A 72089-nucleotide genomic window follows, 5' to 3' on the forward strand; every position below is an offset into this window, starting at 1 on the left:
CATAAGGACCCAAAAGGGGTTTGGAAGATGGGCAATGGAAACATTTGGATTTGGATGGAGGGATTTTAAATTTAGAAGTGATGGAAGGTATACTAACATCTTGAGCATGAGTTTTGTAGCCAAGGCCATATGAACTTGTATTTTCTTTGACTTGAAGGGATTCCAATATGCCTTGTTCATGGAGGCCTAACCCTTTGCCTTGACAATTCATTTTTCACAAATTCTTTTTCCAATAGGATACTTATTATTTCAAAAGCAAGATGCGAGTCCATTTGGGATGAGAGGTGCAAGGAATTGTAAGCTCTTGGAGGAAACCATAGTGGATGAAGGTGGAAAAGCCAAGTTGATAGGTACAAGATTCATGTATATCTTGGATAGGGATGATGACATCTTGTGTAGGGGTGGGATCGTGTGCGAAATTAGGAGGAATATTAGGATCTTGAGATGGATCGGTATCATGACATGGAGATGAAGGAATATTTCGATCTTGACTTGGGATGGGATCATTTAGTGGGGTGAAAGAGATGATTGGATCTTGAGATGGAAGGGGGTCATACAATGGAGTGGAGGGGATACATTCCTATTGAATTGTAAAGGGATTATGAGATGGAGTGATTGAGATGGGGAGGGATCTATGTTAGCATGCTTTGGAACAAGGTCTTGGCATGTTTGGGATTGTGGGGATTGTGTGACGGAGGAGGATATGAAAGCTTCAACTTGGGTAGATGGAGGGATGAAAATATCATGAATTTTAGGGTATTGAGGTTTGTCTTGATTTGGAGGGGATGGAGGTGGATGTATGAATTGAGAAGATTAGGAAACTTGTTTGAAGGTGTGCATTTAGTCTCCTTTTCTTGTAAGTCTTGGATTATTTATTGGATTTTTTTTTGGAGGGATGAGGATACTGTGGATTTTGAAGGATTAGGAATATGCAGAGGTTTAGCATTAGATGGAAGTTTGGGATTATGGATCGGGGGATTAGGAATAAGGTTGGGAGAACTATGGTGTAAAGGATTTGGATGGTGAGTGGATATGATGGAGGTGTTGTAAAAAGATGGGGATTGGGATGTGGATGGGGGGAAATATGGAGGTATACATATTGGATTGAAGGGGTATGTGGATGAGGGATAATACGAAGACATGGATGGGGAATAAGATGGATTTCCCTTGTCAAAGGTTAGGGGAGGATAAGAGATGTGAGATGAATTGGAATTGACCTGGTAAGTGGGCTAGGGTGGGAGACATGAATAGGTGGAAGTTGGATAACATTGAGGCATGCATGAGCTGGATAGGCATGGTTGATAGGGTGATCCTTGAACTTCCATAACCATTTCTTCAAACCAACCCATGATGTTTGAATGTGGGGTTTGGGCAGCCAAATTTTTCTTTTGTGAGAGTGTGTAGACCATGCAAGGGTAACCTCAGGATGACAAAGAAGGAAAGTAAATTGAGATGATTGTTGCCTATTTTAACTTCAAGGTAAAAATTGCCCAATAATAAGGTCTAGGCCTTGTGAGGAGATTTTGGCGAGCTTTGACAAATTTTATTAAATTGTCTTAAAAGGTTGTATGAAAATTATGTATTTCTAAAATCCTTTTGTTTTGTAAGGATCTTAAAGTTTTGAAAGGAAATATGCTTGCAGGCCACGTTGAGTAAGGTCTATGAAGCCATACATAGTTTTAGAGAGAGATTGCTTTCTCATTTTTTAAGCTACCTTTAATTTTAGTTAACCCATGGGTAAAAGAGATCCACTGATAGTGAAGTGTGGTCAACACTGAGTTTGTCCACTCACGTGGCTTGTTTTGTGTGAGGGAAAAATCCCTAAAGTTCTGGTTCAAACTGATAAACTCCAGATGAAGCTCTGGTGGCGGCTATAGACAAGAGTAATGCTGAGAAACTTCACGTTATAGCCATCTAAAGGAATAGTTTGGTGTGTTACATGTAGAGGAGGAGCAGTAAAGGGACTGCAACATATGAATCCATGTGTTGAAAGTCACTCAACCAAGCTACACACTACTACGGGTTTGTTATTATCTCTCTCATTCCTTCAAAGAGTTTATTAAAAAATGTTGTGATATTTTGTGTTAAAGGGTAGATGCATGATAGTTGCTGGTTGGAGTGTGCTTCTATCTTCATTTATTTGAGTGATTATTGTTTTAAAAGCTTAGGGTTTCTGTGAGGAAAACTTGAATATGTCACTAGATGGATGACTCTACATGACAGTCCTAGTGCATTTAAAATTTTGGGAGCATTCATGAAAGAAACGTCTTTAAGATTCATCTAGGGTTGTTTTCTTTTGAAACAAAGGGGTATTAGAGAATATGAAATAGTGACAACCCTGCGCCAAAAGCAATGAAGTTGCGGTCATAATAGCAGTAATAAATATAGCCTTAGGAGGTTTCAAGATCACCATCAAGGTAATCATCAGCACCCAAAACAATGATGGACATTAAAGATAGGTCTTGGACAGATCATACCATAAGAATAGATACCAGTCATGAAAGCTTCAAAAGAAAGCATAGTCACTATTGGGAACAAATGACATTCTTAGAGCTACATAATAAAAATAGATGAAGTCCATCCATGATAAAGGGCATCCATATAACTAGTGATCATGGGTAACACAAACAACAGTGATAGAGATTAGGAGAAGGAAAGTTTTGACAGTTAATAATAGAGATCATGCATGGCAAGGAGCTAAGAATGAATGATAGAGCATGCATCTTCAAAAGTGCAGAGATGAAAGATTAAGAGCAGTCATGAGACAATCTTGACACAAGGTAAGTTTGTATCAACCAAGGAGATAGTGACACAATGATCTAGAGCAGTCACAGGGGAAATGCACAAAGATACATCATACAAATACAATACCTTATCAAAATTACTATTATAATAGTGATTGGAGGCTTGAAATCCATTGAAAGAAAACCATATGTCAGCATCAAGAATGCAGTCCTAGGCTACAATAGTCACAACAAGATCAGAGGTAACACTTGAAAGGAATTTAGGAGGATTATCTATAACCTACAATCAAGAGGAAAGTTATCATGATTATGTTATGACAATGATATAAGAAGGGGTAGAATTTGTTGTTTAAAACAAAAGGACAAACAGTAAGTTACAAAGACTCATCTTCATAGTACAAGAAAAGGAGAGAACAATCAAGAAACTTAGGAGAAAGAATAACAATGATTGCAAGCATGATTTATCAGTCACAAACTTTGTAATAAGCTTATAACAGTGAATATTTCAAGCAAAAGAACAGCTAAGTGTTGCTAGTCAATGAAATATTAGAAGTGCCTTTAACATTATCAAGATTTGACTGTAAGATACAAAAGAACAACCTCAGTAGTAATAAAAGTTTCAAGATGATTCAAAAGTGCAGTCATAAAGACACTTTACATGGTAAGACACGGTCCATAGAAAAGCAGTTCATGAAGGTCCTATAGCAGAGAGATGTTTAGTCATAGGATTTTCAAGACAAAGATAAGGCAAATGATTGTTAGTCCTAGAATATTTGCAGCATCATGGTCATCATTCAAGGCAGCATGAATTTCAAATCTACAAGCAAGCATGTTAGTGTCCTCTCACAAACATACCTATCATGGCTAATAAGATCATTGAATGAGCATTAATACTGTCAGGGCGATCATGGTATCAAAGGCATCCAGGGCAGTAAAGTAATGATCAGAAGTTGTATTAATGCAAAAGATATGTACCAAGCTCAAACACTGAATATATACAACAAAGAATAGTTCATGGAGAGGTCACTGCTCAGTTAGAGTGATGCCCTAATCACAATCACAATGATATGCAAAAGGAATAGTACACAAGCCTCTTATGAACACATAGAGCATCAAAGGACATCAAAGAGCAGTGATGTTGATATCCAAAGTATTAGAGGCCAAGATACCCTATGAAGCATAGAGAGAAAGGTGTCTCAGTCATAAGAAGAGTAGTAGAAGTAGTCTTTTCAAAAGACAGTGAATAAAATGAAATGCGCAGACCAAACACAAAGGAAAAAGTCATTCATGCAATATCATAGCGGTGATCTCGGGCAAGGATCAAATATAAGGAAAGATGGAGCTTCATGAGTAATTTATGACAAAATATCAAACCCAGAGAACATGCAAGACACATGATTAAAAAAGGGTCAAATTTCTTGATATGGTGAATAATATGGACAGAGTTGACAAAGCTAATATGACAGTCCAATGATAATTATAACAAAATAATGAGCAAGCTTTTTTCAAGTTAATAATAGCGGTCACGTGAGCATATTAGTTTGAGAACAACACTTTCAAGGACAAAAGAATAGTCATCTTTGACAGAGAACTAATACACATATCAATGGCAATGAGTTGGCATCAAAGAGCAGTATGTGATCATGAGATCAGAGATAGGTTTGAGACATATTAGTCTCAGCTATCTAAGGAAAAATCATAACCTTGAAGAGGTGTTAAAGGGGAAGTATAAGCCTATATAAAAGTGAAGACAATGAAAGGATAAAGGAAAACCATCCTGGAGTGTAAAGACAATGTCATGAAGGCTGACTGCCATGTCAAAGATATTTGAATTTCAAATTCAAATTAAAGGGACCTTGAAGAGGTGTTAAAGGGGAAGTATAAGCCTATATAAAAGTGAAGACAATGAAAGGATAAAGGAAAACCATCCTGGAGTGTAAAGACAATGTCATGAAGGCTGACTGCCATGTCAAAGATATTTGAATTTCAAATTCAAATTAACCTTTAATGTAAGCTCAAGTTTTCAAAATAAGTCAAAGGGGTCAACCTAAGATAAATTCCACCTTTTGAGGAGGTTTTTGAGGCCTTAATAGAAATCAAACCCCTGATTTGAAGGCTCCCAAGGGTGACTCATCCACCAAGGGGAGTTTTGGAAGCATAGACAGCCACTAAACCTCAGTTTTAACCCCCTTTTTAAGGAATTGTCAAGTCATCTTGCCCAACAACTGAAGAAGACGATTCACAACCAGTTAGTACCTAATTTTAAGGGGTAGGAGTAGTCAACAATAAATTCAAAGACAACCAACAATTCAAAATTCAAATATTTTGGAGCTTATTTATGATTTAAGTCAATTTTCTCCTTCTATTCTTTCCTAGTTCTGAGTTGGGTTTTGCTGTAGTAGCAACATATATTCTTTGTAACTCATTCCTTATGAGCAATTTAGTGATTTTGTAAGCTTTTTCAAGACTTTTAGTGCAAGCAATTCCTATTTTTCCAATAAAAAGCTGAGCTCCTTTTCAAATTATCTTGTTGTCCAATTGTCGTATGTGAATGTTATGATGACAATATTGTGATTTTTGCTAAAAACCCTTTATTTTTTTATTATTCCTTCAATGTCCGGTTCAAGAGTAGCATCCTATAGTGTAGGTCCTTGAATGTGTTGCCATTTTTTTATGAATGCAAGTTATGAGAATAGCATATGTGCACATCATGATACGTACATAGTACGATTAAGCATACATACATATGGATGGAAAGGGTCGAATCTGTCTATCTAGAGAGTAGAGAGCACTCGACCGCTATCTCCTACCACCCATGCAGCAGAGCCAGTTGCCCCTTCAAATATTCTATGGGCAGTTTTCTTGTGATTCCTACTATTGGAGTAAACTAGAGAAAAAAGGGCGCTCTATGACTAAGAAACCATGGGAGAAAGCGCTTTGGCCTTTGATCGCACGGTTCTTTATTTCTATCTGTGCCCCATTCTCTTTTCTTTCTCATCTTGTAATGATACTCACTCGACTTGAGATATCGATATCAATGGACATTTGTATATAGATACAAATATCACGAAATAAGGTTATCCCAACTATTAATGCCCCTACAATTCTATGGGGTTTTCTTTCAAACAACATCAAAAAACTTAAACCTTTCATGTGAACCATTTTTGCAAGCATGTGTAATTAAATTGTGAGCTGTTTTAGCTTAATATTTGAGTAAATTTTGTGAATCCAGTAGCATGACAAGTATTCTCTCTTAGTTGGTGCATCACCTATTAGTAGCAATAGTTTCATTTGCAAATCACCTTCCTATCCTTTTTCTCAGTCAAAATCTTTAGCTTTTAGGTTATCTAAAGGGGAGAGCCCATAATTTGAAGATTCACCTTCAATTTGAGCAACCCGCAAGCTTGAAGGTGTTTCCATGTTTCATAGAATTTTTTAGCATCAAGCTTAGCTATCAAGTGCAAATCCTTGTGATAACAGTGATATGAATCAAAGTGATCAAGAGACGATGATGAGATGTGAGATGAAAGGTGAGGATTAGGACTTAGCAACTTTGGATTTGATCTAGGATTGATTTGATATGATTGGATTAAACGAGAGGCGGGTCCTTGGATTAGGACAAGATTGATTTTGATTATATCTTAGCCCCTGGATTAGGATATAGATGAGGTGTAGGGGTCAATGATGCGGGCCACAAAGCGAGGTAATAACCAAGCTAGGCTAAACTCAGACCTTGGATTAAGATTGGATCAAGCCTTCTTCTACTTCGGATAGAATTTGTTCCTAAGAAAAATAAGACTAGGGAATACGGTTTTGATCAACCCAAATGATTAAAGATCAATTAAACAATATAATTGAGACATATTCTTTCTCAAGAACAATGCTAATTGAGGATTTGACAAATGATAAAAGGTCTAAGTTAAACTTTGCAAACTGCTAACCTTGGATTGGGAGGTTGATTGATTGATTGAGATTGGATTAAGGTTGTTGATTGGATTGATGTGCTAAGTCCTCAAGGGCGGGAGAAAAACAATTATGGAAGAATGAATTGATGATAGACAGAAGAAGGGGAAGGTTACCCAAGACTGGATTAATGGATGGCCATTGATATCAATTGAGGATTGATGATCATTTGGATAGATGAAAACTGATTGGGGGTTTAGTTTGAACAAAGATGGTGAAATAGAGGCAGAGACGGTGATCCATAGTGAAACGCATACGGTGAAACAAATGCAAAGATGGTGAAACTCAGGTTGAGACAACAAAACTCAGCTTGACTATGAGAAGGTAAAATTTGATGAATTTTTGGTGAAATGTTTGGTCAAACTTAGAAATATTGGAATTGTTTGTCTTGGAAAGAGATGTCAAGCAATGAAAACATGTTGGCCAAGGTGAAACTTGAAGCAACTGCAAAAGATGAGGTCCTAAATTAGCCCAATTGTAACAAAATTTATGGGTATAAACAAACGAAGACACACAAAAGACATACAACCTAGGATCGAAAGTGGATTCTACTTGTTGGATCCCCACTTGGATTTTCCTAAATACCTAGACAAAGTGGATATATAGATATCTGGTAGCATTGGCTCCCCTCCACGACACTCACTTCTCGAGCATACCAGAATCTCTTACCCTAAAGATCCAAAGATCTTATGAACTGGGGGACATATATCTCTACTTTGAATGGTAGGAATTGGGGTGTCTTCAGAGGTTCGACCTCTTGCACCAACAAGCAAATAACATTTCAACAACTAAAACAAGTTGTCTAGTAATGTTTTGAGGGATCTCGATTCAATGAAGAATTCTCGAAGCAAGCCACTTGAGGCTTTAATTGAGCTTATTAGTGCAAATAAGGCCTCCACATGCGATGAATTCACTCAACACTCCAACCACCTAACCAACAGATTTATGTAGCGGCTTGAAAAATACTGCTCGAGATCTTGTTGGGAGAGATGATATCCCCAACGTACCTCAAATTTGAAACACTCCCTTGGGGTGATGAGGCCCCCAAGAGGCAATTTTCTACTCAAAATAAAAAAGCGGGTATTGTTAATTACATTTCTCTTACACCCAAGGTCCACAAAGGTGAGGGGAGAGGATACTCAGTGTAATAGTAGGTCCACCCTACACTAGTGCAAGTGCACAAGACACAAAAAGCACGTTCATTTTAACCCCAAAATATGTGTTTTCTAATCTAATGCATGAGAAATTTAGTGAAAAATCAAAGTTCTTTGGCAAACGTCCTACGAAAAGAGTGATTAGTAGTCTTGGTTCTTGGTCTTGGACGGATGAAAAAGCTACAAGGATAGAGAAAAGTTAGCAAAATCTGAATGAGTACTTACAACACGAACATCGAAGTGCAGGCATAGATGTTGATTCATCTTTGTAGACGTCGATTGTGGCCTTGCATAGAAAATAATCAGTCTGAAAATTGACAATTCAAAAATGTAGACAATAGGCAGGAAAAGTACCTAGGTGGAGACGCTGAGGTCTATGTAGACATTGATTTGTAAATCAAGGTCTGCATAGATATTGAGGTTTGCGTAGATGTTGATCTGTGGATTGAGGTCTACATAGATGTTGATATGTGAATTGAGTTTTGCATAGACGTTGATCCATGGATTGACATCTACATAAATGATGTTTCAGTTTGCTAAGAAAGATACTTAGTTTCAAAACCAAAAAATATTATAGCAAAGATGGTAAAATAAAGGCAAAGACGTTGTTCTACAAAAGAAGGTGCTGATATACAGTTTATGCACAAAAATAGCTAGGTGAGAAAGTCAAATTCAAATGGAGATGCCAATTGGTGGAAGCAGAGGCACTAATTCAGAGGAAAAGACGTCGATGTGTAGTTAGAGATGCCGATCTACAACCTACAAAGAAATATTCTACAAAAACACACAAAAATGTGAAATTTTAAGGGATTTGGGGTCCCACCAAGCATGCTATAATGAAGACAGGAAAAAAATGGGCCTAATGGTTAGTGTATAAACCAAATAAAACACAAACAATGCATTCAAATACACATTTAAAACAATTATACTTTCCTTTCTCGCTTCTTCCTCCAAGTGAGCTTAATGAAGTAGAGGATGCATCCTTCCTCCAATTGATTTGATATGCTCCTTTAGTGATGGGTTATGGATTGCTCTCCAATACACACCAAGATGGGGGTTGTCTATGAAGATGATTGGGATAGATGAATTTGGCTTATGAATTGGGAAAAGTAAGGGTGCAATGGATGATTTCAAGGCTCAAATTAGTAGCAAAAGATTACTCAAATTGTGTATGAATTATGAAGGGAAGAGACTCCAATTTATAGATTGGAGGGGGGAAAAATGGAGGGCCAAGATCAATTTGGAATGAAGGGTTGAAATTGAAAGAAAGTGGGAGAGGATTGAGAGGACAAGGTGTAGGATCCAAGAGATATGCCATAAAGGCTTTTCTTGTCTCCACATCCCTCAAGGTACATGGGGAAGAGCTCCCAAGTACATTAGGAAGAGAAAAAGGAATGAAAAATTCCTTAGAGAACGGGGAGAGGAATAAAAAATTCCAAAATAAGAGATGTGTGGGAAAACTAAATGAGAAAAGGGATTAAAAATTTCTTTGGAAGAGGGCCATGGGGAGATTCAAATAATTTAAATTTTCTTGAAAGGACCGAAGTGGGTAGCAATTAAGGTTGGAGGATGAGATGGGAAAGACATTTATGGCAAAGAGTTGACCCAAGGTGATTAGGAATGTGCAAGTGATTAGAAGGACAAATTAGGTGGCTTAATGAGGGATTAGAGTGCAAGTGGGAAAGTTAGGAGGGTGTGACATGAGGAGAGAGAATGAGTGGAGGAATATAAAATTGGAGGAAATGATAAATGTGGTTAGGGAATGATTAATTAGGCTGGATGATAGGGTTAGGAAGGGTGATTTGTAGAAATCAAAGAATTAGTTGATTAATTGAAACTAATTAGCTAATTAGGTTTTAGAAGAAATATTGACTAAGGTTGGGGATTGAAATGATTTTAAAAGAATGGGATATAATTAATTTTGATAAATTAATTATAAGGCTAATGTGATAAAATTAATTAAAATATAATTTAATTATTTTTAAGGAGGACTACCATAATTAATGTAGTTAATTATGTGAAAAGGCTAAATCAATTAAATATTAATTTAATTAATTCTAGGTATCTACAATATGTATATGTATGTATGTATATATATGTATATGTATATGTATATGTATATATATGTATATATATGTATATATATGTATATTTATATACATATATATACATATATATACATATATATACATATACATATACATATACATATATACATATACATATACACATATACATATACATGCATATCTATACATATATACATATACATATACATATACATATACATATACATATACATATATACATATACATATACAGATATACATATACATGCATACATATACATATATACATATATACATATACATATACACATATACATATACATGCATATCTATACATATACATATACATATACATATACATATACATATACATATACATATACATATACATATACACACACAAATAGATGCACACACACACACACACACACACACACACACACACATTGTATTCATGTGAGAACCTATGTGGCTTATTGCCTTGTGGCATTGTGAAAAAACTATTCTATCCTTCTACATCATGTGTATCCTACAATTATGGTTCGTGGTTTCGTGTTAACCCTACCCCAAACATAGTGGGTATAAATAAGTTTATAATTCAAATCCTGCATCATGATGGTATAGTGTTGATGTCGCCTAGTGCCTCCATTGTGTTGTCTTTGTTAAGTATGTGGATATCATTGTATCATAGCCTAGGATAGTGATTCTTGAAGTAATTTTATTTAAGTCCCTTATGTGGATAGTTCCTACATGGCTGAATGGTTAAGCATCCCTTGTATAAGTCAATGTATAAAGTGCCCATGTATTGGAATCATAGTATACCTTGCTTGGCCTTGTTTTGTGTTGGTAAACATATTTGCCATTACGATTGTTTCTTTGAAATTAACCCTATTTTCCTGAAGAATAGTAACAATTGTGCCAACAGTTGGAGAGATTGCAACAAATTCACAATCTTCCTCTGCATTTGAGAGGGGCAACTCCCTTGTATGATGGGTTTTTTTAGGATTTTTGTGTACTTTTAACCTAAAAGCACATAAAGAAGAAAAAACAAAACTAAAACAAGATTAATAATAGAAACCCTAATGATAGACATACAAATACAAGATAGGATTTCATGAATGACAACAATTACAAGGGGGGTTTAGCACAAAAAATGTTTGATATGCAATGACAAAAGAAGGATAACAAATCTCAACATGTGGAGAAACAAGTTATCTTATCACATTCAAACCAAGATACTAGGGTATGACTATGGTTCATCATTTACATATAACATTTGAAATGAAAACCAATGGATCACAAAAATACACAAAGGGGTTATCAATTTAACATATGAGAAATCGATAACAATAACTCATAAGCAGTTTCTAGACATACAAATTAAATACACTCTTTATCACCCTTTTATAAATATACAAGTTCAAAAACTCTTAGGTACAAAGTGTGAACACCAAAAATCTTCAAAATGCCTCTCTAGGAATTTCTCTAGAGTTTCCCCTTTGTAAGAGTTTCCCTTACATTACAAATAGCCTTGTATTTATAGGCTTTTATAAAGTAACCACATTGCAACCATTTAGTGTAACCACTTTAGGTAACCAATTAAGATAAACAACTTAGGAAACTGCTTAGGATAACTACCTTAGGTACCCACTTAAGATAACTACCTAAATGACTATTTCTAATAACTGCCTTTTTTGAGACAAGTTAGGAAAATAAAAAAAACTTGATTCTAGTTAGGATTCACTCAACTTTTCTAGAATCAATTTTTATTTTTGAACATTGGTTACAATAAGTGACATAAGTCACTTTTATAAATGTGTAACTAACAACTTATGACTTTGAAGAAAGACCAAATCGTTGACATCATTGAGTTAGTTTTCAATGTTTATCTACTTCACTTGTCTTTGTAAGCATCTCACCATTAACTCTATGAGAAAATAATCTTGAAGCTTTTCATAAGGATGAAAAAGCTCTTTGATTGCACTACAAAGTATATTTACATATTGAAACATCCAATCCAATAGTACCAATACATCAACAACCTTCAGTCCTCCTTTTTCTTCCTTTGAAAGCACCATAAGCCGCATGTTTGAAAGATAGCACATAGGAGCTTGTATCATGACATGATCCAATTGTAAGGATATTGTTTGATTATCATAAACTTTCCCACACTTGCACCTTTGAGTAATGATTATAGTCCATTAAGATGTCAAGTATTTATTGCTAATAACTCTCTTCGTGTATGATTTTCCAACTGTATACCATCTAGTGTTGTTGGGAATAAAAGAAGATTATGTCCACATAACCACCACAAGTCTGAACAAACCTCTTAATAATATCTTCAAGAACTTGACACATGCATGAAGAATTATAGAAAACAAAAAGTTTTCAAATCTATCTCACCGAATCTATCATGTGTAAGCTATAATTGTACAGTTTGTGAGACCATAATTCTTGGCACATTTTGTGCAGGCTATGAGCTTTGTCTATGCTTCGATAATTTTCATGCATGTCTATCATGGACATCCTAAACATAATATATGACAAAAATATTGACTTTTATCATGGTTTAGTGAATGTGCATACCACATTTCAAAGCTTCTAGATTGGTACATATAAGGAGGATGGTGACTTATGTTGTAGAAAAGGGCTTTGTACCTATAATCTACAATTTCTTGAAATTTTCTAAGCCGTTTTAGGATATCCATTGTGCATAGCTTCCAATTATTTTTATTTCATGAGAAGATATCCATTTGAAGCATTTTGTAGAATGGTTTATAAATCAGACTTGTCCTTTCACATATCACATTTGTGCAAACAAGTCCATGGTAGTTGCCACAAAAATATCTGATAAAATTAGTCTTGATGGATGTCCATATGCTATCACAAATCTCCCATTTTGGCTCAAGAAATGTAGATGTTTGTGGTAAAGATTGTTGAGTTGGGCTTCATAACTACAATTCACGTTTGCTTTGGAGTTTCTAAATTCTTCTCTATGAATTTTGCACCCAATGTTTTGATGGAGTAGTTATTTGCAAGCAATTATTATAATTACCCCCCTTTTGGCCTTGAAAACAAATGGAAACTCCCTTTGACACTTTTTGCAAAGAGGAAAAACAAAGGGAATTTGAATTCTAAAAGAGGATAAAGGACTTACAATGTGGCATGAATCTTTGAAGTCCAAAGTTGCATTATCAAATGGTTTAACAAAGAAATATAATAAGTTTTCATGTATGCATGTACCAAACTAGGGTTTAATATGAAGAAGATTGAGTGTTCTACCAGAAAAAGGCTCAATTTGTTGAAAGCTTCTCTTCATTTAAAGCTACCATAATGCCCAGTATCTCAATCAAAGGGGCAAAGAGCAGTCTCAAATGTAAGCAGGTGTGTATCTACAATAAGATGAGAGAAACAAAGGAGGTTTCTCAAAGGCTTCAGTTGTTTTCAAGCAGTCAAGGAACAATCTCTAAGGGTTTGGACATGATTCAAGCCCCTATCTTCAAAAATGAAAGCATGCATCATTGTGTTAAGGAAAGTCACACCACTTCATCATTTAGCTTTATTCACGTCTAGGTATGTTTCTAGCCTTATGCCTCTTTAGCAAGTCATGCATAGAGAATAGAGCTCTACTTGAGTTCAATCAAAAGTTTCTAGAGCAACTCCTTGACCAGATATTCAAGCTATGACTGAAATATTTCTATTACTGCTATTCTCTTTATAATATTTTCTCCCAAAACCCTAAGGGTTTTATTCTTTTAAGATATGACAATAGAGCAGGCTTGAGTAGAGAAATACAATCACCTTTTAAGGGTTGAACCATAACAAAGGCATTGAATAAGTTTTTAAAATGAAGCACAAGGCAATGATTTAAAATGAAGCACAAGGCAATGAACTATGTCAGGGTTTATAACAAGAATCTCTCCCTAAAAAAACTATCTCCATTACTGAGATAAGACTATATATAACATACATGTCTATTGAGTTTGAACTGTAGCCAAAGGGATAGTCCAAGATGGCACCATACAGTCCCAAATTAGAAGTGATCTCCAAGCAAGATATCCATGATAAGTTATAGCTTGCTTTGACAAAGCATGAAGATTAAAACAAAGATCAAAGAGCCCACATATTCCATGGAGAATGTATTACATGGATACAATCATTAAGTGATGTGATTAAGGCCAGTCATGAAGCAAATAATTAAATACATAGTCCCAACCATGTAAAAGAACTTCAAAGCATTCATATGCTAAAGCTAAGAACAATGGTCGAGTCTTTGCTTGTATTAAAAGCACAATGATTCGAACAAGACTCAGGAATAGAGAAAAATCATCTTAAGACATAGCGAAAGAACATTCCATGAAGAAAAGTTCATGAGGAACATAGATATAGAGTAGCTATCTCAGAGAAATCATATGCCCTCAAAATCCCATGAGAAGCTTAAAAGGTTTGAGAATCCCTAAAGATCAAAGGAATAACACACAAAAAATCCAAGGTTAGGATACATGATATGAATCATGCAAAGTTTAAGATCTAGATGAAAGTCAATCCACTAGATATAGGTGCGAATGACTCAGAAATTGCAGTCATTAGCCTCTGTACATGAAAACAATGATGAAGCATACACAAGGGGGGTCTTAGAATAAATTCATTTGCACATTGACGAGATCTATGTCTCATTAGCATGGGTATCGGAGAGTGTTATCACAAATCCATTCCTGGGACAACATAAATATAAAGTTTCAAAAGACAATGTGGAAAAGACAGTCATTAAGATTAAGGATCATGCAATGATTCATGATCAAGAAGAGCATTGAGGCTTAGAGCAGTAAGATAGTCCTTGAAAAGACAAAACTTTAAATGACTCCAAGGAGCAACATTCAAAGAAAAGGGGCAAAAGACTACAAATCCCAAGTTGTATTAAAACCATTCATCTAGGAGAATACATTCATAAAATAGTCATCCTATGTTGCAAGGTCAAATACAATAGCAAAGAATGTGTTGACAAGGCCTAAGCATTTATACTTTTTAACTTATGGTCAAAGGATAGCCTTATCTCTATGAGACTCAAGTTTGGAAAGGAAAAGTAAAGGCAATAAGATAGTTATCAAAGCCTTTTAAGAATGACTATCATAAGCCTATGTTCTCAGTCAACAAAGTCCATCAAAAGCAGTCCATAGGTGCTACACAACAGAGACAATAGTACCTACAAGCAACAATGTATAATGACAGTCAGATTGAAAATGAGTTCTAGGAGGGAAATTTAAATTTTAAATTAATTGAATAATCAGATATGAAATAATAAATCCAAATTAGACAACCTACAAGCTCAATTTTAGAATTAAAAAATAGGGTTTTGTGAATTTAACCTCTAAATTTTTTAAATTCAATAAAAAATTAAACTTGTAAATATAAATTTGAATTGCATAAACACTTAGATCTGAGAACATAAATCAAAAAAATAAAGTGTAGGATGTTGGGTTCACCAAAATGTAATCGTGAAAAATTAGGGTTTCCACCATTAGATGTGGTAAAACCACTAATTTTGCTTAAGGACCATTACATTTGGGAAATATAGGAATTAGATAGATCTAAACCTAATAGATCTAGATTCTGATATGATTCCAAGGGGTTTTAAATGTGCCTCTTCTTTCCCTTAAGTTGAATTGAATTGTTGAAGATGCTACAATTAGGGTAAATGGGTTGAAATTGAAGTAAAAATGCACAAACATTAAGCTACAATCATCAGACCGAGCCACAAAATTAGATATGAGGATTGTAAAAGGATTTAGATCTGTTCCCAAAAGGAACTCCTGATTTGTCAGGACCGGTGTGACAGTCGCTCTGTTCCTCCAAACTTTTCACACTGCAATGGGGGATCAATTCATCTCTACAAATAAAGCTTATCTTGAAGATTACAACTTTGTACCTACTTCCTACACACAAAAAGAAGGGGAAACAATTTGGAAATAGGGGTTTGCCTAAGTCAAACCTTGGTTTGGGAATTAACCTTGAATGAAATATTGCAAATATTGAAATAAATAATGGAAAGATATACCTCAGATTTGCAATGATTCATAATGATGCTTTACTTCTTGAATGTAACCATATGAATGATGTAATTTGATCCACAATGGTTGAATGAAGGAAATGCAACCTTGAATATCTCTAGAAATGCTTGATGATGAACATTTAAATGCTTGAATTCTTTAAGTTGAATGCCTGAGTAGAATAGATGAAATTAGGTTGAGAAGGATGCCTTATATATAGATTTCATAGTTAAAATCACCTTTAGGCCAACTTAGAATCAATATATTTTCACGCGGAGCTAAATTTGAACTAACAAAGACCGCCCAATCATCCTCCTAAAATTTAGGTAAAAAACACGAGACCGGTGTGGTGGGTGCCCCGATCCCAAACACTTTTTTCTAAATTCTAGGGATGTGAGCTATCATGATTCTAATGCTAAATCTATATCGATGGCTCAACCCAATATGTGTAGATATGTGAAATATGCTTTAAGAATTGAAATCAGGGTAGGATTAAGGAAAAATCAAGATAAAATGATAAAGGGCACACCTAGAATCAAGGGCCCAAATAAGAGTGTAATGATGTAATTAAGACCCATAATATTTAATTAAATATTAATTGGTTACAATAAAGGTCCCATGATGCATAGAGGAAAGAGAAATACTAAAATAGGTACTAGAAGAGCGTGAGATTGGACACACTAATAAAATGTGTACAGTTTATGATGCTACACCTTGAAATTCTTAAAGGCAAAAAAGACAAGAAACATTCATATAGCTTCCATCCTAGCTATAGGAGAAATTTTTTCTTCAAAATCAATACCTTCAACTTGTGAATAACCTTTACATACCAATCTCACTTTGTTCCTTGTAACCTATCCTTGTTCATTTAACTTGTTCCAGGACACCCACTTAGTTCCTATCACATTTTTGTTCACTAGTCTAGGTACCAGTTCCCATGTCTGATTCTTCTATATTTGATCTAGTTCTTCTTCCATTTATTTTACCCAAATCTCTTCTTTTCTTGCTTCCTCATATGATTTAGGTTCCACCAGTGAAAGAAACAATAGTTTGCTTGCTCATTTTCTTTTGCAACTCTTCTTCTTGTTTGAACACCTTTGTTTTCATCTCCAATTATCTAGTTGGGATTTTAGTCACTTGTTCTGGTTCTTCTTCCTCTTCTTCATCTTTCTCTCTATTGTCTTTTGGATCTATCTTTTCTTATGTAGCAACTAGAATAATCTCAAAATTAGCCTCTTGTATATGTTCATGAGCAACTTGATCTAATTCTTCACATACTTTCACATTTGTACTTTCCACTATCTTGTTCAATCTTTTATTGTAACATCGGTAAGCCTTACTATTTGTAGCATATCCTAGGATTATTCCTTCATCTGCTATGGTATAAAAAATTCCAACATCATCTTTGTCTCTTCTAATGTAGCACTTGTTTTCAAAGATTCTAAAATACTTCATAGTACGAGGTCTCACATTTTGCAACTCCTAAGGTGTCTTAGTATGATTTACTCTTATTTGCACCCCGTTAAGAATTTAAACAATAGTATGCATAACTTCTTTCCAATACACATTAGCCAAGTTAGCATCCTTCAATATTGTTCTAGTTATCTCAATAACAATTCTATTCTTCCTTTCTACAACTCCATTATTATAAGTGGTTCTTGGGGTAGAAAAATGTTTTCCAGTTCCATATTCCTCACAAAAATTATCAAATTCATTTGAAGTAAACTCTCCTCCTCTATCAGATCTCAAACATTTGATTTGAGCATCTACTTGATTTTCAACCTTTGACTTGAAAACTTAAATCTTTCATAAGCTTCAAATTTCTCTTTCAAGGATGTAACCCATGTCATCCTAGAATAATCATCAATAAGCAACATAAAATACCTTCCACCATTAAGTCCTCTTGTCCTTGTAGGCCTGCAAAGATTTGTATGAATCAACTCCAAGGGATTTGAAGTAGAATATTCCTTGTTCTTGAATCTCCCCTTTGTTTGTTTTCCAAATTGACATTCCTTGCATACAATATATATAGGTTTGACAATCCTAGGTAGATCTCTCACAGCTTTAGTATTATTGATCTTTATCATGTTATTAAAATTGACATGTCCCATCTTCTTGTGCTATAGCTAACTTTCACTACTTTGTATCAGAAAACATCTGCTTCCACTCCTATCCTTGATGTAGTAAACATTTCCACTTGTCTTAATACCTTCTACTACCATTCTTCCAATTTTTCTTTTTCTAATTAGGCATTCGGTCCTACTAAATTTAAAACTTCATAACCTTTATTGCACATCTGACTAACACCCGATGAACTATGTCTCAAACCTTAAACATAATAAACATAATCAATTTTGTGCTTACCATCAATTGAGATACTTCTTATTCCACAAATAGATGCAACTTCTTCTCTTGCAAAATTCACATATCCACCATCATACTTCTTAAGATTAATGAACTTATCTTTATCACCATTCATGTAATTTGAACATCTAAAATCAATGATCCAAGCTCTCAGTTCTACTTCAACACACAGTATGGTCATTTCTCTTGCTAACTCTTCTTTTCCTTCCAATCTTCCAAACCTATTTGTGTCCTTCTCCTCTATAGCCAATAATAAAAATTCTTCATTTGAGTCATCACCATATTTATCCTCAGATGAATGTGTCACCATAGAACATAAGATCATTTTCCCTTTATCTCTCATCTAACCTTTTCTTAAAATCATGTCTTATATATCTACTTTTCTTTTCATCATCATCAGATCTTTTGTAATCATTCTTGTACATGCATTTAGAAGTGGAATGACCAATTCTATGACAATTAAAGCATTTCAAGGGTAACTTACCTTTATACTTTCTAGTTCTTACAAATTTCACTTCAATCTCATCCATATTCTCACTTGCTTTCGGTTTATCTTTCACTATATTTGAAGCATTGAATGCAACTTCTTTCTTTTCTCTTTTTAGTTCTTCCATCTCTCCAATTTCATAAGCAGATAAAATTCCAATTAGTTGATCAATCAAATTATTATTTAGGTCATAACATTCTTTAATTGCACACTTCTTAGGTTTGTAGGGTTTTTTAAATGTCAACACAATATGTCTTATGACATCATCTTCTTCTAATGTTCCACCAATGTCTATGATAGTTTTTGCAATATCATTTATTCTATGTATGTAGTTCTCAATGCCTTCATCATCGGCCATTCTTAAACACTCACTTTTGTTTCAGATTCATCAACCTAGCTTTCTTTGTCTTCAGATCTCCTTCATATGCATAACACAATTTGTTCTAGATTTCCTTAGCTTCATTCAATCCATAAACTTTACCAAATACTGCACCACTCAAGTAGTTTAATATTATTGTCCCAACTTTTGCATCAGTCACATGATTCTTAATTTCATATGTAGTCTGAGATCTATTCTATGGAGGTGTATAACAAGTCTTGATAACATCCCAGATTTCATTCTGCAAAGTCTCCAAATAGGATTCCATCCTATCCTTCTAATAAGAGAAGTTTGTTTCCATCAAACAAAGGTGCTTTAAGATGAAGTTCTCATGCCATTCCAGATCTACCTCAAGCGGTTAAGATTTCCAAAGAGGAACCAAAACTTTGATACCAATTGTTGAACCCATGACAAGACTGAGAGGGGGGGGTAAATTAGTCCAGAACTTCAACATAGATAAATTATAAACAACATTCAACCATTCAACAATAATACTAAAACCACATCAACCATCAACACAAGAACACTAGATTTACATGCAAAACCGAAATAGAGAAAAAACACAGTGAGAATCTATCTCAAAATATAAATATGAATGATTACAATATTAAGGCTCACTGCCAAGGAGAAACAACAGGCAAGATACATGGACTTGCATAGCTGAGGCACATTGCTTTAGGGGAAGATACAAAATTCTTCAAAGGACCCACAATTATTCAACAATAGAACTGATATGAGAAGGATCTCTTGAACATGATTTTTTTTCCTTGAACATCATGATCAAATGATCAAATCATGGCAAACATATTTGAACTCTGTCAGTGTCTTTGCATAACGTCTTCCTAAATATATCACCTCCAAAGCTCTTCACAAATTGACTTACACACATTCACATACACTTCTCATTAAATCACAAACATTCCATACACAACTCATACAACTTAATTCCTTAAATATAAGATAGATCATCAAAAAATTTAAGTTAGGGTCATCCACAATCATAATAAACAATATTGCACAAAATAAGCCACCCAAACCAAAAATCCTGAAGGTAGTCCACTCTAGGAGAAAGAGGGGACCCAAAAACATCACAACACATTCTTCTAAGACAAATCTAATGATCTTCACATGGTAACTCATCCTCCAAAGTTACCATGAAACATAACATGTAGATATGCAATAAAGGGTAAGTGCACCAAGATGGTGAACAGAAAAGTGGCCACATGCAAAAAAAGAGAATTTTTTCATAACCCGTGTGTGTTCTATGAAAAACACCAAGCCTAGCCAAAAATAATAAAAAAAAGCAAAAAGTTCCTTAGAACCTATACCTCAAAAAAACAAGTTCCTCAAAACCCGTACAGGTTATGCAGAACTAGTAACCAAAGAGGAAGTGGAGAGAGAGAGAGAGAGAGGAGAGAGAGAGAGAGAGAGAGAGAGAGAATAGGATAAGGAGAGGGGGATGGAGGGAGAGAGAGAGAGAGGGAGATTGGGAAAAGGAGAGGGGGAGAGAGAGAGAGAGAGAGAGAGAGAGAGAGAGAGAGAGAGAGAGAGAGAGAGAGAGAGAGAGAGAGAGAGAGAGAGAGAGAGAGAGAGAGAAGGGGATAGGAAGAGAGGGAGAGAATAGGATAATTAGAGGGGCTTAGAGAGAGAGTAAGGGGAGAGGGGGTAAGAGAGAATAGGGGATAATAAGAGAGGGAGAGAATAGGATAAGGAGAGAGAGAGAGAGAATTAGAGGGGCTTAGAGAGAGAGTAAGGGGAGAGGGGGTAAGAGAGAATAGGGGATAATAAGAGAGGGAGAGAATAGGATAAGGAGAGAGAGAGAGAGAGAGAGAGAGAGAGAGAGAGAGAGAGAGAGAGAGAGAGAGAGAGAGAGAGAGAGAGAGAGAGAGAGAGAGGAGGGGGTAGGAAGAGGGATAAATAGGATAAGGAGAGGGGGAGGGAGAGAGTTAGAGACAAAGAGAGAAGGGGATATGAAGAGAGGGAGAGAGATAGGGAAAGAAAGAGAAGGAGAGAGGGGGAGAGAGGGAGAGGTAGAGAGAGAGAGAGAGAGAGAGAGAGAGAGAGAGAGAGAGAGAGAGAGAGAGAGAGAGAGAGAGAGAGAGTAACTTGCCGAAAGGACAAATGGACCTCACCACAAGTTACAAGGCTCTTAAGTGAGTCACTGCAGAATGAACTTATGTCCAAAAACATCGAAAATTACTAAACACCTTTTTTATGTAGAAACCCACCCGTTCTATTGATTGAGGATATTTATGATAAATTCAGTGCAAGAGCATAGATGGTTTTGCTCCCAAGATACTCACCATACATATTTCCTTGAGTAGAAACATAGCTTTTTGAAAGGTTGCTTGTAGCTTGATAAAAGTGGTGATTCCCCCATCATAGGGATCATCTATTTGTTATGCTCACGCAAGACTTAATATATCACATCCTTTCTTGCCACGATGAGATTCATAAGGTATGTAGTACCAAAGTTGAAGAAATATCAAGAGGTGGCCTGAAATTATCGCAACTGGCCATTTGACCTTAAGGATAAAGTGTGTTTGAAGTGTCTTCGTTTTGTGTCAAGACTAGTGATAAACTGAGCCGACTTTAGACTTTTTGAAAAAAAACATACTCAAAAACATTTTGTAAAAGGGGTCATAAAGTCCAAAGATTGGGTTGATTTAGACCCACACTTATTTATGCCTTTTGAGGCAACATTATTGTGTTTGTGTGCTTGCTCTGTTTTCTTGTCAAAGAAAATCAAAACTAATTCAAAAACAAGTATTCATCCAACACAAAATTTTCAAAACCAAAACAAAGTGCAAAAACAAAGTGTCACACCATATGACCATCCTTCACATTTTGAGAAGGAAGAATCTTCATCAACATATCAATTTGAAGAAAAGACCATTGAGCTCAAAGCCTTTCATCAAAAGAAGGAAATTTTTCTATCTCAATAGACAAATCTTTGTCTCACATAGAGCCTTCTTACGTCACATGCGTCTATATCTTCAAGGAAAATCCAACGAGTTTGATCAACAATCTTTGAACCGCAGAGCTTTTACTCAATATAGAGCTTTGAGCTATCATAAAAACAAGGGAGGCAAAATCAATCCTGACTTCTTTCTAGACATTTGCATCACATATAACATAGCTCGGGAAGAACCACCAACCCTCGAAATAGAAGAGGAAGAATTTGTCCCATTTATAACACATAATTTTTATTGAAGTTTAAACATTCCATCCATTTTCACATTCATACATCATCAATCCATTTCAAAATCTCAAAACATGAAAAGGTCTTGTCCTAAGTTCTTTTTAGTAATTGCTTGAATAAAAAACAACACGTCATTTTTTAGAGTGTCTCTACATCTAGGATAAACTCATCTTAAGAGGCATTTCTACGCAGGTTAAAACTAGTTTATGAGTGCATCCTCTCATTACTAGATAGCTTGGTTTGTAACACATCTCAGATCTCTCTATACCTTATCATCTCAAACATTGTCAACAAACACAACAAGCAATTCATAGAAGGACTTTGGTAACATCAAACCTTTAAGTGCTAGAGATCCATATGCTAAACACTTCACCAAACATTTATCTCTCATTTCATCATCAACTCATCATCATTTTCATCAAACTTCAACAAAAACTTTCAAACAAAATGGCTCAAACTAGATCAAGGACTAGACAACAAGAAATCGAAGAGGAAGAAGAGAAAAATCTCAATGAATTCCAAGAAGCCCTTGGAGGAAATGCAAATGATGAAAATCCTCATACTCCCAATCCTGAAGCAATTGAAAGGGCACAACACAACCCTCTCTTCAATCGGCTTTTCGATGAAATCCTCAGGAACAATGCTGATGCTCACTTTTTAAGACTTGCCCAAGAGGGAGCCAAACTACCCTTTGATTTTGATACTGCACAATTACGGCAAGCATCAGAACACCAGAGTCGTAATGAGGGTGTAAGAGGTCAAGATAACTTTAGATATGAACTTCATCAAGGACATCCTCCACCTCCTCCTCCTCCAAATGACATTGACATGTTGAGGCAACAAGTCGAGAATCTCGCCCAACAACTCCATAGTGGTGTGAAAACAAACCAGTTTTCACTTAATGATATTTGTCCCTATCCCTTTGATAGGAATCTACATATGCCACCTTTTCCACGAGGGTTTGAAACACCTAAGTTCAAAAAGTATCGGGGAAAAGGAGACCCTTGCGATCATGTCAGGGAATTTCACTCCGCTTGCCTAGAAGTGGCATATGAAGACACATACCTAATGCGTCTCTTTCCTCAGAGTTTGGCAGGGACAACCACACAATGGTTTTCCCGACTAACAGGTGGCATTAGGACATTCGAAGAATTGGTCCAGAAATTCATTGCACATTATTCTCATAACATAGAGTGCGATGTCACCATGGTTGGCCTGTGTAACACCAAGCAAAAACCAGGGGAGCTATTTTCAGCTTTCCTGCAACGATGGCGACAAATGTCTAGCAGACGTTCTCTTCAGCTACCTGAAAGAGAGATAGTGGAAATATTTATTTCCAACTTGAATGAAGAAATGGAATTCCATTTAGACATGAAAGGCACATAGTCTTTTAATGACACGATCACACAGGGCTTAAAATGTGAACGGGCCCTCATCAAAAAGGGGCTTATCAAAATATACAATGAACCAAAAGATGCCCCTCGCCCAAGCTTCAATAGTGATAAACCTAACTTTTGGAATAAAAATAAAAACATCGTCAATGACGGGGTTGTAGATGAAAGGACTATCAAGAGTGCACAACTTGTGGTTCGATTTGTGGGGCAAAACCCCCCTCATAAGAACAACATGGTTGCTCCCCCACCAAATCAAGGACACAATGTATCGCAAGAGGAACCAAGGCGAAGACAACAAAATTATAACCAAAACGTACATACACTCCCTTAGGGGAACCTATTGAAACAGTGTTACGTCAATTAGTCTCCTCAAATATAGTGACCTTGCCAAAGACCTCTAATTACGAACCTCAGGGCAAACCTCCATGGTGGAGGGATAATGAACATTGTGAATTCCATCAAGGGAAAGGGCATAAAATAAGTAATTGTCATAGATTGAAAGATCTTGTTCAGGATCTTATTGACCAAGGAGAGATTGAAATTGAAGGGCATGACCCAAAGGCCTCAAACAATGATCATCTCATGTTCAAGAATCCGCTTCCATCACAAGATAAAAGGGGTCCTTCCACTTCAGGATGAAACATAGATGCCAATGATTATACGCGAGCCGCCTATAATTACACTATGAATCACCTATATGATGCCGATGAACAAATTGCAACCATTACCCTCAAAGATCCAAGCCCTACCTATAATGTTGTTACACATCATAGCAAGATCACCATTAAAGAAGCTCCACAAGGCACCACCTCCATCCCAAAGTAGTATAACCTTGTGGAACAATTGGATAAAACGCCTGCACTTATATCCATTTTAGAGCTGTTATGCCTATCCCCATCTCATAAAACAATCTTGGATCAAGCTCTCCAAGAGGCATCAGTCCCTGCCAATCTGAATACAGATCAATTTGAAGCTATGGTTGGTATTCTGAGGTCATCACCATGTCTCACTTTCTTTGAAAGTGACAATACATCCTTCTAGCAACCTCATAATGCCTCACTCCATATTGAAGGATCTATCAACCAACATAGGATCAAGCGAGTCTTGATCGACAATGGAGCAGGCCTAAATATATGTACATTACAATTGGTCACAACATTGGGATATGTAGTTGAATTAGTGGATCCCCGCAAAAAGATAACTATATAAGCCTATGATGATGCAAAGCGTTCGTCAAAAGGAGCAGTTGTGTTACCAATCCAAGTGGGCCCAATGGTGAAGCACATCATATGTCAAGTTTTGGACCTTCCTCTGTCGTATAATTTGTTGTTAGGAAGACCTTGGGTACACACCATGCAAGCCATTCCATCCACCTATCATCAGTGTATCAAGTTCCCGCATAATGGTGTAGAAATTACAATGCTTGGTGATGCAAATCCATTTGCATATTGTAACAATATCAACCATCAGCTAGAGATTACCGTTCCCAACAACAGAGAAGCCATCCGATCCACATCATATGTTAGTCTAGCTTCTCTCTCCAGTTCAAACACCACTATACCAAAGCAAGAGAAGCTAAAAATGAAAATGGCAGAGGAAGGTCCTGGGGAATACAATCTAAAAGCCAACTCTTTTGTGTTGGGCAACTACCCACTTCCCCTAGAACTCATGGTAAGCCTCAAAGGTTACTTCAAGCACCATTGGTCAAGCCAGCATTCACTTTGACGCCTTTTATCCTTGAAAAGAGTCAGGAAGAGGAGACCAGAGATTAAGACTTAACAGAATGGATCTATAAAGACCCTATCACCATGGAAATCCCACAGATCAATATGGCAAAGGCCTTCTCATTATGCAAAGAATGGGCTATGATGGTTAGAGTGCTTTGAGACCTTGCAAGCAAGGAAGTCATGAACCGTTGCAGCTTGAATTAAAGCCTAAAGATAACAATGGATTAGGCTTTCAAAAAGAGACTCTTCCTAAGCTCATATTCAAAGGGAAACCCAACCAACCTCTATATCAACCTAAATCTCTATAGAGGTAACCTTTGATTATATTAGCAGCACCAAGCACCACACCAACTACCCCAATGAGGCTAAGAATCCCAACAATACCATTCACATCACCAATCATCCCACCAATCAAACCAACAACTCCATCAACAACAACAACCGCATCAACAACACCATTATTAGTATCAAAACCCCCAGCAGTATCGACAACATTGATAATTCCATCAAAAGCAACAAATCCAACAATACCGATACTCCCAGTATCGTATTCACTGATACCAATAATCCTTCCTGCAGCACCAACCATTCCATCTCCGAAGGTACATCAACCAATCACACCTGCAGTGTTTAACTCAAAGGATATCCCGGTTTGGTATAGTAATCGGATATTGGAAAGCGACTCAGAGACCGACTCACATGAGTGGGAATTTGATTCCGTCCAACTCAATACTTCAGATGAGGAAGACGCATCACTACCTCCACCTCGCAAAGAAATCCCTATTTACGGAGAAGCACAGATACAAACCTCTTGGGTTCCTGAACTGGAAACACCTTCCACAGAGCCTACGTCACATCCTACGCCCGATTCTGACAGGGAGAGTACCATCAATGACCTTCACCACAACGTCTTAACCCTCACTAACACATCTTATGAACTTAACCTGATCGATGAGGTAATGCCCATTATCCATCCTGAACTCATCGAATGGAAGCAACCTAATCCCCCATGCCTTGACCAATTCCAAAACGATGAGGCAATCATTAACTTTTTGGAACTACGGGACAAAATACCTAGCGGGGATCACAAAGCTGGATTCGCCATTGAACTTAATAGCGCAACATACTTTGGGGCAGATGCCAAACCTTTCAACTACAAAAATATAACAATAAAACATGGATCTTCCACTGAAAACCACACTGTGGCACTGTTTGATCCCACAAAAGTAAAAAGAAAGAGCGTATCCAAGGGTGAAAATCTCTTTGAGGCGCATGCGGATGAAAGGTTTGACATCCTCCCTTCTAGTACACAGCAGGAACGATCAACGATCCTTATTGAGGAAACAAAATAATTCAATGTGGGGACTCTTGAAACTCCTCACCACATACATCAACATCTCTTTTAACTCCAGAGGAACAACCTAAGTTTGTAGCATTCTTCTAGAAGCGTCAGATTAACTTTGCATGGTCATATGCAGACATGCCTGGTCTTGATCCTGATTTAGTCGTGCATCACCTCACCGTAGCCGAAGGAGCTAAGTCTGTCAAATAGAAGCTTCACAAGATGCACCCTCAGATTGCGCTACTATTCAAAGCAGATCTTAAGAAACTCCTGGATGTGGGTTTTATTAGACCCATTGATTATGTAGATTGGATATCCAACATTGCACCTGTCAGCAAACCAAATGGGGGCATCCATATCTGTACTGACTTCAGAGATCTAAACAAGGCATGTCCTAAGGACAACTTCCCCCTACCAAACATTGAAATGATCGTGGACCTAATAGCAGGACATGCCATGCTTTCTCTCATGGATGGCTTTTTCAGGGTACAACCAGATAAAGATCGCACCAGAGGATCAACATAATACGACCTTCACATGTCCATGGGGAACATATTGTTGGAATGTAATGCCTTTTGGTCTAAAGAATGTAGGGGCGACCTATCAAAGAGCAATGACCACCATATTTCATGATATGATGCATACCATAATGGAAGATTATGTCGATGACTTATTGGCAAAATCCTTAACAAGAGAAGGTCATCTCGTAATATTAGATAAAATCTTTGATAGACTGGAACAATATCATGTTCGACTCAACCCAAAGAAGTGTGTCTTTAGAGTAACCTCAGGGAAGCTTCTAGGATACATCATCTCAAGCAAAGGCATTGAGGTCGACCCAACAAAGGTTCAAGCAATCATGGACATGCCACCTCCAAGGAACATCAGTTAGCTAAGGACGTTACAAGGGCGGCTTCAATCCATCCGAAGATTCATTGTACAACTAGCAAATAAGTGTCATCCCTTTACACACCTGTTACAAAAAAACATCTGCTTTCAATGGGATGCTAGATGCCAGCAAGCATTCCGCATGCTTAAAGACTATCTCATGAATACACTGTTGTTGATCCCACCAGATCCAAGTAGGCCTCTATTGCTCTATATTTTAGTAGCAAATACGACATTGGGCGTACTACTGGCACAACATAATGTAGAAGGGAAAGAGTGTGTTGTTTACTACATCTCTCGCACACTGGTCGACTATGAACTCAATTATACACCTATTGAGTGAGCTTGCCTAGCAGTAATCTTGGCAGCCACTAAACTGAGGCACTACCTATTAACGCATAAAGTACAACTCATTGCAAAGATCGATCCACTAAAGTACTTACTTAGCAAAGCAACATTGACAGGCCGCTTGGCCAAATGGGTAATGATTCTAAGTGAATTTGACATCGAGTATGTGGACCGTAAGGCTATCAAGGGCCAAGTTATTGCAGATCAGTTGGCCGATGCACCTCTCATAGGCGATCATCCTCTCATTTCCAATTTTCCAAATGAAGAGATATTCATGATCACAACAACACAACCATGGAAACTATACTTTGATGGTTCATATACTAGGCATGGCTCGGGGGCAGGCATTCTGTCTATCACACCTCAAGGTGACAGCATCCCGAAGTCTTACAAGCTAACTTTTTCATGCACAAACAAGATAGCTGAATATGAGGCCTTGATCACTGGACTCCGACTAGCCGTACAATGGAAGTTAAAAAAGCTACAAGTATATGGCGACTCTCAACTGGTCATCCGACAGGTCACCAATGAATATCAGACCAAGGATGATAAACTCATGCCATACAAGCAAATGGTGGACAATTTAAAGGCATCATTTACAACTATCACCTTTGAGCAAATACCTAGAGATTAGAATCGAGCTGTTGACGCCATGGCTACCATTGCATCTCTCCTAGATCTTCCACAAAATTCAACATGCTATGAGTTCTTGGTAGAACAACTATGGATTCCCGCTTATGATATCCCCGAATCCGAGATGACTAGTCGCCTTGTCGGTTCCAAATCCCCATGGTACAGTGAGTTCTACACCTACCTACGTGATCACACACTTCCTCCTAACCAATCAAATAACCAACGCAAAACCTTCATTCGCCAAACCGCTCGATATACCATCATTGCTGAAACCCTATACTGACGTAGTCTTGATGGTACTCTCCTTCTATGTTTGGAACAAGATGAGATAACAAAGGCCTTGGAAGAGGTACATGAAGGAATTTGTGGGACTCACTCAAGCGGTCCTTCCTTAGCAAAGAAGATCATGCGCACTGGATACTATTGGCCATCCATGAACAAAGACTCCTACTATTTTGTCAAAAATGCAAGAAATGCCAAGTTCATGGAGACTTGATACATGCACCAACATAGGAATTGCAACCAATCACAACATCATGGCCCTTTTGTCAATGGGGACTTGACCTTGTGGGTAAAATTCATCCATCTTCATCCAACGACTACAAATTCATTATTACCGCCACTACATACTTCACAAAGTGGATCGAAGCTATTCCACTTACCCAAGTCACCGGCAAGCAGATCGCCTCATTCATCCTTAATTACATCATCTGCCGGTATGGTGTACCCATGTCCATCATCACAGATAAGGACCTTCCTTTCAAAAATCAGGATGTCCATGAGCTCTGTGAGAAATTTCACATCCAACACCGCTTTTCCACTCCCTATTACCCACAAGGCAATGGTCAGGCCGAAGCATCAAACAAGAACATATTACTAATCCTCAAGAAGACATTCAATGATGTCGGTCGTGATTGGCACGTTCAATTAAATCCAACAGTATGGGCGTATCGTACTAGCATTCAAACCCCTACAGGCACAACTCCCTACTCACTGGTGTATGGCACAAAAGCTATCTTACCTATTGAGGCTGCGATACCATCTCTACGGGTTTCCTTGATAATCTAATAGATGATGAAGCATATCGGGTCTCTCGTCTTCAAGACTTGGAACTGCTTGATGAAAGGCGACAAGCTGCGTACAACCACCTCAAAGCCTATCAGCAGCGCATGAGCAGAAGCTATAATCATCGAGTTAGACCTTGTACATTTGAGGTAGGTGATCTTGTTCTTAGAGAGAATCCTCGTAACCAACCAAACAAAGAACATCAGGGAAAGTTTGAATCTAATTGGCTGGGTCCATATGTAATCATTTCTATATTTGGGTCTGGGGCATATCAGTTGGCTACTTCAGAAGGAGAACCGCTAGCAAATCCGATCAACAACATGCACCTCAAGAGGTTTTATACATAAGCTATATAGAGCATCAGGATCCAATACATACCAGAAAAACACCACAAACATTCAGATAAGTGTCCTGAAGAAAATACAAAAAAATCAAAATAGTAAAGAAAAATCATGCATCCAAACGGTGAACAACCACTTCGGTGGTACCTTGGGTAAGTGCGATGGTGAAAACCTGGCAAACAGGCGCCACTCATAAAGGCTATAACTCCATTATCTTTTAGACTTGTTGCGATCACATTCATTACATCCATTCATCCATCAGTACAACTATTGCTTGTTATTGATCTGCAATCAAGGATAGTACTTCATGCGTCTTACATCCCGCTTTTTCATAAATCATGACCAAACTGGGGGTAATGCCTTTAACCTATTGATGGAAGTGGATTCTACATTAACTATGATTCATTGAATTCTTCATTCAAAACTGTCTCACAAAATCCAAAAACATCATAACACATCAAAAATCAATCAAAAACATGGCAACACCTTGTACATATGCAACCACAAACAGACACCAAGCAAACATTTTGAGTTACTCAAACGATGACCACTTATCAAATCAACCAAACAATCAACACAGTTACACACAACTGTCTTCACAAGGATGCATCCTTCCTTACCCAAGACAAAGACATGATAATATTTTCTTTGACAAGAAAATTCTGTTTAAGCTATCAAGTACTTGGTCGGTTTGTTAGTTATTTATTCATTTATATCAGGTTCCTACGCTACTCCGAGATATCCACAAGTGATTAGAGTAGCTAGGATGGTTCCTAAGCATTATTTGTGTATCTTCTGTGAATTATTCCAATGAAGTTATGGGGAATGTACTAATGGTGTCTACATGGGAAGTTCACTAAGCTATGTGATCTTATGCAAAATACAGTCATGGATCACTATGGATTGCTGACTACAACGTATACCTCGACCATATGAGCACAAACCATTATGGAGGGTCCATATTCTTTATTTATTTATGCTGCTTGCTTGCAAATACAATGCTCCCAACTTGGTTCCTACTGCCTCGTCCAAGATTGATACTACCATGCTCAATGATGAAAAATAAAGCACTATGGATCGTCATTTCATCTCATCTGTTTATATTGCATTCCGTTGCATATCACCCATCCACTTGATTATTCATTATTCATATTCATGGTTTTTTATGCAAGTGTGAACAAGTTTAAATATGAGAAATTATTTAAAAATGATTTGGTCTTGGATACAATCACGACGGAGGTCTCTGATACATCATTAGTGCATCATGCAAATTTTCGCCAACCTTGCATTCATCTATCATGAACACACAACATCATCATATCATTACATTTAGTTGTATTTAAATGCATCTAGTGCATTATCATTTACTTACATATAGGTTCATTACATTCATTTTCAAAATTTTATTAAAGTGCATTTAATATCATTTAGTTGCATTCATTATCATGTACTTAGATTTGCATCATTAAAATCCTTCATCATCATTTATCATCATTTAAGTTTGTTTACAATACATTCATATAGATTCCTTTAGTTAAATGCATTTATTTATCTATCCATTAGTTAAATACATTCATCTATCAATCTAGTATATTCTTATACTCCTTCATTTTGTCTTAAAAAGATTTCATTTAAGATTCATTAAAATACATTCATTATCCTTTTAATTGCATTAATGTGCAATTATTCATTCCCCCCTTAGTTGCATTATCATTGCATTATTACTTCACTTAGTCATATTTTAAGTCATTTAGAATCATAACAATAAACACTTGTCTCGACATCTGTTTATACATTTTATATGTGCATTCATTTAGAAATCATCATATAAACATTTGTACTTTAAATTTGTTTATCCATCTTACATTTATTTTTAACCATCTATATACATTTACATCAACCATTTAATTCATTGCATTTTATTATATCAAACACAACTCCATATCATCATTTCATCAACAAAAACATTTCATTATGCATACATCATCATCATAGCATTCCATACATAAAAGCATTACAACCAACGAATCATATATATTAACTTGCATCCACATGTTAGCATCACATTCATAAACATCATAAAATCATCATCATCACATACATATAGAAATCATCTCATCAACATATACATCTAGCAAGTAAACATCCATCTAAGCATAAACTCATAAACTCATCATCCTGCATAAACCCATACATATCATCAACATGCATATCATCACAAAAAATGGGATCTCCTCATATATCACATCATATATCATCTCACAATAACCTACATGTATTAGAGTACAATGATGTCAAAAATATTGGCTACTAAGAGCCATCCAAGTCACAGTCCAAAATGACAATTTAATAAAATACATACAACTCTCTCAAATGGCACTCTGGCCAGATGCTGCACCATGACCATGACCATCTGCTCCCCCACTACCTCCTACATAGCTTGCACTACCTCGCCATGGAGGACCCATCGCACCACCACTGCTCTGTATCCTCTGAGACTGCTCTGATCTCTCCCAACACATCTGTGAATAGCTCAGTGCCCGTTGACTGGTTGGCACCGCCTGCTCATATAAACCCCGCCAATACTCTATCTCTACCTGAGCTCGCTATATCTCCCTCATCACCTCTGCAGCAGGACCTTGTGCTCCTACCCCAACTCGTACTCTCTCCTACAGCTCCGTCAATCTCTCCACTGCATCATCTCTCTCCCACAGCACTACTGTCAACTCTGACTCCTGTGCAAATAGCTGGACATCTCTAACTGCAACCTTTGCCTCCATATCCTCTAGCCGAGTCTGCAAAAATAATATCATCTGATCCCAAAGATCTCCTCCTCCCATCCCTATCGGATCCTCTGCTCCACCTGTAACCCCATCTCCTCCTCCATTGGCTCCCTCTCTTGTATCCATAGGTGCCTCTCCCTCCCCCATATCCCTGCCACCTAATCTGACTCCTCCCTGCATCAAAGGCCCTGTGATAGTCACAACAGTTGCCCGCCTCTCCCTCTCCACTGTAATCGTCCTCCTCCACCACCTCCACCTCCAAACCCACCACCACCTCCAAATCCACCTCGCCCTCCTCTCATCCTCCGTCTCTGTCTCTTATCATCCTCAAAAGCTGGAATTGGCTCTGCCAGATCCGATATGCGTGGAATAGGATGTGTTGTAATGTAGCATGTGTACTCATCTGACACCCCTGCATCTACAATCCGGCCTCATATGCCATGGTTTCGCCTGTAAAGTCCGAAACTCTACTAAGGCCTAATCATATGGTAACACTAGCCCCCACTAGAATCTCTCTCGTACCGCCCGTGCATACTCACCTGACCCACTCGACAATCCCTGCCTCAGACCAAACTGCCTCATCACTCTACTAGGTACCTGTCTCTCAACATTGTAGGTTGTCCTACCAATCAAGTATCGTGTCATAAATACATACGGTAAGGCCTGTGCATCATCATCCCAGGGCTCACACTCAATATAGGGCCTCCAAATCACTGCATCCAAATCATCTAATGCCCGTCGCCACCACTCTAACTTCCCCAGGTGGGGTTGACTCATCATATCGCCGTACATATACACATAGGGCTGATCCACTGCCCTAAATCTTAGACTCACAGGTTGTGTCACAGGTAGGTGCTCCCATGCCCAGATATGCAGTAGAGTGATCCCAACTCCCAACAAGCTCGTCTCTCGGTACACCACCTCATGTAGCTCCCGATATAGGTGCGACAACACGCACAGTCCCCATGCAAAGCGGGTCCCCTCAATCATCATCTGCTCTATAACCTAGCCCCAACCCACGACCAGTCCATGTGATCGTCGATCCAGGCATAGCAGGCCCCAAACAATCCCTGATAGTACAGTTGGAAGTGGCTCATATAATGCGGCTATATCCTCCCAGGCTACCGAGCCATCATGGATAAACACATCCTCATAAAAAATCCGCTGCACCGCTGCTGTCCCCCATGCTCGGTCATATGTCACAAGATCCCCTTGGATAGGGATGTGTAGGATCCACCACACATCCTCTAGTGTCACATTCATCTCCCCCATAGCTAGGTGAAACGTACAAGTCTCGTTGTGCCATCGCTTCGCCAATGCTGTCATCAAGCCATGATTCGTCTGAATCACTGGCACATACATCACATCATATAGGGCTGTCACTGCAATGCAATCAATCCCGACCTTTGTCAGCCAATCTCTCAATTGCTGTGTGGCTGGATGCCTCTCCCGCATCTGTGAGACAAGAAGATCATCCTACACACGCACAACAACCATCATCATCAGTTGTTTTGTTTCAAAGTTTCTTAAGTTTAAAACCTAGTCTATCAACATATACTTTGATCAGGTATCTTTGAGTCTCAACAGGTAAGCAATCATGACACACCTAGACTACAACAGACATTTATCCTAATGACCTAGTCTCATCGGGGCTGCTATGGTTCAAAACAACTAACCTCTCCATCCATCCAGCATCGACCATAGGAGATTCTTTTTCTAAACACACTGGGGCATCTATTTTTCAGACAATAGCGCTACTCTGCTAACAATCGCGCTACAACAACTACACACTAGCGCTAAAAAACCAATAGCGCTAGAACAACTACACAATAACGCCATTTCAAAGCAATAACGCTACAAGGACTCGATAGTGCTAAAAATGCATTGGTGCTAAAACAACTACTCAACTGCGCTACAACTTACAACAATGCTAAAACCACTATGCGATAGTGCTATAGCGGCACAATAGCGCTAGTTCAACTGACAACAACGCCAAAACACAGTTTTAGTGCTATTGTCCTGACTCAACTTGAAGGCTTAAAAAAAGCCATCAAAAATGCAAAAAAAAACAAAATTTCAAATTTGCGTACCACTGGTCCGTAGTCATCTGGCCGTTGGAATCGACGAACCCGCTCTAGCCGATGATCTGCTATTGGTACCGGTATCCTGACTGCTGCTCACTCTTTCAAAGAAGTCACTCTTAGAGCTCTGAATCACTGTGGAGATGAATGCAAATGACCCTGTTTTTACACCTTCACCCCCATATATACCCTTCGCCCTAAACCTAATTTTACCTCGCTCATCGCCATGGTCCTTGTGAACTTCCAGTGCCTCCCATTTCTCCATTTTATCTCTGAATTCTTATATTCTTTCATCGTTATCGCTAAATTCTTCTCTTCTACCTCCCCGCCAATTTTCGTTCTTTTTCGAGAGATCGCCCGATTTTTCAAAATTTTTCGACCCATCTCTCGAGGGGGCATACCGCCCATTAAATTAACATTTATGAGGCATATTTCTTCACACCTATTTTTCTTTCTTTGAAACGACGCGATAAACCGCACCGTCTCAAAGAGGGGCAAATGTAGTCACATAAATCTGTCCATTTAATTAAATGAATATTTGCTATTTATTTGATTAAAAACCCACTAGCCATCAGTTAATTAAATTAACATTTAATTAATTTCTATTCAAACATTCAGCTATTAATTAAATAAATTATTCAATTTATTTTAATTAATTCATTAAACCAAATTCACAATCAATTAAATGAATAAATCCTATTTATTTAATTTAATCCCCTTTCTTTTTTTAAATAAATAAATTAAAAACATTTATTTAAACCATTTAACCCCCCCACTTGCATTCTCCTACAAATGCAAGTTGCAACTATTTGTTGAAATAAATGAATTTTATTTTAATAAAATCATATTTTCCCTCACCCACCAAATCCACTTGCAATCCTAAAACCCCTTCTAGACCCTTCTAACCACTTTCTAATCATTCCTAATTAGCCTAATCCATCCCCTAAATATTGTCACATACCTAAGCAACTTGAAGTCACTTCTCAAAGCCTTCAAAGTCTTTGGAAAACATTAAATGCTTTATGTGTTTAACAAGCTAACCTCTAAAGTCTTCCAAACCACTAATGGCTCTTACATGACCATTAATGACTCTTACATAACCATTTATGGTTAAATCCACTTGCTCCTATGGTGAGAGACTTTACCCCTAAACTCAACCCTCATGTAACCCATGTGTCTTCTCAAGCATTTATTGCTTTGACCATGGTTATCCTCACTAACTCTTGCACAAGAGTTTATCCATTGGATAAAGACATTATTTATTGGATAATGACTTTATTCTTTCAAATTCAACATTAACCTTACCTCCCAAGTTAACCCTCAAGTCATGTCAATCATTTAATGCTTATTCCCTCTCCTCTCAACCCATCTCTTGTTGACATTTGTCATCCTAGGATTGGGTTGAAAGCCCTCACAAGGATCTAAAACCCTTCAATCCTGACCCTTGTTGAGATCACTCAATCTCAACCATCCATTACTCCAATTTACCTATAAATAGAGCTCACATTCCTCATTTTCAAATCCTCAAGCATCTAGTATTTTTAGCTAGATCCTGAAAACTTGTATTCATTTAACTTATAGTCAATTTTAGATATCATTTTAGCATAATCACTCATAATGTCATTTTGGACTAAAATTAATCTTAGTTCATTTAATAATATCTCATATTTAGCTTGTTTTACACTTGCATAGCATAGTTTAAAGCATTTCAATCTTAAATCTCCATAAGACATCCATAGTGCAAAAAGCTGCTGAGAGCTACATTCATTTGGAAACTTGGAGAGGAAAGGAACAAGGGAGGAGGAGCTACAAGCATGGTGGAAGACATTTGGAGATGCCTTGTTGCATTTGTTTTCGTTGTTAAATGCTCTATTTTGATTATAATGTCTCTCTTGGTATGCCTGTTTAGAATAATCTTTGGTTGTTAACACTAACCCTTGTTTCTTGTGTGCGTTGCCATACCACAGGTTTTCTAATCCTTTTTGCAGAGCATCACTCATATTACTAACATTTTCTATTTTAATCTCCTCTACAAAATGCATTATAATGTGTGAAGTAGTATAGTAATCAAGTCCAAAATAATTAGTTTATCATAAACAATACTTGTTTGATAGTAACATGATTGCTCATTCTTCGAGTTATATTAGTGATTACATAAAAAAATATTTATTTTTCTAGCCAAGGCATTAAAAAATCTTCGAGAGTTAAGAACATATCAAATATCTATTATAAGATAGTGTTTTACTATACATTTTTTTGATAATGATTTGTTGTTTTTTTGAATAAATTTTTTTTTTATAAATTTGATGTTTCAACTAGTAATTTTTTATTTGTAAATTTGATTTTTCAACTAATTTTTTTTCTCCTATGCTAATTTAATTTTAGAAATAAAAGTGTAGCTAGAATTTGATTATATGGTACATCTTGATATGTAACTATAAAAATCTATTCTAATATAATGTATTTGGAAAAGTTAATAAAATTTATTAAGCATACTTAACTAAATAAATGAGAGAAGAAAATCATATGTGTTACATACTTTATTTATTTTGCTTAGTACACTTGTTGGCTAATGGAAGTCAACTTTCAACACCTGCTTAAGTAGAAGCAATGCAAGTTCAGTGTTCTACATATGCATACATAAACAATATGTTAGAGAGTCATTTGTCTGCACACAAAAACTGATTTTGTATAAATAATTGATTTTAAGGTACAAAAGCTACATTGAAATTAGCCATATATTAGATAAATTTCAAAACACATTTTTTTTTAAAGCATTCTTAAATAGGAATATGAAAAAGAAATATGAATTAGAGAACAGTCAAATCAATGTACATTTGTTTCATGATAATCCCATTTAAAAAAATAGACATGTCATTCATGAAACCCTGGACATAATATTTTTTAGTTTGTGTATATCATTTTAAATAGTACTAATTGGTAATGAAATGACCAAAGATAGTGTACTTAAATACACAACCCTAAACACATCAATTCAAACTCTTGGTATCCATGGTGATGGGTAACAACTATATCCCATGATTGCTAACTTTGAAATTGAGATATTTGAATTCAAACATTATGTACATGTTTATAATTCTATTGAGGGGACAAAATTGTAGGCACAATATAATCTTGGAAGACAAAAGTCTTGGGAATTGGGGCTTTGAAGTTATATGATGGATAATTCAATGTAGTAGAGTGATGTATTTAGGTTTAGAGTCATTATGTGTGTCAAAAGAGCTTTAGAAGCTACAAAACGAGTGCTATCTAAGAATGGAATCACATCTATGTATAATGGCAAAAACATAGAGGTAAAAGTGTCAAGTATACACCTTTTTCCTCTATATTTTGCCCCTGCTTTAGTGTGTGTAAATCAAGTAAACAAACCTAAAAAATAGAAATAAAAGAAGTAACACCCATTAAAAGATATGGGTATTTTGAAATCTAGGAATTCGAACCACTTAAACATGTGCATGCTCTATTTATCTCAAACGAGTGGTAGGATCTATTAGACCTATCATAAATTGTTGAAGAAAAAAGAATGAAGTTTGAAAACCACAAATAAAGTGAAAATATAATTTATAATATACCCTCTCAAATTGTGAGTACTATGAATGGACACACATATAAAAGAGAGAAAAATGAACACAAAAATTATTATTGAAAATTGAACATAATGTGTCAAAGAAATTATATATGATTGAATGAAAATAAAAATTATTATTAAAAAAAACATGATTTATAAAAAAATTGAATATGATTACTAACATAAACTAAATATAAAACAAATGTCTTAAATATACTTACTTGTCTATTGGATAAAGATTGCATTAGAACATGTATTAAATATGCCTCTAGTTTTTCTTTGAGAACAATTGTGAGCATATAAAATCTATAAAAGAAAAAGATACATTTTCTCTAAGTGTCTATACTTATATTAATTAAAATAATATTAATTTTATAAGAAGAAATGCTTAATATGAAACACAATATAATTAAAAAATGAATTCAATTAATTATGACATCATTTAATAATTTAATCATGTAATTAAATAATAATTATATAATAAAAACTTTAAATTAAATTATATTTAACTTTGTCATAATTATAATAAGAATATTAAATTGATAAAATTAATTAAAAAATATTTATTTTATAAGAAAATATGTTTAATTTCAAACACATAATATAATTAAAAAATGAACTTGATTATAAGATCCTTCAATATTTTAAACATGCAATTAAATAGTAATTATATAATAAAACATTAAATTAAATCATTTCCCGAGGTGTAAGGAGAAGTCGTGGCAGCAAGAGCTGGTTTTGTAGGCAGCCGAGAAGGAGGTACATTAATCATTGCAGGTTCACTTCGCATGCTTTATGGGTGTTTTTCTCCCTCTTGAACAAAAGCATCAGAAACTCCTACAAAATTCTGGTGGTTTCTCACAGAAAGTTTGTAGCGAAGAAAGGTATCAGTTGGAAATTATAGACAATTGATATCAATAGCATTATGGGTGGAAAATGAAAGAGAACGGAGGCTACCACCATTGATAAATGGAGGAATCGTCCGCAGGTCTGGGCGGTACTTCAAGCTGCCAAGAAGACTGACTTTATGGAGCGCACACAGGAGAAATGACCCAAAATTACGAGAATCTTCAAGAAGGACTGGAACAAAGGCACATTAACCATAGGCAACAGGAAGGTCAAGGTGACTGAAACTATGATTACGGAAGCAATGGGTCTTCCGATGGAAGACATCAAGTTCTACAAGGACAAAAAGATTTCAGATGTTGTCGTGAATAAATTTCCGAAGGATGAGGAGGAGAAAGCTAGACTGGTGAAGGGAAACCATACCTACTTCTCGCCAAAGGTAATTAAATTAATTTGGGGAAGGGTTTTGCTTGCTATAATGGAATTTATCACTCTCGATGGTAGATACACTAGGGTTTACAACTACCATTTTGTCTTTCTTAATCACTTTAGGTATAAAGATAAAATTTCTATTCCATATTATCTCTTCTATGCCCTTAATGCTGGGAACAAGGATGCTCTATCCAACCCCAATATCAACCCAACAATGCATGAAGGTTTGATGGTGATTCTGTATAATCACATCAAGAACACCACCATCCAGTTGAAAATAGCTGAGGTCTCTGAGTTGGAAGAGGATTTCGATGACTCTGATGATGAGGAAGGCGAAGGATATGACACAGAAGCCGAGACAGAGGATGATCCCCAAATTGCTGGGTCGAGCAGGAAAAATAGAAAAACAGAGCATGGGAAACATAATAAAGGGTCGGCCAAAAAGAAGCAGAGAGGGGAGGATGAGGATAGCTGGTATGAGGAGGATAATGAGACTTACAACGACATGGATACTGAAAGTGAGGAGTTCCAAACCCTCATGAGCCAAAAGTAGAAAAGGAAGACTCCTAAAACTAAGGATGTGGGAACCAAGGACCATTGCCTCTCATGACTGAGTCTAAGGATAAGGGCCTGATGGGGGAGGATACGACCATGAAAGAAGCTCAGAGCTTTGATGTTAGGGAGGTGGGACTGGAAGTGAATCTTGAAACCGCAGGTGACAAGACCTAGGAAGAGCATCACTTGGATATTGACCTCTGCATCAATAATGGCATGGATAGCTTCAAATAGGTGCTCCTCTGGATGCAAAAGGAAATTATTGGCATTAAAACCAAGTAGGCCCAGGAAGCAGGGAAAATCAAGACTTTACAAGCTTTAGGCTCAGGTAAATTCAACTCCCTCCCAGATTGTCTCAGTGAGCTTATCAAAGCTATTGGTAATGCAGAGGAGATTATCAATGCTAATCGAAATAACTTTCTTAGCCCGGAGAACAGAGCAGGGGCCATTGAAAAAAGACTTGATGGAGTTGAGAACACGCTCAAAAAAGTTGGTGAGCAAAGTCATAAGATTCTTAAGGTTGCCTTGGCTAGTATGAAGGCTCTTATCAGTAAGTTGGACAATGACCATGGGGATAAGGCTGTGACAGACACTATTGAAGTAAAGGACGATACCCCAGATGATAAGGAAACAGGGCTTGGGAGAAGAACGAGGACGAGCACTAAAAAGATGCAAAGCCACAACAAGAAAATTGAGGAAATCAAGCGGGCAGTTGATAATATGGAACAACTAGAGCTGGAAGCTGCTGAAATGCTTCGAAACTTAACCTAAATCTGGGCTTCTGTCGGTCCTTTTTGGTTTTTAACTTGCTGTCTCTTGTTTGCTGGCGTTTTGTTTGAAAGATGTGTTTTCTTTGTGTGCTGTCTTTTGTGTTTTGTTGCACTTTAATGTAAATCTTTTGATCTTTTGGCTGTAATGGGTTCCAGGGACCCATCAAAACCCGTTTTCCCATATTCAAAAACATTAAATTAAATTATATCTTATAAGATACAATAATAGATTAACTAAAGGTAACAAATAAATAATTAAATAATAATGACAAATTCAAAAACAAATTAGCAAAAGGATGAACACAAAATAAGGAAATCAAGAAACCAGTAGAGAATTGTGACAAAGGTAAGTGGTGGGCAATGAGAATTACCAAGAACTTAGGCACACAACTTTTTTATGATGATACTAATTAATCTAATTCAGTGTTTCGGTAAAACATATCTACAAATTGGATTTTTTTTATTCTCTCTTAAAATAAAGATGCAAAAAAACAGTCCACATGTCTTCAACTGATGGGTGTGTTTTGGCTTAGTTGTATCAGTATTGGGAGAGAATATGCACAATCCCCATTCTTAAAAGAGGTAAGCTTTAAATCAATCACCCTTAATTAAATTAAAATAATATCTTACAATTTTACATCAATAGAAAATTATTGAAAGCAGGAAATAAAAGTTGACCAAATGAATGAGGTGGCTTCTTTAATCAAATCTGTTAGTGTTTTATTGAATAATAGTAGAGAGTCAAGTGCAACTGCTAGCCTTCAAAGTATAGATATTAGAAATGTAAAACTTGCATCTAAAGTCACAATTAGTGAAGAGTACCTTTATAGTCTTAAATATCTTCACCTTGAGTCCATAGAAAATTTAATTAAAGTGGGTTTAGGATTGGGAGCTACACCTAATTATTTTGAATCCGACATAGATGAATATTTGGAGGCACAAGAGTGGTCAAGTTCTGCATGCCAAAACTGCTTAGAGAGCATGATCATTAATAGATGTTGGGCTTTGTTGAATACAGTGGGTATTGAGAAGTTGGGAGGATTGAAATGTCTCCAAATATCAGCTAGGAATGGAACAAATAAAAAATAAATGTATATTAAAATATAAAAAATTGGGTAAATGCAAGTCATGAGTTAACTTAAGTGTAAAATTAAATAAGGTTGGAACAAGTGAGGGGTGAACCAATAAACAAAAAATAGCTGGTCATATTTCATGGGTAAGAAGGACAAAGGAAAAAACAACAAAATGTAAGTCATGGATGAACTTCCCACATAAGATAAAAACTAGTACTAGTCACGGGTTAGTCATGTGTATTTAATAAAGAAAACTAGCCTAGCGCAAGTCATGGGTAAATTTGAGAAAGAAAAGCTAGAACAAGTAATAGGTGAATGTGACAAAATAATGGCAAGAACAAGCCATCAATATTTTTGATAGGAAAAAATACTAGTGTAAGCTATATGGGTAAGCTTACCCAAAAAAATATTAAAAATAATACAAGTCATTTGAATTAAGATTTTTTTTTAAAGGCTATATTGTAGGCCATGAATGAATTTGAAAAAAAGAAGCAATGCAAATCATTGGTGAATTTGACAAAGAAAAAAAAGAAACTAAAGACAAGACATGGAAAAATTACAAACCCTGTATCACAACATATAAGCAAAAGATTGCTCATGATTTTGCCAAATTTTAAATTAAACTAAAAAACATAAACTCAACAAAGGGATTGCAAATTCTGGGTGATTTTAGAAGTTGAAATGAAATTTTGGTGTCATTAAGAAAAGGTATGAGTATTGGTGTAAATTAGAATCTGCAGGAAAGTGGGTTGGACCACAAAACTAGTTAAACAAGACTTGGATTTGGCTGGTCACGAGGCAGTGGTAACATAGATTAATAATAATATATGTTTAAAATGTTTCTTTTAAGGCATAATCACAAGAGTAGATCACAATTTACAATAGATAGTACAGGTCCTATAAAAGAGAAAAAATCCATTTTCCTGGACATAATCAGAACATAAATTTGAAGTCTTCTTTCTTACCTTCCTACTCTAGAGGGAAGAAAAAACCTATCTACTTTGAGATGTCCTAAGCAAAATATACCAACACTATTTAGAATAATGCACCAAAATGGTATTAATAATTGCATGGGTAGGGTAAAATAATTGAACAAACACATGAAATCCATAATTTTTTTTTTTAAAATTCTAATTGGTTTTCCATTTGAAATGGACAACCAAATCACGCTCTTTTAAAAAAAAGACAAAAATAATAGATTAGATGCAAGAAAGAAAGATTTTATGTCTATACAGTCTACTAGCATTTAAATAAAGTCACCTATAAAGAGAACACTCTAGAGAGATCTTGCTAAATAAAGCCACTTTGTCATATGTAGAAAGTTTTGAAATCTTTCAATGATTTGAGTTGGATGTATTACAACCCCTACATGTTACGAGATGTCATTGAATGCTCAAATATAAGAAAATATTTTAATTTTCTACAACTTGACATCTCACAAACAACAAAATGATTGTAATTGATTGAAATCATGTTAACATTTCTTTCTAAACTTTAAAAATAAACTTTAGAATCTACATAACAAAATTAAAATATAGCTTCAAGTCACATATTATTATCTATAATAAAGACGAGAACACTCTAAAGAAAATCAAAATACAGTTAAATACAATTTCATTGTAAAATTATAAAATCAACTTTAAAAAGTTTTTAAAGAAAATATAGTAAATGATAGCATTACTTAGCAGGACTAATCGTGGAACAATGAAAAAATAGTTGTTTGCCATACCATGGCATTCTCCTTGCAGCTTCCCTTGGCAGGCACAACCTTAACGTTAGCGTTGGAGCGTGACAGCTTCAAGACAAAGGTTGTTCCTTTTCACTTCTGCTCTTTCAATTTTTTTTTGCTTCGTCTGAATTGTCATGGCTAACCCTTTTCTTTGGATTTGGTGCAGTGCGATGCCAAGAAGCTTCATACCCACTTCATCAAAACTGGGAAGCACTCCGATATCTTTCTCGCAACTAAATTGGTTCAGATGTATGGGAAGTCTGTAAATATCGAGGATGCGCGGCATATATTTGATGAAATGTCTCAGCGAAATTTAGTGACATGGAATGTCATGATTGGAGTTTATGTTCAATGCGGAGAAGCGGAGGAGGCGCTGAAACTCTTCCGTCTAATGCGAAAGAAGATGATAAAAATGAGCCATTTTACTGCAAGCAGCGTTGTCAAGGCATGCACTGCCCTCTCAGCTCTTAAACAAGGCAGGGAATTGCATGCCCACGTCATAAGAAGTGGATTTGAATTGGATATTGTTCTGTACACTACCCTAATTGAAATGTACTGGAAAGGCGGAAGCAAACTGGATGCATGTAAAGTGTTTGACGAAATGCCACTGAGAAATGTGATTTCATGGAGTGTTATGATATCAGGTTGTGTACAGAATGGCTTCGAGGAGAAGGCAGTGGCTCTTTTTTCAAAAATGCAGGAGATGGGTTTCAATCCCAATCAGTACATTTATTCCAGTATCATAAAGGCATGTGCAGGTTTGCTACTAGTGGAGCTGGGTAAACAACTACATGCTCTTGTTTCTAAAGCTGGATTGGAGTCAGATGTCATTGTTGGGAGTGCATTAGTTGATGGTTATGTTAAATGTGGGAATATTGAAGCAGCACAGATTGTTTTTGGGAGAATGTCTAGATGGGATGTGGTTTCATGGACCACTATGATTGTGGGTTATATCCAGGTGGGGAGGGATGATGAGGCTCTCGAACTGTTCTTCCAAATGCTGCAGCACAATCTCATGAAACCAAACCACTTCACATATTCAGCAGTCCTTAGGGCATGCTCCGATTTAGCTGACATGGAATCTGGTAAACAGATTCATGCACACCTTATAAAAACATTATTTGAATCAAATGCCTCTGTAGATAATTCTCTTATTAGCATGTATGCCAGGTGTGGAAACATAGATGACTCACGGAAAGTGTTTGATCTAATGTCGAGGAGGAATGTGGTTTCATGGAATGCCATGATCACAGGGTATGCTCTGCATGGAAATTGTGAGGAGGGGATTAGATTCTTTAAGCAAATGCAACTTGCAGGGATTAAACCAAATCATATCACATTTGTTGGTGTCCTCTCTGCTTGCAGCCATGGAGGCCTTGTGGAGCAAGGTCGTGGCTTCTTTCATTCAATGAGTGTAGATCATGGCATTGAAGCAACAATGGAACACTATGCTTGTATGGTTGATCTATTTGGCCGGGCAGGTCGATTGGAGGAGGCCTTAGAGATTATAAGACAAATCCCACAAGAACCTACAGCTCTTATATGGCGGACTTTGCTGGGTGCTTGTAAAGTCCATGGCAATTTGGAGCTAGGCTATCGTGCAGCACAGGCTCTCTTGAAATTGGAACCTAACGATTCTGCTACATATGTGCTGTTGTCAGGTATGTATGCTACATATGGCAGATGGGATGATGTGGCAAAATTAAGAAAAATAATGAAAGACAATGGTGTGAGAAAGGAGGATCCAGGGCACAGCTGGATTCAGATCAAGAATAGGGTTTATGTATTTCTTGCAGAAGATAGATCAAACCAACAAACAGAAGAAGTTTATCCAATTAACGATGCATAAAATTGACAAAGCAATTGGACAAGGTAGGAAGTATGAACAAGAAGATAGATCAAACCAACAAACAGAAGAAACTCATCTAATTAATGATGGATAAAATTGACAAAGCAAATGGACAAGATAAGAAATATGGACAAAAAGATTATGAGATAGAGCAGGGAGAGGCTGGTTATTGCTTTTGGGCCTATCAGCACACCCCTTGAAGCATTTGCAAAAGATATTCGACTACCATGCTACTATAAAGTTGTCCTCTAACGTCATCCCTAACCGATGTTACAATTCCGGGGTGGAGAAAGTCCTTGCAGTGGTTGTTGCTGATATTTATTAGTTGAGCAATGAGTTTCATCTAGTGCAAATACATGGATAGCAGTACATTTGGTTATCTAACCACCTCTTCACTGTATATTAAGTCCCATTTAGTAGATATCCTATATGCTTTGTACAACTACTAAGAATTTATACGATCCCTTTTTCATCTTTAGCTTTCTCTACAAGAAACTCTCAGACCTCCTTGTTCAGGTCATATAGGTGGTTCATTTGTTTGGGAACTTATTAAGCACTTCCTTGGTATATCATCGCTGTGTTAGTTCTACACTTCACACAAAACCGGCTGTTAGGATTTAAAAACGAATTAGAAGAGCAGAAAAAACTGAATAATGAATTCACAGACAAAGACAAATGAGATACACAAATTTATCATGGTTCGGTAGATTGCCTACGTCCCCTACACAGCTGCAAGCAGCTTCAGAATACTCTTCACAAAATGATATCCAAACAGCTCTTAAAGAGCTTTACAAACAGAAGATGAAGAGCCGAAGGTTTTGGCGGCAAAGTGGAAGGAGTCCGTTGGACAATCTCCCACTTGAAGGCCAACGAATTGTTGCAACAAGTAGATTCCCCCACTCAATCCTGCTATCAGATATTGGAAAGGCCGAGAGAAGCTTGACAGAAATCGAACTTCTCCCACTTAACAACTTTAGTGAGCACATCAGCTGGGTTCTCCTAGGTGTGAATTTTATCTATATGAAACTTGCCTTCTTCGACCATGTGACGAACATCAACATGTTTTGACCGAGGCTGAGATGTCTGATGCTTAGTCACAAAGATGGCACTGCTATTATCACAAAACAAGACAAAATTTGATTGCTTCAAACCCAACTCACTAAACAAGAGTTGCAACCATACCATCTCTTTGGCTCCCTCAGAAAGAGCTATGTATTCAGCCTTTGCAGTCGATTGAGCAACTGTATGTTGTAATTTAGAAGCCCAACTAATCGCTGCCCCAACAAATGTGAAAACATAACCTGAAGTAGACTTCCTTTTGTCTAAATCGCTGGCAAAATCAGAATTAGTAAACCCTTGCAAGTGTGCCTTGCCCTTCCCAAAACATAAGCAAAGGTCTGAAGTACCCTTGAGATACCGCAAAATATACTTGACCGCCTCCCAATGTGGTTTGCTCGGATTAACCATAAATCTGCTCACCACTCCCGGAGCATGAGCAATATCCGGACAAGTAGACACCATAGCGTACATAAGACTTCCAACTGCAGATTTGTATGAAATTTTGTCCATAAACTCCTTATCTTCTTGTGTTTTTGGACATAATTGAGAAGACAACTGAAAATGAGAGGCTAAGGGGATGCATACAGACTTAGCATCCGCCATACCAAATCTGTCCATTACTTTGTTAATGTAACCTTGCTAAGATAGTTTAAGTTCTCTCTTTTTCCTATCTCGAAAAATAGTCATCCCAAGAATTTTCTTTGCTGCCCCTAAATCTTTCATGGCAAACTCATTAGCTAAGTGAGTTTTAAGCTCACTAACAATCTTCATGCTTGTGCCGGCTACTAGCATATCATCCACATAAAGGAGAAGTATGACAAATTCGCCATTGGGAAGCCTTTTAAAATAGATACAAGGATTAGACTTACAACGAGTAAACTTGTGATCAATCATAAATTTGTCAAATTTAAGGTACCACTGGCGTGGGGCTTGCTTAAGCCCATACAAACTTCGTTTCAATCTGCAATAGAGATGTTCCTGACCCTTTTTAATAAATCCTTCAGGCTGATGCATAAACAATTCCTCATTAAGCTCGCCATGGAGAAATGTCATCTTCACATCCAACTGTTCAAGTTCAAGATTCCAGGCTACAACCAATCCCAATACTGCTCGGATGGTAGTCATTTTGACTAATGGTGAGAAAATTTCTTTAAAATCGAGGTTGTGCTGCTGAGCGTAGCCCTTGACAACTAGTCTTGCTCGAAATCTTTTTCGACCACCAACTTCATCTTTCAATTTATGCACCCACTTATTTCGTAATGCCTTTCTGTCAGGTGGAAGTGACACCAAATCCCATGTCTGATTTGACAATAATGCGTCCATTTCTTCACACATTGTAGCATGCCAGTTATCGCAATCTGCAATTTTACAAGCTTCTTTATATGTTGCAGGCTCTGTTTGATCTGAGATTAACAAAGTGGGCTCAACTTCTTCACAAAATAATAAGTCATAGTCAGAGAACTTAACTAGAGGTCGCCTCTGCTTGGTAGATTTTCTCAATTGACTCTCTGTTGGAGTAGTCGAATCATTCAATTAATTTCTTCTCTGTTTATGCAAATCATTGTTGCTTACATTTAATGGTTGATGCCCACGATGAATTTTACCTTCTGCAGGGTGTTCAACCTCATAATTTTGCATAAGGCAGGGTGGATTAAGTCCACACAACACATGTGGATTTTTGTCCACGCTATGAGGAAGCATGTCGCGGGAGTAAGGAGCCATGGAAGCATCTTCCACGGTTTGCACAAGAGGATGACGCCCCTGCTGTGGGTCCGCGGAGGAGGACGCTCCTGCGGTGAGCCCACGGAGGACGTCCCTGTTGTGAGCATCGCGTGAAGGGTGTGAAGTCGACGATGTGTGGCGTGAAGACTGCACTGCCAGCGGTGGTGACTGTGTTGTAGGCCACCATGAAGATTGTTTACCATGCTGCCCAATGTGCTTTAGTCCAAGCAGTGTTGATTGAGATGTAGGCCGCGACTCAACCGGGTTGAAGACACTTTCAAGAATCTTCCTGCAAGCCCGTGATGGTTCTGAGGAAGGCTGTGAGATGTTATCCGGTCCCTCTGTTCCACGGTGTGCTATCTCAAATGGCTTTGAGCAGTCATGATAAATGCTTTCTTCTTCATCATTCTCAGTCTGAGAATTGTATTCAACCATGGTAGATGACATAGGGGCTCCCATTGGATGAGAGATATGAGGCAAAGCACTCGTAGATGTAGAATAATTTTGAAACAAAGACCGAGGAACATATTCTTTATCTGGTTTATTTGAACCTTGCAGCACAGGGAAGGAAGTCTCATGAAAATTACATCCCTACTGCGAATAATTTTCTTGTGAACCGGATCCCACAACCTGAAACCAAATTTCTCTTCGCCATATACCCAACAAAAATACACTTTTGCGACTTGGGATCCAGTTTGGTTCATTTCTCCTTGGGTATATGCGAGAAGGCTTCACATCCAAACTCGTGAAGATGCTAGTATGAAATCCTCTTCCCTTGCCATTCCTCTTTCGGAATACCAAAGTCTAATTTAGATGAGGGACTTCGGTTGATCAGGTATACTGCTGTGTTACAAGCCTCTGCCCAAAATTCCTTGCCTAGACTTGCATTTGATAACATACATCATGCCTTTTCAAGGATTGTCGTATTCATCCTCTCGGCTGCACCGTTTTCTTGAGGAGTGAAAGGAACAACCTTAATTTTTCTAATCCCATTATCAACACAAAAATCATCAAATTTATGTGAACAAAATTCTCCACCATTATCTGTTTGTAGACACTTAATCTTATGCCCAATCTGATTTTCAACTAAAGCCTTGAAAATTTTAAATTTTGAAAAAACTTCAGATTTTTTAGAGAGCATATAAATCCATACTTTCCTTGCACAATCATCAAGAAAGGTGACAAAATAGTTAGCTCCTCCAATGGAGCTTACCTCGGTAAGCCCAAAAACATCTGAGTATACAAGCTCCAACGGTGTTGTCTTTGTATCACGCCAACCTTTCAAAAAACTGACTCACTTTTGTTTGCCATAAAGACAATGTTCACAAAAGGCTAAGTCGACAAGTTTGAGACTCGAAAGCTGATTTCTTGTGTGCATAACATGGAGCCCTTTCTTGCTAATATGCCCAAGCCTTTGATGCCAAAGATCCGCTTTGTTGTCCCCAATCACCATTGCAGCTCCCACTTCACCATGAGTCTTAAATATATAGAGACTACCCAATTTATTGCCATTTGCAATCAACATGGTACCATGCATTACCTTCCAAGTATTTGGAAGAAAATTCACATTAAGACCTTGATCAAAGAGCTATCCAACGGATATCAAATTCCGCTTCAATTGTGGGACATGCCAAACATCTTTGAGCAGCCATGTTTTACCACCTTCTAATGGTAGCAACACATCACCCTTGCCTGTAATTTCACAAGCTTTGTTATCTCCTAAGAAAACATTTCCAAAATGACCTTCTTTGTAGTTGATGAACGCTTCAAGACACGAGGTAGCATGATGGGAAGCACCGAAATCAAGCACCCATGAATCTAGAATAGTGTCGGTTGTTGAAAGGATTAGTACACTATTATCTTTATCGTAGACTGTATTTGCTTCGCTATCCCGCACCTTCTCTTGTGCCCTTTTGTAGTTTCTACAATCCTTCTTTACATGACCAGATTTGCCACAAAACCAACAATCACCATTTCTGTTTTTAGACTTCGATCTCCTTGCTGATTTCGAAAGTCTATGATAATTATTTTTGCCTCTATTATGGCTCCTACCTCTATTTTCGGTGCTTACCACCGTTAAGGCTTCACCGGATCAAGGTTCTTCATTCTTTCTTATCGAATCCTCGTTGAGAAGAGTAGTTGCTACATCATTAAAAACTAACTTATTTTTACTGGATATCGATGTGCTAATTGCTGTTACAATGCCATCCCAACTGCTTGGTAAAGAGCATATTAAAAGAACAACCTTGCTCTCATCATCTTGTGTCATCCCCACCGAAGTTGCTTGACTAATCAATGTATTAAATTCATTGATGTGATTTGCCATTGCACAACCTTCCTTCATCTCCAGCTTGTACAACCGCTTCATGATAAACACTTTATTGGCAACCGACGCCATTTCATACATGGCTGTGAGTTTATCCCATACGTCTTTCGTTGTTGCTTCACCTGTGACATTGAAGAGAACATTGTTGGACAGTGAGAGAGAAATTGTTGCTCTTGCCTTCTTATCTATTTTTTCCCATTCTTCATTAGCCATCGTAGTTGGCTTCTTTGCTTTCCCTTCAAGCGCAAGTGAAAGGTCTTGCTTTATCAGAAAAGACTCCATCTGCACGTTCCATAACCCGAAGTTCTAACCGGAGAACTTCTCTATCTTCGCTTCTTCTATGATTCCAGAATTTCAACCACCGAAATCTTAACAACAATCTAATCTCACTCTGATGCCAATTGTTAGGATTTAAAAATGAATTAGAAGAGCAAAAAAAATATGAATAATGAATTCACAGACAAAGACAAATGAGACACACAAATTTATCGTGATTTGGCAGATTGCCTACGTCCACACTTAAAGCAGGGGAATCAATTTAGTGATAACCAATTCTGGTTTGTACATACACAGTTGCGAGCAGCTTCAGAATACTCTTTACAAAATGATATCCAAACAACTCTTAAAGAGCTTTACAAACAGAAGATGAAGAGCCAAAGGTTTTGGCAGCAAAGTGGAAGGAGTCCGTTGGACTTCATTTCCAACACCGGCAAGGAAGCAAAACATAGAGTATAGGTATTTGGGAAGGTTCGGGCTTGCTCCAAAGCTTCCTCTCAAAATTGAAACAATATATATGTAGGTCTCTCGTCTTCACCCTTCGTGGGATTCAAAACATAACATCAATTAGAGGTTATTTCCCTTAGGGTTTAAACCGAAAACTGTATTACTAAAAACTACTCAAGTTTTTATTTCCTATTAATGTCCAAAGACATTCTACAATAGCAACAAGGATTGGAGTGAAATGGCGTGAGTGTATTAATGTTATCTTTTATCTTTTAGCTTAAATTTGACAACCATTCACATGTCAAAATATTAATATTAATTATAAACTTAATATTTGTAAGATAAACATCATATAAAACAAAATATACTCTCATCAAAATTATAAGTTTTAGATAGATATATAAATATAAAATAAAAACAAAAATATTTAAAAAAATCTACCATTTTATAATTATAATATTTAAAAAAAAAAATATTTTACAAATTTTTATTTTTGATGTAATCTATGTTTCTAAGGTTGTAGTGGATTTTTTTTGCAAAATTATCAATAGGGGATGTATAATCATTTGTCCAGTCTCTTTGATAAACTCTATTAATACTATTTGTAAATGAGGAATGGTGGTGTTGTATTACTGTGTAGGGGATGTCTGGTGTTTTTGTGTGGATAATTCTGGCAAAATCAATGGTCGAAAGCCATAAACTTTAATTGTTTTTTGTAACATTTTTAATATTAATATAATATAAACCTTGTTACTGATAAAAAAAAGTCAATAAAGTTGAAACCATCCAGGAAAAGGCTAGGTAGTATACTATATCTCCCCAAAAATATATGTGAAAAGAAATAAAATGCTCTCTTTCTTTAGATAGATATATTTAAGATATCTATACTAGTTTTATTCTTTTGTTTTTAATGCAATAGTCATATTTTTTTGACTTATTTTAATCTTATTTTTGTTGTTTCTTCTCCTAGTTCAAGATCAAGGTTATGACCTTGAACTCCAAATTTCTAAATTCAAAATCAAACATAGGCCTAGGTTAATTTACTTTCAATTCATTATTCCCAACCAATTCAAATATGAAATATTCAAAATTTTATGATAGAGTGTTGTATAAAAAGGACCAAGTCTCAATAAATTTTAGACACTCATTATCTCTCATCCAATTATTATATTATCATTCTATAGAACATACCATCAACATCTATAATCATAAGAACAAACTTAAGCATTTACATTTTTGCCTAGCATGTCTTCATATGTGTTCTAACTCATTGAATTGAGCAAGGGGTTTGACTAAGATGCAGGGTAGGAAGCTAGTTTATCTCCTTATTCTAGCATAACAATTTCCAACTTTTCTTTTAAACATCACTACTTTTAGATATTAAAGGCGGAGAAGGTTTTCGAAGAATAAAAGTGCATAGAACAAGGCCATATAGTAGTTTCAAAACCATATGTGGATTAGGGCTACATGTGTGTGATTGAACTAGTTTCAATCTACTAGAGCTCAACGATTGTAGGGCTACTAGTAGCAGTTAGAATTGGATCATAGAGCACATGCTAAAATAGACCATCCACTTATCAGATTTAGAGCTAAGTGCATTTATCTTTATTATCAATTTCATTACGGATTTTAGTAATACTTTCTTTGTTTAGGTTAGATTGCTTAATTCATTGATTAGCCTAAATGACTTGAAAGAGAGCATTTTATTTCTTTTCACATATATTTTTTGGGAGATATAGTATACTACCTAGCCTTTTCCTGGATGGTTTCAACTTAAATATTGACTTTTTTTTATCAGTAATAAAGTTTATATTATATTAATATTAAAAATGTTACAAAAAACAATTAAAGTTTATGACTTTCGACCATTGATTCTGCCAGAATTATCCACACAAAAACACCAGAATTAATAGAGTTTATCAAAGAGACTGGACAAATGATTATACATCCCCTATTGATAATTTTGCAAAAAAAATCCACTACAACCTTAGAAACATAGATTACATATATTCTAGCTTATACTATAGAAAGCAAAAATGAGCCATCAACATTCGTACCCACACCAACTAAGGATACTATGCTTCTGGTCATGGTAGGACCAAGGATACCACACTTCTGGCCATGGCAGGCTGAGCTAGTAATCCCCTTCTTAAATTTTGGCTTCTTTGGTTTCTGCTCTACCTCAGGGTCGAACACTTGCATAACTCGTTCCCTATCACAAAGGTACTCTTTGATATATTCCCACTTTACCTAAGCCTCCATTTGATGCTCCTCTTTATTACCATTCACGCTCCACAACAGAAAGGGATGTAGAGGAGGTTCGACTTCGGCTACTTGCATCCATTCACTGCTCTTGGTAACAAACCCTTCCCCTAGCTGAGCCATCCCCATAAACATTTCCAAACTGTATTTCCACTCCTCTCGAACATACTCTCACATCACCCATTGTGCATCCTCTTTGGAGCCAAGCTACAAGAATTAAGCACGGAAAATTGATGCAATGTCCACATTCATTCTTTATTTGAATTCTGATTTCAAGTATGCATCTCCTAGGAAAACATCTACCATCTGCAAAAATTTAGGGTCTTCAATCTTGGACATGTTCCTGAGACGTTCCTCCGATATTGTTTCCAAGAAAGCCAATTGTCACTTGCAAGTGAGATGGGTGAAATTTGCCTCCATATTTGGTGTTCACCATGCTCTCTTCTCCTCCTCTCTTCATTCTCACTAACACTACTTCAAGAGAATACAAAACCTATCAACTTTAAAACACTTCCTTCAATGCCATAATGTAAAGGCATAGAACATTGACTCTCATAAATGCTTAATGGGTTTGGCGGTGTATGTTATTCCTCTCACATTCACATCCTCATCAAACTTTAAACCTCACAAATCCTTTCAGATCGTGCATTTGTGTGATCATCATTCAATTTAATAGCCCATTTTAAAAGAATGTTTGCGACGTTATTCCCTACCTACCTTATGTGGGTAATTTTAAATTCCTCCAAATTTGCCAACTCGCCCCTAATAAAATTAATATGTTTATTTAGTCTCCAAGCTACCGCCTCCCTTTTCTTAATAGCATTGATAATAATCAGAGAATCCCCTTCAAGGTGGAGTTTCTTAATCAATGGTCCAATTGTCATTTTAACTACTAGAGAAGTTGTTTGAACTTCGACTTCTTTATTTGTCCTTCCCTCATATTTTGGCTCCAAGTGCAACAATGTTTCTATTGCAGTCTTATGCCACAAATCTAGCGGTTGAAGGTCTTGGATTGCCTCTAGAAGTCCCGTTGAAATTAATTTTAATCCACCCCACTTCTGGCTTATACCAATCATCATTCTTCATATCAGGAACATCTGGATCAACTTAGAAAGGCCCATTAATAGGCCAAATTTATTGACTTTCTCTATAGAATATAGTGTACAACATTATAGCTTGGATCAATTTTTAATAAGGTATTTGTTAACTATTTTTATTTATTTTTATTTCTATTTATAGAGGAGAGGAAACAAATATTTAAATGGTATATAAATGCAAAACTAATGATGTGTTTAGTGGATGATCTTTTTTTTTGGTTTACATTAGAGTTTGACTAGTTTAAAAAATAAATGTTTTGTCTTTATTCTATTTTAAAAAGAACAAAAATAGAATAGCAATATTTTTAAATATTTAACTCATGAAATAAAACATTTCCTAAGCTTAAACTTAGAGGTGTGTTGGAAATCTATCAATTACATAAAATCTACAAAAATGAAAAATTGAGTTCAGAATTAGAAACAACAAAGAGAAAGAAACCAGAAACCAAATTACAAGCTTCATTGTTGAAGGTCCATGACAATGATGCATAAACATTTTGTGATTTACTATCATTTGATTCAAACACTATCATCCACGTCTCATGTTGGCAAATGAAAGATTGACAAAATTATGTTTTAACGCCTAAAAACATCTCCTTTTCCACCCCAAAGGACATCCACAACGATAAACAATGGAGAAGAGAAGTAACAATAAGTATATAGATGCTAGATTTGATATTAAACTACCCAAGCCAATAGAAATATTGAAATTAATGAGAGAAAGAGCAACAGACCTATAGACACCTAAATTTGATTAATTTGATTAATTGAATTTAGCTTCCCAAATGCCTTTAATTAAATAATTGTACATTATTTAATTAATTAGTGTTATCTCCTTCTAGCTAATTAATTTTATTAATTATGCCATAGTCTTCATTTAATTAATTAAATCTCCTCCCTTTTTCTATTAAATAAATCAAATGCATAATTTGATTATTTAGTTCATTTTCCTCCTATTTTCCTCATAGAATTAATTCTATTTCCCCCATATGTCTCCTAATTCTAACCCTCATCTAGCCTTTCCTCTAAATCAATCCACCTAGCTAACCATAGGTTTTAGTATCCTCTTTCCCTCACCATATGTGTGCACATTCCCAAAATATCCTAAATTCCTATAATTTGGAGAAATTTCCTAAAATTTGGGAAAATATCTCAAATCTCATAATATGTGGGAATATCTTCATTTTGAAGTAGAACCTTCCTATTTGGGTGTCTCTCTCCCAAATAGGCATGTGTCTTCAGGGATACATGTCATTCCTCCCCATGACACTTGTCTTTTTCAAGGACACACGTCATTTCCATCCATGACACTTGCCCTTCTCAGGGACAAGTGTCTCAATTTCATGCCTTCTCATCTCCTACCCTATCCTATTTAATCCCTTCATTTTCCTTCACAATCTATCTACTTTCATTTTCATACCATCATAATACTGAATTGTTCACTCATATTTTGCATCCATTAGCATTTTAGCATCTATTTTGCATCCAATTTAGCATAATCTTCATCTTGCACTAACCATCATGGAGCTAAATCGAGCATCTGCAACATAGCGAGCACACATCAAACCAAAAGACAATCAAATCAAGGGTTTTAAGAGAGTTTGTGTTTCTTTTGTTTACCATTTGCTTTTGAAATTCCCTTTTAGCATCTTTCTCATGAGTTGTGGTCGATTTTTGTGCTTGTTTAGATGTTTAGTTTAGCATTTTAATCTTCTTCATCTTGCACTCACAATTTTTTGCATACATTTTTCGCACACCCAGTGGGACTCACTTCATGGGTCCAATCTCATGTTTTTTGTTATTTTAGTGTCTTTCATTGCAGATTTTTGATACTTACAGGCAAAAATGCGAGAATATAGGTGGATTTTTGCCTTGGCGGAAGTTTGTTTTAGTTTGATTTCAATTTTTAAAAGTAGCACGTTTGCTACTAAAAATAGTAGGTTTTCTACCAAAAACAATAGGTTTGACTAAAGAAATGGTGGGAATGCATTCTCGTTGTCCTGTGGCAGGTATAATTTTTTGGATTTTTATGTTTCGGGTTTTCTATTTTCGGCAAAATTAATTTTACTAGTGAAATGACGAGTTTGTGCTTAGAAACATCGAGAATGCTTGATGAAATGACGGGTTTGCTTTACTCTGTGTTTTTTGTTTTCTATTAAATTTAATTTCACTGGAAAAGTAGCGGGAACACAGGTTTGTGCTTAGAAACAGTGAGATTTCTCTGTGAATGGTGGGATTGCTCTGTGTTTTAAATTTTTGTCATTTCTTCGAATTGGAATTTTCTTAGTTTGTTGCTAATATGCTAATGTGTGTTGTTTGATTGGGTTTTGCTAATGTTTGTGCAACTACATTGCTTGTCGAAGACCCCACAACTTAAATGCTAACTAGTTTATTGCAGAACCACTAAAGAGGGGTGTTTTTTGAAATAATCTTTGGGTTTAAAATTTAAATCAAGTCTTCTTTTAATTAGTAGCACACTTCAATTTTTTAAGAGAATTAACCAAGTGTTTTGCGTGTTTGGCAGGATTGTGCTTGGTGTATGCTCTCCCCTTGCCTTCCATGGGCCTTGGGTGATTAAAAACCGAGTGCAATCTTACACTTTTGTTTATATTAGATTCCCTAAAGGTAGTATACAAGTATCATATCTCCTCGCACGTTTGCGTGACCTTGGGTATAAGAGAAAGTGTACTATCTTTATTAGAAAAAGGGTTTTCCTCTTGATGCAATAGGCAGGTGAGAGGGAACGACCTAAGCATATTACAAGTGTGGTTGCCATTGCACCAAAAGATCAACCTGTTAATGCCCATTACAACCACTAGACTTATAGAATCCAAGGAGGCGGTTAAGTCATGTCACAAACCTGAGTGCTGTGTTGCATACACAAGGAGACCAAGGGTGCACACCATGCAATGATCCCCCCCAACTTAAGTGAGGGGTTTGAACTTGTGACCAAGCTCTGATACCACTTGTTACAAGTGCGGTTGCCGTTGCACCAAAATTTTGACCTGTTAATGACAGTTTCAACCACTAGACTTATGGAATCCACAGGAGACGGTTAAGCCATCTCACAAACATGAGCGGTGTGCTGCACAACACAAGGAGACCAAGGGTGCACACCTTGCAACAAAGCGATACTTTATTTCGGTCCGCTATATAAATATTCATGATTTTGGCGAAAGCCATAATCAATTGGTGCAGTTGCATTATATCGATGGTTTCCCTCAGTATCTACATAAAAATACCTTCGTGGTCATGACGAAAGTCAAAATCCCCTTGTGCTTGTGTGACAAATGTGTAAGAATTTGTGTTCTGTAGGCTGAGATATCTCTTAAATGAGCTAGCCGTCACATGTATAGACACTAGATTTACCCCAAAAGTTACTACACTATGAACCAATGTTTTTAGTAGCCCAAAACGTTTGATACTTGTTATTGTAGGAGATCAGACCTCCGAAGTTGCCTCAATTCGTACTATTCATTATTGAGACAGATGTCCCTCGGTTCACAAGATCTTCAGATCTGCAACGTATGAGATTTTGGTATGCTCGAGAAGTGTGTGACATTTAAGGTGGCCAAAATCTCTTTATGTCCACTTTATTTCAATATATGGAGAAATCCAAGTGGGGAGTCAACAAGTAGTATCCATATTCCAAGATTCAGGATGTTTTGTCTAATTTTTCTTCACGTTTTGATCAGTAATTATAAACATTTGGGCCGATTTAGGCCCTCATCATCTTAGTTGAGTCAGACACTTTGCATTTATGCTTGATGTGTTTTTGTGCCTCTTAAATCTTATGCCAAATATCAAGTCTAAAGTTACCTAGAAATAGCAAGTTTGTAGTTTGAAACCATCATTTTCATCATCTTATTCAGTCAGAAACTACGGGTTTGCTTCTAGAAATCATGGGATTGCACCCAGAAGTGGTAGAAGCACTACTTTATCTTAAGTCTGTTTATCCAATTCATAGAACTACGGGTTTGCACCTTGAAACAACGGGATCACCTTTTAACAGAGTTAGTTTATCAGGTCTTGAAATAGTGGGAACGCTGCCATTTTTTTGTAGTCCATTGTCTAGTTTTGAAACCACAGGATTGCACCCAAAAATTGCGAGAATGCTATTTTCTATCTTGAGTATTGCTAGCCTTATTACAAAACGCGAGTTTTATTATCGAAACCGCGGGATTACCTATAGAAACATTGGGTTTACATGTAGAAGTGGTGGGATTGCCATTTGTTTTATTACTCTGCCCAAATTTTTCTAGCGTAAGGTCTATTTATCTATTTCCGTGGGTTTTCTAGTTCATTATCGCTTACCAAGGTCTTGATTTACCCCATCATCTTGATTATCCTAGCTTTTGCGTCATTATCTTGGTCATCATTTTGATCTTGTGTTGTTATTATCGCTAACTTTCATCCTTTTTCATCTTGTGTTATCATTATCTCATCATCATCATACCTTTTCCTAAGTCATGGATTAATCCTTTGGTTATATCAAATCTTTTAATCCAATCAATCGTGTCATCAATCGGTCTATCCCGTATCCTTTTGAGTCTTGAATTGGTCATCCAATATAGCTAAGTTGAGTCAATCAATCCTTTATTCCATCTCATCAAATCAGTTATCCTTGTTTTTAAGTCAATCATCCAATTAGTCCATCCAATTTATCAAATCAAATTGAATCTAAAATCGATCCCTTTGTCATATTTGGTCTTGTATCCCAAAAATTGCAACAAAGTCTACATCCTTTTCTAGCAACTTTCATCACTAGTTCTTTGACTATATCATGTCTAGACTTTAACTTGTTGCATCATTATGGCCTTGTCACTTCAATTCCGAGGTTTGGCTCACATTGATCCATCTTGTTACTTGAGTGCATCCTCTCGAGTAGCTTCACAGTCACATTATTTAATTAGATTTATCCATTTACAATTTGAGTACCAAATCATCTCAGTCAATCATCTCATTTATCATTTTTCCAATTTGATCGAATCAATTAGTCAATCTCATCCTCGACTTCAAATTTTTTATCACCTTATCTTCTCATAGTTCATTCCCATCACCACTTGATCCTAATCTAGACAAGCGTTGGAACAACAACCTTCCTAGTTAAGAGTAGGGACTTCTGAGCCACAACTAAATCCCAATTTGGGTGTTAATCCCATTGTGTCAGAAAGTGTCCCCGTTAGTTTTGATCCGCTTAATCCAATTCTCTCTGAGGAGACTATGGTTAATCAACCTGATGAGACTAATGTCCTAGTTAATCTCATTGATTAATTCCTTTTGAATCTAGATAATGCTCAAATGATGGATGAAATCATTGAAAGTCGCAAGAATCTTAGCTTTGTGAATAGGGTTTCTCAAGGTATGACCATTGCATCGCCTGACACACCTGTGACTTCTAATCCACAAGGGCCACCCCAACAATAAGTACCTTCACAACAATCCCTGTCAGTGCTACTTCCAATCCAAACTTCAATGTCACCACCATAACAGAGTACCCCGTTTGCATCTATGGGATTACCGCCTATCAGTACAATGGGAAGACATTATCAACCTTTCTATGACACTTTGTCAGGGCTTGCATGACCTCCATCCTAAGGGGGATTTATTTACAACGCACTAATTGTTGCACCATCTACACAACTTCTCACTTCAATCCCCAAGATGTCCCAGATGCCTATGACTTCTAACGTAGTGCATGTTACTCCTTTTGTCAATCCAGTCACACGAACATTACACTTACCTCCTACGCAAACACCAACTTGGATTACAATACTTATTGGTTATCCTCAACCACTTATTACACAAGCTATGACTGGGAGCATGAGTTATATAGAACCAATATCATATGTGCCCCCACCTATACAATCTATGCCATAAGTTGTTAGTGCACCCGAATGTTAGCCTCAAGTGACTTCGCAACTTGTCGTCTCGCAACCACAATTCAATTACTTGCAAGTGCCATATTAATCCTATATTGTCCCAAACATTCAACAACTGCCAGGTGGCATAATTCAAAATCCTACATTGTATAATACACAACAACCAAACGTGTCTCATCCTAGTTATAGTGGAGGTAGTTATTTTCAAGATGGTATTCCTCAAGGTCAATAGCCTCAAAATGTGCAGTATCAACAACAATACATCGCTTTGCAATGGAATGCTATAACCTACTCGCAACCACCCCAATATCAACAAACACCATTTGTCCAACAAAATGTTCCTTTTTATCAGAATGTGATAGGCTATTGATACCCACCACAACAATCAAATTATGTTCATCCACCAAAAACGACATATCAAACACCATTTATCAGCCAATTACACCATCTCCTAAATCGTTTCCAATTAATACTGATTGGGAACTCTCAGCGAGTTTTCAAATTTTATGAGCTTTGCCCATATTTGTTTGACAAGTCAATAACATCAATGCAATTCCCCAAGCACTTTTAAATGCCAAAATTTGATAAATACAAGGGGAAAGGTGATCTGCGTCATCATATCAAGGAATTCTATATGGCTTGTCAAGAGGTCACATATTGCGATAATTATCTCCTATGTCTATTTCCCAAAAGTCTTAGTGGTCTATCTCTAGAATGGTTTTCGAAGTTGCCATTTGGCACTATCATTACATTCACAGACTTGTCAAAGAGATTTGTAGCCCATTCTCGTTATAATATGGAAAATGATATTTACATGCTTGACCTTTATCAAACCAAACAAAAAGGAGGTGAAAGTCTCTTAGACTATATTCAAAGATGGAGATCCCTCACTGATCGTCTTCCTTGTGCGATACTTGATACTTAATTGGTCTCAGTGTACATCAGTAATCTTCACCCAAAGCTTGCATATCATATATAGTTAAACTGTGCATGCACATTCGAGGATATCATGTCTAAAGGATTGTTAGCAGAAAAGGCTTTGATTGATGAAGGAATCATCAAACTCTACAAAGATTCTTTTAACAAGCCAAGCAATGACAAGAAAAGGTATTGGAACAAAAACAAGAATGTTGTGGGGGATGGGATCACTAATTGCAAGATATTTCAAATGGTTGTGGCCACAAAACCACCATCATAGACATATGCCAATCCTTCACCAATGATACATGTCAATCCACACCTTAGGCTTATCATAATCCTCAAACACAAACATTAAATGTGCAAGATAATTAGACAAATGCCATCACTATTTCTCAAGCTCCTCCTTGACAGACAATTTATAATAACCCAAGACGCCATTTACACCCATCAGAGAACCCTTGGATGTGATCTTCAAATGCATGGAGCAACATTACATGATTGTGTATCCACAAACAATATCATTTGATGAGTCCAAACCTAAGCCTAATTGGTATAAGCAAAATGAGTATTGCGTTTATCATCATGTCAAGGGTCATGCGACGAATAAGTGCATGAAGCTTAAGCATCTAGTCCAAGATCTTATTGACCAAGGGAAAATTTATGTTGACCCTACCATAGGAAATTCACCCAATGCGAACCTAGGTATGTATAAAGATGCTCTTCCCAAGCATCAAGGAGAGGCTAGTACATCCAACATAGGTCAATCTCATACAACCAATAATATTAGCTACAATAATGTCCCATTTGATTATGGTAGTACGATAGGTTGCACTACTCATTTAGAGGATCATGTAAACATTATTCACATCAAAGGAGCTGATACAAAATGTGCTGCAACCACTGGAAAGGCTCGCATGATAGTATTTGGAGCCTTGACTCCTACCACAACTCAGGTTCCTATGCCTACATAGTACATCATTCTTGAGCACTTAGAAAAGACTTCTACACATATCTCCATTTTAGATTTGTTAAAAGCCTCACCTACTCATCAGGAGATTCTCACTCGTGCATTGCAAGAAGATCGTGTTTCCAACAATATAGACCTACACAATTGCAAGCTTTGGTAGCATATTTATCTTCCACATACCATCTTAGTTTCACCCAATCTAATGCTATGGTTCGTGATCCTAATTATATCCAGCCTGCTCAATATTAAGGCCATTATCAAGAACTATAAGGTGAAGCGAGTTTTGATTGATAATGGTTTTTTCCTCAATCTTTATACATTAAAGTTTTTCATGAAAGTGGGGTACACTGTCACGTATTTGCACAATAAATGTATCACTATCAAAGCATATGATAATGTTGAAAGAAGCCCAGTAGGAATGATCAATCTCCCAATTTAGGTGGGCATAGTAACACAAGACACACTTTGCCACATCGTTGATCTTGATCTTCCATTTAATATCCTTCTTGGTCGCCCATGGATCCATTCCATGTAGGTTGTGTCATCCACTTATCATCAATGTCTCAAATTTTCATATCAAGGTTGCGAAATCACTATTCATGATGTCTCAAATTTTCATATCAAGGTTGCGAAATCACTATTTGTGGTGACACTGAACCATTTGAGTACCGTCGCGTTCCTGAGGAATCTTCACCATATTCCCATCCCTATCTAGGCATGAACATTGGAACCCCTCAATCCGCTCCATCATCCTCATATGTTGACCCTGATTTCATACTCACTACTGCTAAGAAGAAAACTTCCATCTCATTCGCTTTTTCCCAGCTCAAGATCAATGACACCAGTTGTGGCGAATATGATTCACAAGGAACCTTTGCAGTGGGTTCTCTACCCTTAGATCCTCATACTCATGGAAAACCTATCAAATAACAGAAGAAGAAAGAACCCATGGTTAGAATGTGTGATTCTACTACATTCCAATCTCATGGTGAGCTCAATCACAAGGTTATAGAAGGATACATCAACCAATGGTTTTTTAGAGATGTTGTTGTGGACAATGATACCTGCCTTAATCACTTCAAAGAAAAATATGTAGTAGCTAACAAGCTGGCTACCAAGAAATGGGATTACCAAGGTAGAGGATTGGGGCAAGAAGAACATGGAATCACAAAACCAGTTGACCCAGTTCCTAATGTTCACCATCAAGGGCTTGGTTTTGGATATTGTCCTCATGAAGCCTCAACTTTGATAGTAACTTTTGGAATCAATGAAAATGTTTCAGTCTCTATCAAAGACATACCTAAGGAGGTTGTCAAGCAAGCATATGATGACATGGATAACTCCTCGACCTTTGGCACATCCACCCTTTTTGACATATCTATTCTCCTAATTGACCTTTTGTTTTTCCATCTTGAACTCATTGATTGGGGTCAAATTGTTGCACACCTTGATACATTCCATAATGATACGATGCTCCTACAATTCTTTGGGGCAACTGAGTGTGCACCATACTATCATCCAGTTCAGAACACAATATACAAGCTGGACCCTCAAGGCTACTTTGGGGAAGAGGGATCCTTAATTGTGAAAGTGAAAAAGAAATAAAAAAATAAGGTGTCTATTGGTGAAAACCTTTCTGAGACACTTGTAGATCCTAAAAAAGTAAAAACAAAGGGTGTATAATTTGGTGAAAACCTCTCTAAGGCGCCAAAAAATGAGGAATCCCTTCTTCCCCTCATCAACGTACAGGTTCCTAAATTCCTAATAAATCACCAATCCTCATTTATTCGATAAGAGAAATCAATTTGGGTACTATAGAAAATCCTCATATTACCTATGTGGCAACTTCCTTGTTTGATGAGGAGTTCCAGGTTTTCTTACAAATATTACACAAGTGGCCTATCAATTTCACATGGTCTTATGTAGACATGGCTGGCCTCGATCCTAAACTTGTAATGCATCACTTGGCCATTGATCTGAATGTCAAACCTGTCAAATAAAATCCTCAAAAGATGCATCCTCGAATTGCATTGTTGGTCAAAGCAAAATTGGAAAAAATGCTAGAAGTCAAGTTCATTCGACCAACTGATTACTCAAAATAGATCTCCAATATGGTACCTATTTCCAAACCCAATGGAGCTATACAAGTTTGTACATATTTTAGAGATCTCAATAAAGCCTATCCTAAAGACGACTTTCCATTACCCAAAATTGATATTCTAGTCAACTTAACAACGGGACATGAAATGCGTTCTTTCCTAGATGGTTTTTCAGGGTACACTTAGATAAAGATTGTAGAAGATGATCAATACAAAATGACATTTGTTCCACTTCGTGGGGCAAATTTTGTTATCAAGCAATGCCCTTTGGTCCAAAGAATGCAGACACTACATATCAACATGCCATGACAATAATTTTTCATGATCTTATGCATAAGACACTGAAGGATTATGTGGATGACATACTTGGCAAATAAAAAACTAGAGTTGAACATCCAACTATCCTTGAAAAAATCTTTGAACACTTGGATAAGTATATGTTAGGCCTCAATCCTAAAAAGTGTATGTTTGGAGTTACATCAGGTAAGCTCTTAGGCTTCATAGTTTCCAAGCATGATATAGAGGTTGATCCCAAGATGGTCAAAGTGATCTTAGAAATGCCACCTCCTAAAACATTGAAGAATTCGTGTAGCCCCCAAGGAAAGTTACAAATTGTCGGGTGCTTTATCGCTTAGCTTGCAGATAAATGCCAACCTCTTCTCAAAAAAGGTACAAAGTCTAAGTGGGATGCTTAATGTCAACAAGCATTTGACAAGATAAAAAAATATTGGCCCATTTCCCAGTGTTGATACCACCAGTTCCATGGCGACCATTCCTTTGATATATCTCAGTTACTCTAGTTGCAATAAGGGAACTCCTTGACCAACATGATGATCAAGGAAAATAATGTGTCATTTACTATATCAACCGAACCTTGGTGGGATATGAGCTCAACTACTCACCTATGGAAAAAGAATGTTTAGTTGTTGTCTTTTTCTCATAGAAGCTTCGACATTACATGCTAAGTCATATTGTCAAGCTCATCTGCAAGATTGATCCTTTAAATTACTTGTTATCAAAGAAAACCCTTACTGTCCGTTTGGCTAAATGGGTCATGTTGTTCAATGAATTTGACATCCTATATGTAGATAGAAAGACCATCAAAGGACAGGTTATTGCAGGCCAACTGGCAGAAACACCCCTGATGGATACTCATCCACTAATTGCAGAATTTTTAGATGAATATGTCTATATAGTCACACTACAACCCCCTAGAAGCTTTATTTGATGGCTCACATGCACAGAATGGATCAAAGGCAGGGTTCCTATTCGCAACTCCACAAGGGGATCTCATTCCTAAATCATTCAAGTTGTCTTTCCCATGTACCAATAATATTACTAAGAATGAAGGTCTCATCGCTGGTCTCAAAACAACTATCCAATGGAATATTACAGATATACTTGTATATGGGGATTCACAATTGATTGTCAAGCAAGTGAATGATAAGTATAAAACTAAGGATGCCAAGCTCTTTCCATACAAAAGAATGGTTGATGATCTTAAGCAAAATTTTCAAAACATTACCTTTGATAAGATCCCTAGGGCACAAACCAAGGTAGCCGATGTGATGGCCACTATTGGTTCATTACTTGTAAGTGAGTCAGATAGTCCTAAATATAAATTCCTAGTCAAGTAGCTTCTCCAACCAGATTTTGAAACATCACATACAAATATGGTGTGTAACCGTATTGGTCCTCAATCACCTTGGTACCTTGATATTTATGGCTATTTGAAAGATGGTACCCTTCCACCCAATATATCCCGAAATGATTGCCATAACCTCATTCATTGTCGTGCCCGATTCAAGCTTATAGGAGATAATCTATATATTGTTGAGGCTATCATGACATCCTCACTAGATGTCTAGATTCAAATGAAGCTAATATTGCGATGAAAGAAGTGCATGCCAGATCTTGTGGTTCTCATACGAGTGGATATGTTCTTGCTAAACAACTCTTGAGAGAGGGCTACTATTGGCCCACAATGGAGCATGACTGTTGTAAGTTTGTCAAGAAGTGTGTGCCATGTTAGCAACACGGTGATCTTATTCATGTTCTAACATAGGATCTATAGCCTATTACAACACCATGGCCTTTTTCTTCATGGGGCCTTGATCTTGTCGGTAAGATTCATACCTCTTCCTCAAATGGACACAAACTTTCTATCATTACAACTATTGAGTATATTACCGAGTGGGTTGAATCTATTCCCCTCACCCTTACCACTCATGTTCAAGTGTCCAAGTTCATTTTATATCATATCCTTTGTCATTATGGATTTCCCTCTACCATCATTATAGATAGTTGGACCCCATTTAAGAAACTAGTTGTGATTGGCATCTCTATCTCAATCCCGCCCTTTGGGCATATTGCACCAGTATCCAAACTCCCACTGGAGCCACTCTGTATTTCCTTGTCTATGGTGAAAAATAATTCTTACCATTTGAGGTTGAGTTACCATCTTTGCTTATATCTTTAAAATATTTTATTTCTGATGAAAATTATAGGGTGACAAGACTAGCTCAACTAGATGTCCTTGATGAACAATGTCAAAAAGCATACTGTATATGGTGAAAAGTGATGATGATAAACTATTGTAAAACCATAAAAATCCAACCACAAACAATATAGGTCCTACAATGAAACATTCACCAATACCAATAGATATACCTAAGATCATGCAAATAAACAATAACAAAACAAAATATACCATTCACATGTCTAGTAGGGTTTCAATCTCCACTGTCTTTTATCTCCATTGATCTTGTTTGATATATTTTCTCTTAGATTTTATGTGTGCACAAGAGCTGAACAAATAATGGAATTGTTGTTGATAGCTTGATCATAAGAAGGCTTAATTGAAGCAGTTGTTAGGGTTGATAATGAAGGAGAGTATCCTCTTATATAGAGAACACAATAGGAAATGAAGGGATAAGATTGAGAGGTATAAAGATAAATGGTCGACTAGGATTAAAGGGTAGGTAGAGGAAATAATTAAATGATAAAGGGGTACGTAAGAGAAGAATTAAGAGATGAGTGACATGTGTGATGGGTAGAAAAGGATAATGAATTAATTAAATAAATAAAGATTTATTTAATTAATAAAGGAAGTGGGATCAATTAAATAAATAAAATATTTATTTAGTTTAGGAAAAAGACAATTTAAATAAATATAAGTATTTATTTAAATGAGGAAAGGCTTAGAAGGGGATTAATGAATTAATTAAATAAACAAGAATTTATTAAATTAATAGAAGATTTAAGATAAAATAATTAAATAAATAAATATTTATTTAATTAAACATGACAATTTTAGGTGTCTACATTTTGCCCCTCTTTGAGACAATGCAACTTGTTGCGTTGGCTCAAAGAAGATAAGATAAACTGATACAAAGTTGTCCCATGACGGGAATGATATGCCCCCTTGAGAGATTGGATGAAAATGTTTGAAAAGATCGTAGACAATTTCTCGATAAGAAAGAAAGGCTAGAAAGGACTGACAAGACAGGGTGACAAGGTCATGCTAGAAAAAGACTGACTCAAGAGGAACCAATAGAATTGTGTCTATGTCTTAAAAAGCCGAAATTGATAGTTCTGTGATGAACATACGCTATCAATTGGATAAGTTGCTGAGAGGATTCACTCAAACAGGTTTCCTAGGGAAGACAAACTAAAAATAAGGCTAGAATTGACAATTCTATGATAAACATGCATTGCCAATTGGATAAGCTGCTGAGAGGATTCACTCAACAGGTTCCCTAGAAAAGACAAACTAGAAAGAAGGCTAGAATTGAAAAGTTTGTGATAAACATACGCTGCCAATTGGATAAGCTGCTGAGAGGATTCACTCAAATAGGTTCCCTAAATAGGTAGGATTGCTAAGCTGAATATAGGATAACCTGTCAAATAGATAAAATTCGGTGAGTGCTCTAGCAAGATGGGATATAGTGCAATGTGACAAACATATACACTAGGATACAACGCCATATGATAGACATAAGCACTAGGATAAAACCTGATGAGCAACACCATGTGATGGACATATGTACCACTTAGGCTAGGATAGGATAAGATAAGTAGCACTATGTGATGAACATGAGTACCACTAGGATAGACACAATTGATTTGATTGGATGCAGGAGTACTTACCTCAGATTGAGTCAGGAGAGTGATTCCCTGTGACATAGTGGTTAAGAACAAATTTAACTACTAAGGACCATGCCTCGATCAAGGCGATGGGATTGAGATACAATATGCATATGCTTGAGATTTGGGCAAACACAAGATTGTTAACTACTTTGGTGAAAAGATGGTCTCGCAGGGTTTGCAGGAGGGGACAAACGAGATGATCCAGGGGCTCGTCCTTCGAGAGATCAGATTCCTTCGAGGCTAGCTGGCTCCGAGGGAGGGTTTTTAACATAGCTCTCTTGGATCCCATTTTGCATTAGTTTTTGTATGATGATGTAGACACCTACGGGTGATTTTGTAGCCATATGATATTTTGACATCATTGTATCATGACACTTATTATTTTTTGATATATATATACATGAGATGATCCATTTCTTGCAGCAACTATATGCATGTGTTCCTATGTGATGTTGTATATGCTTTATGATGATTTTATGATGCTTATGACATGGATAAAAAATATGTACATGATGAGATGCATTATTTTTTGTTCTTTTATATTTTATATGTCATGCATGATGCAAATGTGAATGTACTATAGATGGATGTATGACATGCTATGATTATTTACATGATGGGAATGAAAATGTATATATGATATGCTAATCAGTGGTGTGTGCAGGATGTGATGCGATTGTAATATCTATATGTATGCATGAAATGCTGATATATGGTAATGCAGGTGCAAACTACATGAAATGCAAATATTTTTGGCTTGTCATTATACTTAGTCATGTGATAGTAGGCTACATGGACTCAGGAAGGATAATATAGGTCAATCAAGAAAAGGGGATGAAAGGTAGAAGATATGGAAGTGAAAGAGCTTCTTGTGCTTTATCATCATTGAGCTTTATTATGGTAAATAGGTTATGACAATCGAGGTATAGGTTCGGCCCATAAAGTTATTGTACCCATTTGCATGGAGATCAAATAGTTGCAAACAAGGAATGACCCAATTCACACTAGACTCACAATGTCCCCATATCCTTGGAAAAGTCATAGCATTACTAAGAGACAATCCACAAACTGCAAAATAACAGGTGAACATATCCCATCCAGAGAGTTTGTTAGTGGCGAATCTTCGCCAATTGGAAAATTCTGTGTATTTTTGTGTATTTTTTTTGAGGAAATGGCGAATAGTCTGGGGCAACATCATGGTCAAATCGCCCAGAATTTTAGGGTTAACGATACACTGTATTCTGGCTTTGCCATTGACCACACGCCGTTTGACGTGTATGCCCATAATATTCGCTTGGAATCACTCGGATGTGGGTATTAGATCACCTTCGTTATTCACCAGCAATAGTAAAATGACCACGTACCTAGGACCTAAATCGCCAACGGTAAATTAAATGTTCATTACACACGTCGGCCAAATTCGCCAATATCAATTAAAACATTATAAGCATTCGAGGATCCATTTCACCTTGCTTAAATTAAATGTTCATTACATGCCCGCACAATTCACCAAAAATGCAAATTAAATTAAATGTTCATTGCACGCCCACGCAATTCGCCAAAAATGCAATCATGGATTGATATAAATACACTGTTTCTTACAATCTGTTCGTGTTTGATTAGTAAATTTGGGAGCTCTCGATTCACATTCTGCAATTTGAGTTGGAATGTCAAAGTTCATTGTAGGGGGAAGGGCCAAAGTTACAATCCTGCAACACAGGCCCAAACATTCCTGATTCCTGATTCAGAGAATTGAGAAGGCATAAAGGCGAGTAATCATTTCTTCATACTTGATAGTATTAGTTTTAACTTTTAATTCATAGTGAGAGGTCAAGACTCAAGATGTCACAGTCAGACATGGGTGGGACTCCTCAAGGTGGTGAAGGGATTGAGATGTCAGACAAGGGTGAGATTGAGACTCCTCAGGGTGGTGAAGGGATTGGGATGTCAGAAAAGGGTAAGACTCCTCAGGGCAGTGAAACTGAAGGGATTGGGAGGCCATCAAAACGCTCAAAACTTAAACTTAAAGATACTACCATAAAGTCTTTCTTTGGAATTGGCAAAGTTTCTGGTCCATCAACTTCTGCAGTTGTAGAAGCCATTCACAGTAGCTCACCACCACCACAAGGTGGGATTGTCATTGAGTTAAATGCATCAAATGAGGATGACAATACCAACATGGAAGAAGATGTTCTAAGGGATACATACAATGATATAATTCATTTGGATGCAAATGCTAGTACTAAAGATGATGTTGGTAGGAAGAAAAGAAAAAGGAAAGTAAAATTGGGGTGAGAGTGGGAGATGACAAGGAGTTTTAAGATTGATTGGGTAGCAAAGTACCCATTCATTGAACTAGTCCCAAATAATGATGAACAACCAACATAATGTAGGTGTAAGATTTGTAGCTGGAAAACTAAAAGAGAGAAGAAGATGCAGCTAAAGCTTGACACCATAGAAAAGCATATTGGTAAGGTTTATGAAAAACAGACCATAGATGGAAAGGAAACAACAGTAGTAAGATGGAAATCAAAGGAAGAATGTCTTCATGTTAAGTATGCCGCGGAATATGAAGAGCATAACCACAAAATGACATTGATTGGTAATAGTGGATTTGGAAATACAATCAAGGCTGAGCTTGAACATGTAGCGAAAGATGCAAACCTAGCAAAGACTGTTCAGATGAGTGTTATTTTTCATATTCTGTCGAGAGGGCGTCCTATGAAAGATTTCCAATAATTTAGTAATTTATTATCTTTTTTGAATGTTCCTCACTATCCTATGTCACATTGGTCAATAAATACTAGATGGGAAATGGCAAACTATCTCGCTGAGGTGGAAAAGCAAAATTAACAAGAGAGTGTAAAAGAGTCAAATTTCATTTTGTTATCCATAGATGAAGTTACTGCGGTAGATAACACTTCTTGGGTTTGTATGCATGTGTATACCGTAAAAGAACATGTTTGCCGAGCTCATCTACTCTGTGTTCGTAAAATTAGGGGCAATTCAATAGTAGAAAATTTACATT

The 72089-nt window shown here is 36.7% G+C and overlaps 1 protein-coding gene across 1 annotated transcript; it reads left to right on the forward strand.

Moving 5' to 3' along the window:
* The first annotated feature begins 43938 nt into the window (after window positions 1-43938).
* On the forward strand, window positions 43939-46332 carry LOC131068699 (pentatricopeptide repeat-containing protein At2g13600). Its single transcript, XM_058003953.2, has 2 exons — window positions 43939-44084; window positions 44172-46332. Exons 1-2 carry the CDS (start codon window positions 44007-44009, stop codon window positions 45852-45854), a joined length of 1761 nt encoding a protein of 586 aa, XP_057859936.2. The 5' UTR covers window positions 43939-44006; the 3' UTR covers window positions 45855-46332.
* The last annotated feature ends 25757 nt before the right edge of the window (window positions 46333-72089 follow it).

Source organism: Cryptomeria japonica, chromosome 11 (genome assembly GCF_030272615.1).
Source record: "Cryptomeria japonica chromosome 11, Sugi_1.0, whole genome shotgun sequence".
NCBI classification, from domain to species: domain Eukaryota; kingdom Viridiplantae; phylum Streptophyta; class Pinopsida; order Cupressales; family Cupressaceae; genus Cryptomeria; species Cryptomeria japonica.

Coding starts and splice junctions, on each gene's coding strand:
- LOC131068699 (XM_058003953.2), top strand. CDS start 44,007: ATGGCATTCTCCTTGCAGCTTCCCTTGGCAGGCACAACCTTAACGTTA. Junction 44,085..44,171: donor GTGACAGCTTCAAGACAAAG/GTTGTTCCTTTT, acceptor GATTTGGTGCAG/TGCGATGCCAAGAAGCTTCA.